At 41.7% G+C, this 71723-nt stretch overlaps 4 protein-coding genes across 4 annotated transcripts; 2 read left to right on the forward strand and 2 right to left on the reverse strand.

Moving 5' to 3' along the window:
* Positions 1-719: 719 nt before the first annotated feature.
* CFAP57 (cilia and flagella associated protein 57) lies at positions 720-21796 on the reverse strand (the record flags this gene model as incomplete). Its single annotated transcript, XM_079535488.1, has 22 exons — positions 720-931; positions 1192-1318; positions 4156-4299; positions 4383-4517; positions 4924-5040; positions 6146-6289; positions 6699-6857; positions 8214-8387; positions 9416-9606; positions 10510-10603; positions 12531-12686; positions 13141-13302; positions 14457-14630; positions 15250-15462; positions 15946-16059; positions 16433-16598; positions 16917-17056; positions 18157-18309; positions 19630-19813; positions 19974-20260; positions 21244-21560; positions 21640-21796. The coding sequence occupies 22 exons, from the start codon at positions 21794-21796 to the stop codon at positions 720-722; spliced, it is 3720 nt and encodes a 1239-aa protein (XP_079391614.1).
* Positions 21797-21898: 102 nt separating this feature from the next.
* Positions 21899-26422, forward strand: EBNA1BP2 (EBNA1 binding protein 2; the record flags this gene model as incomplete). The annotated part of the gene is made up of 9 exons (XM_079535555.1): positions 21899-21967; positions 22057-22140; positions 23316-23482; positions 24026-24149; positions 24751-24840; positions 25052-25127; positions 25383-25473; positions 25812-25974; positions 26258-26422. 9 exons carry the CDS (start codon positions 21899-21901, stop codon positions 26306-26308), a joined length of 915 nt encoding a protein of 304 aa, XP_079391681.1. The 3' UTR covers positions 26309-26422.
* Positions 26423-26925: 503 nt separating this feature from the next.
* CFAP144 (cilia and flagella associated protein 144) lies at positions 26926-28492 on the reverse strand (the record flags this gene model as incomplete). The annotated part of the gene is made up of 4 exons (XM_079535491.1): positions 26926-27021; positions 27927-28030; positions 28177-28236; positions 28360-28492. 4 exons carry the CDS (start codon positions 28490-28492, stop codon positions 26926-26928), a joined length of 393 nt encoding a protein of 130 aa, XP_079391617.1.
* A 209-nt stretch (positions 28493-28701) lies between these two features.
* PIF1 (PIF1 5'-to-3' DNA helicase) lies at positions 28702-36087 on the forward strand (the record flags this gene model as incomplete). The annotated part of the gene is made up of 12 exons (XM_079536374.1): positions 28702-29172; positions 29870-29975; positions 30090-30215; positions 30307-30460; positions 31088-31202; positions 31273-31379; positions 31764-31903; positions 32534-32640; positions 33429-33516; positions 34043-34188; positions 35511-35702; positions 36031-36087. The coding sequence occupies 12 exons, from the start codon at positions 28702-28704 to the stop codon at positions 36085-36087; spliced, it is 1809 nt and encodes a 602-aa protein (XP_079392500.1).
* Between the last annotated feature and the right edge of the window lie 35636 nt (positions 36088-71723).

Here is a 71723-nt window from a genome sequence, read left to right on the forward strand (position 1 = left end):
AGATGTTGGAAAAAAAGCAAAGATGAATTTATTTAATTAATATATGAATTATGACATAAGATTTGGACTTTATTGCACATTTTGGAGTCTTGCTGAAATGATTGTAATGGACCAACACATCTCTCAAAATGAGACAGGGGCTTGAGCATGGCTCCAGCTAGGAATGCTCGATCCCTAGCCAAAGACTGCTTTCACAAGGTAACTGATTTTCAGTCAGTGACTGGATACGTCCTTGGAATAGCAGTGACGTCTGTCTTAAGTACAGGCAGCCCTTTGTATGGATATAGGCAAGCCAGTTCTGGAAAAATGAAGGATGTCATTGTTTTTGCAGCACAATGACACCAAATTAGAATTCTAGCAGACAGAGCTTACAGAGTTGACTAGCAATTCTCAACTAGGACACATTATTTTTTAAAGAGAGGGGTGTGTAACTGCCCAAGCATGAAGGCACAAAGATCAGTCTTGCTCTAGCACAAATGTATTTATTTTTTTCACCTGGCTCCCTGGCAGCAGAAAGACTTCAGAACACGCATTCTTAAGTGAGAGGTAAGTACTCATGGAAAGGGCAGGAAAGAAGGAGGGAAGAAAGGTTGGTGTCTTGTGTCCTGAGCAGTGAGTGCTACAGGAATACTTCTAGCGATAATGCAAGTCTAATCTATGCTGTTGGATTTCTGAGCTTGCCAGGAGAATATAACAACATAAGGTGTCCTTGAACCAGGTCAGTATTGATGTGCCTTGTGGCTTCTTTCCAGACTCAGCTTAGGAAACATTCTATGTAACAGAGGCTGAGCTTCAAGGCCTTGCCCCTTTTCTTGAATTTGGTCTCGTAGATGCTGGATTTCAAGCAGCTGCATTTCTATGATTTTCTCATTTTCCTTCTGCGCATTCAACCTTAGTACAGCTGGGCTTGACAGCATTTCACTGGAGGGAGCTAGAAGATAAAACAGAGAGGACAGAGTAAAGGTCTAGCTCACAATTGTTGGCAATAAGCAAAGAAAGACACCTTTCAGGACTGAAGGAGTACAGCTAAACAGTAATATTTTGCAGTGTTCACCACAACAATGCTATAGGTACTGTCAGGCAGACAAACTGGAACAATACAGAGATAATAACAGAATTGTTCATTAAGGTCAAAGAGGGCTCGTGGAATAAGCTCTGACAGCATGCAGACACAAATGAAGCATTACTCACCCGTGTCTTGAATTGCTTGTTTCTTCTTAGTTAATCTTAGTGCTGACTGGAGGTCATGTACCTGAGTATGAGCCACTGTCAGTTCTTGTCTCAAGTCATTAATTTCCCTAATCAGACTCACATTTTCCTGCAAAAGCAATATACTCTATGAGGAAAAGGACAGGTACTGTCTGGTTCAGCAACACGTCCTTGGGAAGGAAACTGGACAGTGTAAAGCCAGTGTAACAAGCAGAAGATACTGTATGCTTGTGGAGCCAGAGCAATCAGTACTTCACACATACTCAGATAAGGCTATAGTAGATCTGAAATAAAATAAAAATGATACAATTTAATCACGTAAGCTCAAGAAGCTAATATTTGTTTTGCTTTTCTGACTACAGCTGCATTCTGAGACATCATCTTCATTGCAGTTCCACAGAGAAGCTTGAGAATGCTCTAGGATTAATCTAATTAATTCAGAATTAAGATGTACAATTCCCATTTCTCCCTTCAGTCTGCATTATTTTGCTTTTCACTTTTACACCAAGTATCTATTCACTTACATTATCATTATCTCCTTGCGGATCTTCAAAGACCTTTTCATTAGTTCTGACTGACATCATCTATATACTTAGCCCAGAATTTGATGCTGCTATCAGTTGTTACTGTTGACTTCTTAGCAAAATACACAGTATTCTGTGTGAGGTAATTCCAGCTACTTCGAAATGTCTTGTTTGGCTTGTTGGGTGCTAAAGAGTCTGTTGGTTAACACTGGTAATATCCTTCTGAAGAGGCAGGCTATCCAGACAGATTTAGCTTTTAATTCAATCTTTGCATTCTAACTGGAAGATTGCACTGCATCAAAACGATCAACGGTGGATTAAAATAAATGGTCATTGCAAAACTTTGTCATAGGATGTTGCAGCAAAGTAAAAATTGTTTCAGAAAAGGGACTGATCAAGTGCGTGGAGGATGAGACCAACAGAAACAACTGCATATGATATTTGGACACAACCTACAGCCTAGTGAGTCCCTGCAGTGCTGACTGTCAGAGACAGGGATGACACCATGATGATCCTACAAATACTTCAGTTCAAGCAGTGTTACTTCAAGATTTTCCAGTATGTCTGTTCTTGTGTATCCATGTGATCAAAGAAGTCATTACAAATACAGGAGGTTGGAGGGAAAACTAGCAGTGCAAGAACAGGCAACTGTCAATTGGTAAGAACAATTAAAATTATCTTGGCAGTTCTAATCATCTGTTGCAGCAGTTATGAATGGAATATGCCTATGAACAGTCACTCAAAGAGGAATGCACAGCTCTGAAAATGTAAGCACGACTGAGGAATACTAGAAATACAGAGCTAGAAGGCTATCAGGATGTCATTTACTTGTTCAAAGCAAGCTCTGACAAAAGTTTGTCTAAACTAGTTTTAAAAGTCTCCTGTGTGGACTGGAAGACCATGATAATTCCTCCTGGCTGTAAAGTCTCATTAATCTACTAAACTTCAGAGAACTGCTTTTTCTTTAAAGAAACCAAGCTGATTAGAACCTTTGATATCTTCATCTTCCAGATGTTTTATTAATTTAGTTTTAATCATCATTTCATGTTGGGCTTACTGGTCCAAAACATTGAGTATTATCATTATAAGCACCATCTGTCACCCTATTCCTGCAGGAAAATTCTTCAGGTTCTTTTCTGAAGCCACCCTGTTTTGTGCCAAAAGGAAACATCAAATTCACAGGAGTGAAAAAAAATATAATAATAAGGCCAATGAAGAAGACTGCTGCTGCACGGACCTGAAGAGGCACTATGGATAAATAACAATATGCAGATGACTTTGGTGAGGACTAAGGTCTAGCGATCCTGAGGAAGCGTAATAGAGTAACAATGAAGAAAAGTGCGGGGAAAAGGAAATGCTGACTGAGCAGAAGGAGATTATGGTAAGAAGAGACTGTGAAAGTGCTGTCCTCCCAGGACGTTCGTTGTGGGGCTCCATATCCTCCCATTTCCAGATGAAAACAAACTGGATCTTTGGCCTCAGCCCTCATAAGTTTATCTTGCTTCGTGAGGAACAAGGATTCTGAGCAAGAGATCCTGATATGAATCGGCATAATAACTGTGTGTTTCTGAGCTTCCTTGGAACATCTGGATGAGAACAGCTGAAAGCCCTTCTGAATTCAGACCAGTAGGAATGGACTTGTATGACAAAATAAAGTCAGTATTTTTTCTTTCTCCAAAATTACTTCCTAAACAGTGCCACATAGTAAGTGCAGCTTGGTTCTGAGGTGCAAATTGACAATAGCGGCAATTAAAAATACTGTTTGAAATAAAGTAAGTCCATTAATTACTTTTAAAAAAATCAGGTAGCAGAGATGCCCTATGCAGCAAAAATGCTAAGTCACAGCCTGAAACAGTGATTGAGCACCTGGTGGGAAGGCAGGGCCAACCCAGGGGAGCTCAGGTGCATGCAATTAACCAGAAGGGGTGAAGCCAGGATCCACTCCTTACCAGATCTCATTTAAGGGTGAAGGTACCTCTGTGGAGATCCCTGCCTACTGGAGGCATTTCAAAGGTAAGCAGTTTTTCTTCTTTTGTTTCTGTGCCCATGGCTGCATTTGGGCTTCTTCACGTTTGCTGCAGCCTAGGATTGTGCCACCCTGCTATTATCACTGTACTTTCTATAACATTACAGCATTATGGCCTATCTCCTTTAAAAGTGGGAAATGGCAGACAAACAAAAATATCTGCAAAACAGCAGCAATTTCTGGCACTGGAGATCTTGCTCTTTCTGTCCAGAAAATTGTAGGGCATTAGTAGCTCAGTGAAGATTGTCCTTGAATAGAAGCACTTGAAAGCCCTAGTAGCTCCTGGCGAGGAAGCAAACCAAAACTGTTTTAAAGTTCTAAGAATTAATGGCAGTATGGTGATTGAGGTCTCTTTTGTACAACTTCTTCCCTATAACAAAAGGAAAGGCTTGTTACCTGCATGATGTGCGTGTAAGCAGCTTGGTGGATTTTCTGATCCTTCACCACTCTCTTTTTTAGAGCTGCTAAATTCCTCTCAAGATATTCTCTTTGTCTCATGTACTCCTGCTGCAAATCTGTGTCTACCTCTTCCATCTCTACCTGAGAGAGCACAAAGTTTTGCCTCAGTAAATACACTATCATAGATACTCATCTGCAAAGAGAAGGCAAAGTCTCTAACTCACCATTTCCAATTGCTGCACATACTTGGTGTAGAGCTCACGGATCCCAACCTTCAGTTTTTTATAATCCTGAATGAAGCCCACACAGTTATGAAGATCCATTTTAAATCGTTTGATGAGAGCTTCCATATTTTGCTTCTGTAATAGTAATATAGATACATCACAGTAGGTTCTGACACGTTCAATCTTCTAGAAAATCTAGCAGAAAAGGTAAAAGCTAATATATACTTAACTTAGTTGTTTAAAAATACTTTATTAAAAACAGCTGCCTCACTGTGCTGTTAAATCTGGGAGAATGTGTTGATTGAACCTGGGTATAAATAACTGAATTTTTTTTTAATATCAGCTTGCTAGTTTGGTGCAGACTTAGAAGTTTTCTGCCTTGTCCCCCAGTTTATAGACTCTCCTGTTTCCTCGGCTTTGTACACAGCACCCACAGGACCTCTTTGGTCACATTAATGCTTCTGTAGTGTTACACCCCACAAACTTCATTATCCAGGACTGTGGATCACTGGGACCACTGGTCAGTGGCTGCACCCCATACCTTCTGCCTCTCTTTGTGCAACTCCTTATCGGTTGCTTTTAATTTTTGTTGCAATTGTGTGATATTTAGTTTCAACTGTGAGTTCTCCCTGTGGAGTTGTTCCAGTTCCCTCTCCATCTGAAAGGAAGCAGAGGGAGGACATCAAGATTAAGTGGAGACATTGTGGAGAAAAAAAAACAACACGTAATGGGAAAAATCAGGGGCTGGAAATACAGACTTGAGGGAGGAGATCCCCCTTCAGGCTGAATTGCGTACAACACAAAACAAATCAATTTTGGAACAACACTGCCCTCTGCCAGAATACAGAGAAAAGAGGAAAAAAATGGATATACAGCTCCCTGTCAAGTTACAGATTTAAGTGATGTGATGACTATTGATTTCCTTGAGTTGGGCTAAGGCTGTACTGTTCTATCTGAATAAAAACGAGTTAGGTGAAAATTATCAATACCGGAAACAGTAAGTGCAACAACAAGAACCATATGATACTGAAAAGAAACAAATGCATGAAAAACTGTAGAAAAATTGGCCAAAAAAAGCGCCTAAGGGTGCTACAGCACTTACTGATTTGAGAATATGACCAGAAGAGAGGATAGAGCTTTCCTCGTGCTAGTGTGACATGCACATAAGATATTCATTAGCTTACATTTATTTAAAAGGCTTTCATTCTGAATAAATAGGTGTATGAAACCAAACAGGTCAGTGATTAGCAGTGGATAAGTCACACTAAGGTTATATCATGAATAAGTTGCCTAAGTGAACTTGCTGCAAGCTAATTATGAACACATGGGAAGTTTCCATGGATTAGTTGATTGATCTAATTCCTGAATTTGGTTTTCTTTGCATAAGTCTGCAACTTTTTGAGAGGAATTCTCTCCCTCTTCCTCCAGATCAGCAAAGGCAGTGTCTTGCAAACGCTACAAGGTATGTGCAGGGCAACTATATAAAGATGACATTTATTTTTAAGCAAACATTATATTACTCAATTTTGAATAAAACACTGAAACAGGAACTTAACAGAATTGGTCACTGGCAGCACACGATGTAAAATTAAATACCTATTGTGTCAAAGTATTTTTATTAGCTGCAAAGCTACTGAATCAATGTTGTGTGTCTTAGAAAGAAGTCAGGGAACAAACAGAGGGACTTCCATGAGACTGGCCTGGTGATCCTCATATTCCGCTGAAGGGTTTAGTAGCAGAGGCCTAATTATGGTGTTACTCACCTCGTGGATCTGCTCCTTCATTATGTTGATATCGTTTTCACGTGATTCTATTTGCTTTCTAAACTGCTCTATTCTGTGATCCAGTACAAACTTGAACTTTTCCAATTCCTGGTTTTTCTTCTTTAGGTCATATATATGCTTCTCCTGGGAGAAATACATACAGGAACTTGAGTCAGACCCAGCGCTCTCAAAGATCCTTAAGGTGAGGTGTGAATACAGCATGGGCAAAAACAGCAGTCACATATCTAGAGGGAGTCTAGACTTTAGTCACAAATCTCACTCGTACTGGGTGGGAAGCAAGGGGGGAAATAATGCAGAGATTACGGATAATCCTACAATCTCAGGAATGGGGGATGAGAAATTCAACACCCTATATTGAGTTTCTGAAGGAAAGCTTAAAACATTAAGGTCCCAAACTAAAGACTTTGCAAGTTCTTGAAGTTAAAACTGAGTTTCCTGCACATTATGTTAACACAGCACCATACTACTAAAATAATTTGTATTAAATTAAGGGAGGGAGACAATGATCTCAGCCAATTGTCCAGTTTCTCACCTTTTCCTGAATAGTGTTAGTTCTCTTTTCGATATTTGTGTTCAGCATCGAGATGTCCTTCTCCAATGACTTAATTACACCTTCCAGATTCTGCTGTTCCAGTTTCATGTCCTCAATGTCACTGTTTCGTTCTTTGAGCTCCTTCTGTAGGCTGTTCAACTAGAGAGGCAAACAAGGAAAAACTTGCAAGTTGTTCATCTCTTAACCATCATACTCTGAAATACCTTGTAGACATTGCAGGATAAAGGGTATCAGATTAACAGATAAAAGGATTTTAATACCATTTTATGAAAGACATTTAATGTTCTGAACCATCTAGAAAAAGTAAACAACTGAAGGACAGATGGACATATTGTTGGGAAAACAGTGAGAATGAAGATGGGCTTTGAGAAATCATAGAGGCACATTTCACTAAGAGATGAAGAGTTACAAACCATGTGCAGAGAAATCAATCTTGGCAGATGTTCTTTGAAAGCAAGAAGGAGGTGAGAAGAGCAGATAAAGATTCACACATAAAAAAGAACAAAGCAGCTCCAATTTCATGTTGATTAGGAAAAAGTAGTTGCAAACTAATTAGCTTGATTGAAATTGATCTCTGAAATGGTTGAGAAATCTCTGTAATATTGACCCATAATAGTCTGAATCTTGAAAGCAATGATAAAATGAGTTGTCTGACAGTGAGGAACTGGCATTCAGAAGCAGAAAGTGTGAGGATATTATGCCTAAGTGTCAGCTTCAAATAACACTCAAGTCATGGAAAATTACTTTCAGCCTCCCTGATCATTGGTCATACATATCTAACGATGACAAAAGTAGGCTGATAGGTGCCTGATTCATGTTCTTGAAATCCCTGCAAAGCCAAGAGGTCAGAAGTGGGAAATGGTGCTGGAGAAATGTGAACACCCACAAAGGTATTCCCAGTGTCTAAAAGGCATAAGAACTGACTCGCAGTACCAAGATAAAAGATGTTATTTTATATTATTTTATAATTGCAGTCAGAGAACCTCTGTATCTTTAGGAAAATGTAATTTCCAGCTAGTCAAAGAGCTAAAGTTTCTATGCCTACTTCAAAACCCTAGAGTAAGAACAGTAAAAAAATGTTGATATGTACAAAACGTAACGTGTACAGCATTAGAAGAAGCAATACAAATGTTTTTCTAATATAGTAACATCAGATCTTGGAAAAATTTAAAAGTTCATTTGTTTCCCATCATAGGATGAACAATGTTATTGTTCATGATTTCAAACTACAGACAGTTGAAGGAAGTGTACTGATAACAGCACACCTGCTCTATCATCCATCTCTAAGGATATCAGCATTCAGTCAGCACACAGCTTCTTCTGATCAAATATTCTCAAATATTCAGACGGATATAAAAAGGAGCAACTGTTCTCATATGGAAATCTAAATATTTACAAAATATGTTAATTGGTCTTCACACATCATTAAACACATTCAGTCCCTGGCACCAGGTCTCCATGTGCAGACACGATCCTATCACAGATAAGAGATACCCTTTTATTCATGACTCCTATTTCTCCTTTCAGTTGCAGATTTGATTCCTTTTCTTCTACAAGCCGTCTCTCGTATTTAATTTTGATATCCTGGATTTCTCGGTCTTCATCTTCTTCAATCTGTTTCTTAATTTCTTCGTGTGCTTGAAGCTGCTGCCTCATATCCTCCTCTGCCTGCAGTTAGGAAAAGCAAACGTTAGAGAAGGCAACAATAGATGGCCAGTAAGGAAGAGGAGAATTCTTTATCTGTAATGTATTTCTCCTGGGAGGGCTTGTACTTAGTGGACTCTTCAGCGTCAATTGCAGCAATAGCATTTAAGCTAACAGGTTCTAAGGGGATTAAAGTCACTTTAAAAACTGTTAAGATAAACACCAAAAAATCTTCTTAAGGCTTAGATGCTTAACGTTGCCTACAAAATAAATCAAAAATATATATGTCTGAAAACCTAGCCAAACTTGCAAACTTGTTCTCACAACAGCAAATGCAAACCTAAGTAACTCTTGATAAGACCTTTCTAAATTGCTGTTTCTGCTGCATTAAGGACAATAAACACTCAGCTTTGCATCAGTCTCTGTATTACTTTCTTCTCACCTTCTTTCCAAGTTGGTATTGCAACACAGGGATGCAAGTAGTAACACTTAAGGGATTTATTGGCATTATTATATCAGCATCAGTCATCTGACTGCCCTAGTTGGCTGAATCTTTGACCTCCAGGTGCTGGAGTTTCACTTAAGTACTCAGGGCATTCCTTTTTTCCTGCTCAAACTATGAAAGCAGGAGCCTCGAGGACTTGGTGACATTGGTGATTTCAGTAAGCAGGAGCATTCACCAGTTTAGAAATGTTATCTCTTCACTAGAACAAGGTGATTTAATCTTTATCCAACAGCAGTAACTTCTAACCCACATTAATAAGAAGGAATTCCTGGATGTAGGAAACAGAGGCAAAGCTGAGAATATCCAAGGACATTCTTCTCAGCAGATTACTGAATGTATACTGAAAGTCCAAAAAAGCTGGTAATTCAGTTAGGGCTTTCCTCATTACTGTTCTGTTGATATCTACGTATCTACCTCCCCCCCCCAAAGGTTAAAGGCAGGTTAGGAATTGTGTGGAGAGTGCCAACTTTCCCTCCTCTGGGAAATATTTCGTCACAGCTGGAAAGAAAAATACTCAACAATTCAAACTGCCAATCAGGTTTCATACCTCCTCCAACAGAAGAGATTTCTCATTGAGTTTCTCCTCATAATAATCTGTTAGCTCTTCTAGAGCCCTGTTTTTGCTTTCCTGCAAATTATGCAGTTGTTTCTCATATTCCTCTTGCATCCTTTGGGAGTTTACTTGCAGCTCCTGGTATTTCTCATTTTCCATCAACAGTTTCTGGTTACTGTCAGATTCTGGAAACAGGAAACGTATGGAACTGATAAAACTCATAGAAAAGAGAGGCATATCCTATCCTTCTACTATTATCAATGCCTTATTTTCTACTGTCTTTTTGGCAGCTGGTTGCAATAAATTACACTATAAGCAACTCATTGCTTTCCTTGTCAGATATACAGGGGTTTTAGGCTCTATGGCCATACAAAATTCTACATCAGAAAATCATCCCTTGGGTTTCCTGCTCTTCCTTTTACTGTTTATCACTTCACTAATAAAGCCTGCTCTAACGTTGCCATTCCCCTCTCTCAGTTGGGCCTCTGAATATTCTGTTGTATCCCTGCAGAATGAAACAGAAAAAAATGTTTCAGCTTGAGTAAATCCAAGCCTGCACCAAAATCCCCTAGTCTACCATTACAAAAAATGAATAGCAGTCAATCTAGGCATTCCCTTGAGAATGCCAGCCATGACAGAAACATATAAGCACAACTGCTACAGAGTGGACTTGATATTTGGTATTGATGTGCTGTATTTCTGTTTTGGCTTGATTAAGAGTCTGGGATCCAGGTATTTCCATGTTGTACACACTGTACACTAATTAGCCTGGTTGTTGAGCAGTAAAGCAATCACAAGTCTTGTACAGTGAGGAAATTACTGATCTCAGAAACAGAACATCCAAGATAAAATGTCCACGTGCACATTCTTCTGGTCACGAGTGCAGTTTAGACAAACTTTTGTTCTACTCTGCCTATATGACACACGTGCCTTTTTTTCTTTTACCCTGCACTCTGATAATCCCTGCTCATCACGTTACTTGCAGGTCCAAATTCTTTGTGTTCTTGCACATGGTGATAAACGCATTCACAACATAATCTAATGCATTTCCTGAAGATTCTAGTTACAAACACTTGTTGCAGTCTAACCTAGGTCTCGCATCTCCTTGGCATGTTTATTCATCAGCTCAGATACTTGAAGCTGGTGTTGCATTTCCTGATCGTCTTTCTCTGCCTGTAAAATCTGGGAGAAAAAAAACCAAAACCAAAAACATAAACAAAAAAACCCTCAAAAGCTTAAAAATAAGCAAAGCAGTCTAAATCCTTTGTATTTTTGCCAAGGGTGGAGAACACACACACAACAGAATGATGTTTGAAATCTCTCACTAGAAAAGCATGCCATGTATTATTAAGCTGGGTTGTCCCAGAGATTCACCATGAAAAATTATAATACTAAGGAAAGGTGAAGAAAAGTTGCAATGGAGTTGATATAATACAGGGCATTCTGTAATCCTAAGCTAACAAGAAAAGTTTGTGAGTCACGAAAGCCTCCACTTTTCTGTGTGTGCCTGCTTGAGGAAAATACATAGTTCTGCAAATTGTTGTGCAGATACCAAAATCCAAGCTGCTCACTTGGAGCAACTTTGAAGCCCTAGAGCACTGATATTTGCATGGAATGACAAAACTAGGCAAAAGCAAGGTTTGAATGCCGTTTGCTTGCATGTTCTACTACCACTGCAAACTACTTCATCTTCTAAAAAGACACAACCGGAAAAAGATGAGTGAGAAAATTCCCAGAAAATTCGGAGGGAGCCACCACAGGTTAATACATACTGATCCTCACAGAGGAAGTACAACTTGCCTGAGTGGAACTTTTATTCACCTTCAAAAGCATTTGCTTGCAAGCCTATAATCAACCAGCCTAAAGAAGTTTCAGTGTAGCTAAGATAACAACAATTCTGAAAAGACCTAAAGAAATGCAGAAGAAAATTGGCACAGGTAAAATTCAGTTAAAGGAATGAATACATAAGATGTGAACAGGTGACCTTCTTAAAGGTTAGGCTATATAAAAATGAGGAAAAGTAGAGAAGTTTAAACTCTGGCTATTTAAATGCAAAAGAACAATGAGAAAAGCCTGAGAGCCTAAGGAACAACTCGAGGAAAACTTCAAAATCAGCAATTAAATTTCTCAAAAAAATCAAGATCAGAAACTCACCAGAACACTGGCAGAGCCAACAGACAAGAGAGTTATAAAAGGAACACTTTTATAACAAGGCCATAGAAAAACTAAAGTGATAAGTACCTCAGCAAGCTTTCTGTCTAGAATCTTACTTTATGTGGAGACAAACTGAAATACTTTCTGAAGGGACTATGTACAACTCAACAAAATAAATGCTATCAAATCACGAGGATTGGATAATATTTATTGTAAAATGTATTACTGAAAATAATAGAATTGAATCATGGCACATATGGTATGTGATCTCTCACCTCAAGCCATTTGACTGACAGTGAAATTGCTATTGCATCATCTCCATTCTAACTCTAAATAGGGTCCTGAAAATTACAGATCAACCATGTGGTGTATGCACTGGATAGACAGAACAGAATTAGCAGGCACATGTAAGAAAGACACTGGGAGAAATTATTGTGGCTTTTGTCTTTTAGTGAAGCTCTCCCTCGTGACCAAAGAGAAACCAATATATGAAGCAAACCAAGCATATGAACAGGAGAAATCCAGAGGATATAGTTTAATTCTGTTTTCAAAAAGCATACAAGACCGAGTGTTTTTGAAAGTGCTAGGCAGCCAAAGCATAAAGAATAAGGCAGTAAAATGAACAACCGTAGGAGGTGCAAATTGCATGCGATAGAGCTTTTAAGGCACAGTCCCACTTCTACCCACAGATGACAGATCTTACTGATCCTTGGATGCAGGCAAAAGTTATTGCTGAAACTGTTCTCTCCCAGGTAGCCTCTTGCTTCCCCTCAGTACTTACAAGATAGTTGACTCAAATAATAGGTTCATGCTTTACAAATATCAGGAACACCTTTGTTGGAACGGAATGTTGCATTCTTCAGATGCCTTGTGGCATTCATACATACATAATGCAAGCTTGAATTTAACTCAAAAGGGAAAGACTTAGTATTTGGAACTGCAGTATGAATCATACCTGGTGTTTGTTTTTAAGGGATTCTAGTTCCTGAGTGAAAGTCTCTTCTAATTCCTTTATTTTTTCACTACAACTCATGTCCTTGAGACGTAACTGGTAATCGTTTTCTGTCTGTAGCTCTGACACACGAATTTGCAGGTCTAGCATTGCCCGATTCTATTAGGACATGGATGAGAAGATACTTTTAACAGAGAGATTATTTGCCATTAGCAACAGTTTGTTAAGGATGCTTTAACTATTTCTGAAAGACAGCCTTAGAGAATTTTCACCAAGACAGGCTATTAAGTTTCAGAAGCAATTTCCTTTGTTATTTTACAAGACGGTATATAAAAATGCAGCTGATTCTCCACCACATTAAAACTGTCTACAAGTGACTGGAGAAGGTATTAGAGAAATGTCAAAACTCTTTTCTACATTTGCTGTTCATACAGTGCTGTTTGCATGTTAACGCTCAGCTACTTGCTGTAACCTCCTCTTGCAAAGAAAGCCATGCAAGTTCTCTTGACAAAGGGCCATACAGGCGCACTTAGTCACAAACATCTTGCAAATGTAATTCACAAACTGCAAACTAGGAATCTTATGGTTCATATGCATAGGTTGCTCCTCCTACCTTCTCCTCTATATCGGATTTCATGATCAACACCTCCTCAGCATATTCAAATTCCTTTTCCCTTTTCAGTGTCATTCCCTTCTTACTGTATACTTTCCAGAAGAATATAGAGCCATCCTCTGAGGCGGTCAGCAAAAAGAGGTCATCATTTGATACAGATATCTTAGAAAGAAGAGACAGTGGAATGATAATAGAGACAAGGAAGAACAGCGACATTGATCTTACATCACATTTTGCTTCCCACCCGCTTATTCCCTGTTGTTTCTACCACAGTCTGCAGTGGAAGTATTAACATAGCCCAACATCCTCTACTCCTGCTCCAGCCAGGTCCAGAAAACATTGGAAGGCAATGAAGATCCAGAGGAACTGGTGAAGACACTGGATCCACTTCTGTTCCCTAAGCTGTAGGAAGATTTAAAAAACCTGGAACAGACAAGACCTACTAGATAGTCATAGCACAGACAGGCAATTCATATCAAAATTCCAAAGGTCCTAAGCCTCTTTTCTCTGAGCAGTTGTTTGAGCAACAGATGGTTAAATCTTTCTCTTGAATTTGCATAAAAAACTCACTGAGAAATATCTACTAATAACTGCAGTCATCTATTCCAGACCTCTTCTGACTGCATAGCTTGGCATAGAATACCTGGGAGCTGACACAGCTTGTGAGTGAAGTGAAAGTATGGTTCTAGTAATTGCCTAGTATGTAGCCTACTGTTGGACTGTGCAGCTCCAAGTCAAGGTGCTGTGTTTGACAGTGATATTTAAAACACCATCAGCAGTTTTAAGAAAGCAGAACACACGGGTTCCCAAAAGTGTACTGAAATATTTCATGGTTGGAACTTCCACTCACCATGTCCCCATCTTTCATACGTTCTTCAATAGCCTTCTAGAAACACTACAGTTATCAGAGTGGGCATTGCAACCTCTTGTTTACCCTGGCAGCAAATCATTTAATGCATGTATCTCGTTCCTCCTTCCATTCTCACAACAGATTTCCAAGCCCGCATAGTTTTATCTTCCTCTTTCCAGAAAAAGATATAACAAAGTTCTCCATCAGGAATATGCCTCGTTACGTGTCCTGGTGCAAGGCACTGAGGATTACTTCATGACTAAATCCTTTTCTCTTTTTTTAACCAAAACTTGCTTGTCTAGTAACGCCTATTTCTTAAGACAAGACTTCTGTGAATTCTCTAATCTTCACTTTCCAGAAGCACGCTCAACCTTAGTTAGAACATATTATGCTATGAAAGGGGAAGGAGAATTGGTGCTAAATAAGATGAGTACAATTGGCATGGCAAAGAAGTATTCTGTGCTACCTTTGTAACAGCACCTGCGTGGGCTTGATACTCATTGAAATCCTGGCACAAAGGTAACGGGTACTTCATAGCTCGTACTGTCCCCAGAGATGTACCGACAAATACCATGTCACCAGAATGAGAAACAGCTACTGCAGTATAAACAACATCAACGGCAGGCACTTCATGCTGGACCTAAAAAAACCAAACCACAAAGAAATGTTACCACCACATTGCGTTAAGTTTCCCAAAGCTATTTAAGTACTTAGGGCATGAGCAGTTGTCGTATTGCTGCCTGCAGCAAAGAAAGCAGTTAGGAGAATCTACATGTATACAGGACAAAAAAATGTATAGTAATATAATGTAAAATCATTAATGATAGTACTGAACTTTATACGTGTGCAGTCTTAAAATTTAAAGCCAAGTTCCACAAGTCAATCTCTTCCGAATAATGAAATGCTTATTGCATTCAATTTAGCATTGTTCTTAACAGAAAAACAAACAACCAAAACAAAACAAAAACCCCTGTGGTCTACAGAGGTATAGCCAATACTGGAACTAATGTTTCAGCAAAAGATTTGATACAATATTGCAAAGTTAGTTTGCTGGACTAGAAGATTTTGAGGTAAATCAAGGTAAAATTAGAAAGATAAAAACTACAACAAAATCTCAAGCTTCATGGTGAAGGACATAACACTAGAAAACCACCAGCAAATACTGTAGCAATCAATAATGGGTTCTATGATTAGGAAACCAAAGCGTTAGCACCCTCCCTAAAGAACTTAGCAAAATCCCACAGCACAAGTTAGCTCACCGAAGACTCGGAAATTTCTTTGAGAGTTTGGTCTGATCCAACAGCAAAGATGACTTTGGAATCAGAATGCAGGGCAATGCTGCTGTAGATGCAGGATGTGAGCACGCACTCCATCTCCCTTTTACCTGTTGATAAGTTCCACTCATATACAGCACCGTGTGTGTCACAGGAGAAACATTTTGAATCATCTGCACTCCATTTAACTGCACATATCTGGCAAAAGCAAAACATGCGAGGGAGACAGCATGCAAGTTCCTTTAATGGTAAATCCACAACTGCTTTGGAATCATATTTCTAGGTTTTTCTTAAAATAACTTTGATGTTTTTCAGCTAATTCCATTTCAGCATTAAAAAAAACCACAACAACATTTCAAATTACCTTATGATCACACTGACAAAAAAGCTTATTTCTGTAATATTCAAAGCAGTTCATAACAAGCAGTTCATCTTATTTTTATACTTCATTATTGGGATATTTTTCCTAGTTCTGCTATGTGCAAATCATTCTTCAGTGTAAGGACAGACTCTTCAGATTTATGTGGTGCACACATATACTAAATAGGAAAGCTGACTTTTTGTATTTGTAGCACTAATTCTGGGGTCCATTCCTGATCAAAGATTGTACTTTACCTTTTCTAAATGCATCTCAAGAACTCATATTTAATGAGTTGTAGTGTTTAGGATTTGTTTACTAACCTTCCCGCTATGTCCTTTTAAATTATTAGTATTCTCAAAGGTGGTACAGGAATAAATTTGAATCACATTTCCATTAGCTGCAGCAAAAAGATGGCCTCCATTACTGAATGAGCACTACAAAGAGAAAATATCCACGCATTAGTGTAGATGCAGCGGATATAAAAAGTCATGCAATGAATTCCAATGACATTATCTGATATCTGAACACTGCATAAGAAGAAAGCTGCGTGACGTAATCAGCATATTAACACTCTCATAGTTGGTGCTTTCCCCTATAAAATTCAGTCCTCTGGTATTTCTGACCAAACCCCTTCAATGGTTCCCAGGCCCACAGTTACACATCAGTCCCGGCTCATTTTCCGATAGTTGGAAACGTTCTCTTTGCTTTTATATCCTAAATCCTATAGGATCTATCAGACAGGATGTTATCTTATGTCATGTTTTTCCCCACTCTGCTCCCCAGTCCCACACTTGAATCATTCCTTACCTCTCTACACTCTCTCACAGGAAAATCCTTGAAAACATGCATGTCCTCATATAGCACACTTATAAATCGTAGTTTGTCAGGAAACCCAACCAAACAGAAAAGGCCAGTGGGGTGAAGTGCTACTGTGTATGCCTCCTCCCAGAACTCCCTGTACAGCTCCAAAGTGCTGAAAGAGAAAACCATTGTGCAGAATGGAACGGTGCAAACTCCCTATGAATGTTCCTGGAGATTCTTTTTCCAAAACACATTACAGCTTTACCACAAACCTTGAATAATAGAAAACGTCTTGGACTACTGGCGTTACATTTCAAAGGCACCTCATATCCATAGTGCCCAAAGCATGTCAATAAGACCATTCCTATCCCACACCACATAAGACTTTTATCAAAACAACTCTGTTATTCACATGAAATTGATGCTGCTGACTGCTAAACACAATATATGAAAAAGCAGGAGGTAATAACAAACAAAAACAACTCTTTACTTTGTCTTGTAATTCCAGACACGAACAGATTTGTCCAGGGAACAAGTGGCAACAATGGGTCTTCGAATACAGACGTCCAGACCCGTGATTGAAGCAGAATGTAATGGGAAATGTAGATATTCAAAATGACTTGATTCTTCCTGAGAAAAATGATAACATTAAAAAAAAAACAACAAATGTTTCCCTGTGGGCAGTAAATCAGGTAAGAAATCTATCACAACTCTTTGTGTAAGTAATCTAATAGGTCTGAGGAAGCCACTTCCTCCTGTCACTGCTCCTGCCTGAACATCCTTAAACATAACAGCATTAGAATCATTTTAATATTATAATTAATTATCAGGAAAAGTGCTGCAGGGAATATGTAAGCACCACAGATCTCATACACCAGCGAGAGCAGATCATAATTGGAGGTGTCCGAATAAACACAAGTTAGATAAACAAATAAAACTGGACCTGAAAGGACTCAGTTAAGATCTTGTGGTCTGACAGGTATTTAAAAATAATTATGTGCTGAATAATAAGCAAATTAATCAGGATGTTAAACTATTTCATGCTGGATGTGAAGCACTGATGCAATTATAGAATGCATGCAGAAAGAGATTCCATAACTGCAAAACCCTTCCCTATAGAGATCTTCTTAATATTACTTTATGCAGGTTAGTATTTAACTTCATAAAGTCAATTTCATTACACGTTCAACTCCTGCCCTTGTATTATTTAATTCCATCAAAATAAGGAATGTTTTTTGTGATGTCTGTCCTTCACAAAAAGGTTTCACTTCTAACTAGAACTTCAGGAACTATTATTTTGGAGTCAGATTAGCTTCCCAAGGCTATTTCAGCTTTACTATGATGCTGAAGTTTCTGCATCTTACAGTATAGCATAAACTACTACAATTACACTAAAAATCCCTCAGTTAAAACCTTACTTACATGGTCTGATAGTGACATGCACCCCTAAATAGTCTTAGCAGTATCCTTTATCCCTCTACTGAATACCATCTAGTGCGCATATAGAGAGGGATATAGAGAGGTGTTTCCACAAGAGGCTACTAAAATACAGAAATACAGCACTCAGAGAAGCACACAGTGCACTTCAGAGATGTGTTTTAAGGGTTCAGAGCCTAGCTGATAGATTTCAGGAGAACACATCACAGAAGGTGACACTAAAGGGTCTGTGCCTCTACAATACATCCCCTACTGGATAAGTAGGTTGTGGAATGTGTAAAGATTGCACTCACCTTCAGATAATCTGTGGAGGGCATAGTAAACATGTAAAGCTGATTTTTAGTTGTGCTAACAACTATGGCTTCCTCAGAGGGGCTGAAGCATATGCATGTAATGTCCTGTCTGCCCAACAGCTTTGGCACAGTGGTGAACAGGTCCTGAGGAAGCTGCACAAGAAATGCATCCAATGGGGTATTTCAGGTCTCCATGTCCTAGCAGTAGGCATTCTTGCACTCACACACACACACACACTTTTGCTGAAATACCACCTTAATGAGTATATATGCAGTATCAATAAGAATACTTGGATAGCAAATAGCATAAAAGTACTGCCAGGCAGGAATAGCATTCAAGATAACCGAAATGTGCCTTTAACATCTGAGCATCAGAGGATATTTCAGCAGTAATCTTAAGCACTTGAGTTAAATACAAATCGGTATCAAAAAGACATTAAGCAAAAAAAGTAGAAAGTGATAGAATGAAAACTGCCTGGAAACTGTGATCTCAGAATAACCATTATTTGTACTGTATCATTCAGGCTGATAATACCTGAATTAGTGGCATCCTATTTGCAAAAGATTGATGGTCAACAGACCATGAGCTTCATCACTAAAGACTCATGAACTCCTCCTCCTGTAGACCTGAGCTCCTGTGTCCAGTCAGCCAGTGGATTCCAAGACCCACCTCTCAAATCCATGAGTTGGAGGCAGGCAGGTGCAAACCATACGTACGCCTGTACGTGCCTGGCAGAAAGTCTCTTATCTTGTAGACTTGAGGAATAATCGACTGTGGAAGCAATAAGCTGGCTGACAGTAGAACACCTTTAAAAGACCTTTCAATTTCTAGTGTAAAAGGTTTGGAAGTTGATGAAGATTTACTAAATATCCACAAACAAAAAGGATTTTTATTCCCTTTTCTAACTTCTAGGATCTGACACGTAAGGAAGATATGACCTTCCAGGCCCAGAATGTAAAGGCTTGACCAGATCAGAGTAAAATGCACTTATCCTGATACCACAGTAAGTCAGTACACACAGCTCCTATGGGACAATTAGAAATCTTACTAGATTACTTAAGAGTGCATATGTCTTGCTAAAGCCATAATAAATATTTGAAGGGAAAGATGCATTGCCTTGGAAAAAAGCAAACAATCAGTCTAGTTTTTCATAACTGATGCAGCCTACTTCTTAGCTCCAATGCCTCCATAAATACAGGTTTCTGAAAGGTTTCCCGAAGCTTAGCAACCTTAGCAACCATATTTCACATAAAGGTACATGGCGAGCTACCTTGCAAAAGTTCATCTGTCACTGAGTTTCAGTGTGAGCTCTGGCAAATCCCTTCCTTTTTACAACACTGAGTTTCATGCTTATAGTGGACTTTAATGTTGTGCTAAGAGTTATTATTAATAATTGAATCAGAAGCAGCCCTCCTGCCCACAAAAACAGGCCTCTGCTTTGCAATTGCTTGCAAAAGCTTTTTTCCCCCTACCCAGATTTCTTGACTCTCCTTGTAGACTTCCTTCTCGTAGGTCTTCTCAAACAGAAGAACCACTCCTGGGCTAGATGAACATGCAAAGCCTTTGGAATAAGCTACAACTGCAGATATTTGAGGCAGAGAATCCTGTAATGAACCACTGTCTTCAGAGGTTGGTTCACCAGAGACATCAGAACAACTGCAAGCAAGAAATGTATAAAGTCTTCAGAATAAAAGAGACAAAACAAAAATGTTTATTAGCAGCATCAAAAATGTTATAACCTATTCATGAACTGGACAAGAAAGAAGTGAATGGCCTGCAACACGTCTTCATGCACAAGTATTCTGCAAAGATTTACCTCTCATGATGTTTTGCTCGTGCACCTTCTTCCAGTTCCTTGGGTGGTTTTCTGTATTCTACATTTCTCTGCCAGAGCAGCTCTCCAGTTTCAAAGAGGAAAAGTTTGCCTGTGGCAGTGCCACATATAATTTCCTCCTCAGACAGCCAAGCATGGCACAGGTAGTTTTGTGGCTCTCCCTTTTGTAAATTTGTCTGCTTCAAAGTTCCTTCACTGTATTTAAAGAGTTTAAAAAAGCCATTTCCAGTAACACAAATCTGTGCATTGTCTTGAGGACTAAAGCTCACCTGTGGAACAAGAGAGAGAAATTATTTTACACAGCTATGTTTACTTTCAGGAATTATCATATGCAAGTATCATATTGTTCTAGAGAGGTACGAGATACAGGAAAACAAACAAGGAAAGAAGTTTCACAGAAACGTAGAAGAAACTAAGAAATACACTTTGCACTTCTCCCCCTTTTGGAACTGTGCATATCAATGTGAGACATGGTGTTATGGATACATTAATTCTATTAATCTAAGAAGCCACCTGAATTGCAGTATAATATGGGAGTTGTCTCTGCCCTTCAGGATCAAGCAAGGCAAAAACATGTCTTCACTGCTGATTACCAGGTTTTCCAGGTAGAAAGGCACCATCCATTCTTAGAAGTCAGGAAGAATTTCTGTATTTCGGGAAAGGCAAACCTTACCCATAACGCGTTTTAATTTGTGTAAATGGGTGTGTGCTGATGGATCCAGTGCACTAATCACCTTGATCCCCAATAGAAGGACAGCAGGAGTAGCTAGACATGATTTTCCATGCTTAATGGGACTATAGGCTGCACTTGTCTTCACGGTCACTCTCCTCTCGCCACAAACTGAGCTCACACACACAGCAGGCTGTCTGCTTGTAGATGTACCCCAGAAAAAAATGGCAGCTACCATCCAGCCTGTCCCCCTCGCGTTCACAAGCGCCCTTCAAAAATGGGAAAAGTTTTTAAGTTGAGGGAGGGGAGATTTAGGTTGGATGTCAGGGGGAAATTCTTTACAGAGAGAGTGGTGAGGTGCTGGAACAGCTGCCCAGAGAGGCTGTGGATGCCCCGTCCCTGGAGGCTCAAGGCCAGATTGGATGGGACCCTGGGCAGCCTGGTCTGGTATTAAATGGGGAGGTTGGTGGCCCTGTATGTAGTGGGGGGGTTGGAGATTCGTGATCATTGAGGTTCCTTCCAACCCTGGCCATTCTGTGATTTCTGTGATTCCCGCTGCCGGCGGCTGCCGGCGGCCGTTACCTGGCAGACACCGCCTCCGGCGGCCTCGAGGCGCACCGCGGCCAGCAGCCGCTGCTTCTCCCACAGCCACAGGACGAGGCGCGGCTCGGGAGGGCCGGTGGCCGCGGCCAGATGCCGGCCGTCGGGGGAGAAGGCCAAGGCCAGCGCCTCTCGCGCCGGCAGCTCGGCGGCGGTCAGCGTCCTCCGCAGCCGTGGCGGCCCCTCCGTCAGCTCGTACACCGTCAGGGCCGGCTCCTCCTCCGCCGTCTCGGAAACGGCCAGGTACCGCCGGCTGCGGCTGACGGCCAGCGCCCGCACGCCCCGGCTCTTCTCGCGGCCTGCGGGGAGGAGAAGGGATAGGGATCGGATCGGGTCGTGGGCGGGCGGCGGCGACGGGGCCGGGCGGGGTGCCGGCACCTGGGATGAACTTGTGCCATCTCTGCTCGGTGTGGAACTGCGCGAGGGCCGCCCCCGCCGCGTGCAGCACCAGCCGCTCCTGCAGGAAGCAGACGCCGCCGGACACGCCGGGTCGGCAGCCGAACACGGCCGCGGGCCGCGCCGCCACCGACGCCATGACGCGTCCGCCGTCGCCGTGGAAACCGCGGCTTCGCGGCCGCCGGAAGTGACGGCGGCGCGTGTGCGCGTGCCCGGAAGTGGCTGCGGCAGAAGCGACGGCATGGAGCGGCGCGGCTCCGAGTCCGACTCGTTCTCGGATTCCGAGGGCTCCTCGCTCTCCGACTCGGAGGTGAGCCCGTTGCTACGGCCGGCAGCGGGAGCGCGGCCCGAAGCCGCCTTGGGGCGCGGCGGCCCGATCTGAGCGCGTTCTCTCCGCAGCTCCAAGAGGCCTTCGCGAAGGGCGAGCTGAAGCCGGGGCTCAACGTGGTGCTGGAGGGGCGGCCGAAGCGGTCTAACGATGTGGTGAGGGGCTGGCGCCGGGCCGGGGGGGGGTGGGGGCAGAACCGCTGGGGTGTTCGGGGATGGAGGGGCGTTGCGGCCTAGAAGGTTGGGTCAGGCCGCGGGGGGAACTGCTGCGCGTGGAGGCGGGCGAGGAGCTGCGCGGAGATGTTCGGGCTTCTGTGCACGGGAGCTCAGGAAAGCCGAGGTTTGAACCTTGCGGGGAATAACCACGTGTATTGACGCAGGTTGGGGGCTGAGCTGCTGGAAGGGAGCTCTGCGGAGCGTCCTGGTGGATAACAGGTTAGCTGTGAGCCAGCGCTGTGCCCCATTGGCTCAGAAGGTCAGTGGTGTTCTGGAGTACGGTAAAAAGAGTCCACCTCTCTCCTCTGCCTCGGTGAGGCCGTAACTGCAATACTGTGTCCGGTTCTGGGCTCATCAGTTTGAGACAGAGAGGAAACCGCTGGAGAGAGCCCAGCAGAGGGTCACAGAGATGATGATGGGCCTGGAGCATCTTTTTTAGGAGGAAGGGCCTGGGACTGTTCAGTTTGGATAGACTGAGAGAAGATCTCATTAATGCTTATAAGTATCTAAAAGTGAATCAAGTAGATGAGACTGAAAGGTGAGAAGGGCCCCGTAAGTGACAGTAAAAAGGCAAAAAGGCTTCACAGTGATGGAGAATAAGGGGGGTAAGGGGGGATAGTTAGAGATAGTTTATAGAAATAAGAATGTAGAGCTTGTTAGAAAAATAAGAGATGGCAGACACGTCAAGGCCAGGCTCTTTTTAGTGATGCCTAATGACAGGGCAAGGCTTATTCTTTATGTTGTAGGTGCCAGAGCACTGTAACAGGCTGCCCATAGAAACTATGGAGTCTGCTTCTCTGGAGATATTCACAACCTGCCTGAACACTTTCCTGTGCAACCTGCTCTAGGGAGCCTGCTTTAGTGAGGAGTTGGACTGGATGATCTCCAGAGCTCCCTTCCAGCCTTCTGTGATTGACCCTGTGTACTGACCAGGGGCCTTCTTCAAGCAGAACATTGATGTTTATGCTTTCCAGCCTGAATTGCTGTAATAATTTCGGGAATAACCGAACAGCTTCAGAGGAATAGCCTATTTTGTGACCTGGATATTCACTTTTGCCAAACTTGAAGTGCTGTTTTTGTGTCTCATTTCTCAGAGCTGTGCTTCCCTTTCATAGGATGGTTTGAAGCAGTGCCTGTCCGATTTCAAGCAGCAACTAGCTTGGGTGGAAAGGCTGGATGTGACATTGGATCCGATTGCAAATACTGTGGAATCTGTCTCACACAGTGATTCTAACAAAGATGCTGTTGATCCTGAGAATGATTTCCAGAGAGAAATGAGTTTGTAAGTGTAAAAAGAGATTCTTCATAGGTTCTCTACATACTGCTGCATGCCTGGTGTCTGGTTTCACATGAGTGCTGTGATCTATCACTGGCATTGCTCTTGGCCCATCTTATATTACATTTGACGATTCCAAATGTTTTGCAAAATAGCTACAGATAAGTGCTAATATATTTAAGCTGTTTTGTGACAGGAAGTAATTTCTCCCCTTGCAGCAAACTTCCATCCATTGCTGAGAGGTGTCTTTAGGAAGTCTCTGAATTGCAACCTTATGACTCTGACAGCAGATGGCTTTTTGTGTGTGGACGCGTAGTTCTTGTTGCTGTGTGTTTTACATGATGTATAAAACCTTAGCAGAAGGATACCAGCATTAATACTGTGCTGGCACAAACTGCTTTAGGAATGTTCTAGAGTATGAATGATGATATAGTACTAGATTGCGTTTTGTTAGATCCTGGTATCTTCTGTCTTACGTGAAGAGCCTGTGTCAGTGCTGTGAGCTGCCTGGTGCCCTGTCACTGAGCTGCTCTTGTGCTGTGTCCCCAGTTACCGGCAGGCACAGGCAGCGGTGCTGGAGGCCCTACCGAGGCTGCGTAAGCTCCGTGTTCCTACTAGAAGGCCAGATGATTACTTTGCAGAGATGGCCAAGTCAGACCAGCAGATGCAGAAGGTATGTGCTGTGAGCAGTAGCTTTCATTCCTGTGCTGTGTGTTGGTTTTAGCCTGTGTTAGCTATGAACTGTGTGGTCCTTAATAGTTGCCATCATCTCTTTGACAAAGGCCTGCAACAACATTTGTGTTTGAATCCTTTGCAGTTGGGAATTTGTTCCTGTACAGGTATTTCTGTGCAGTGTGGAGACTTCTACAACAGGCTGGAAGTGTAAAGTAGAAGAGTGGTTTACATTGCATCCCACGTATAATTAATATTGAAAATTGAGATTTCTTCATATATGTAACGGTGGTTGGGAAGTTGGTGGTGTTTATTATTTGCCATAAAACTTGCAGTGAATGGAGGCACTTATGTGATCCTTTTTTTTTTTTTCCCTTAATTTATATTTGGTGTATTCTAGCTCTCAGTGGTTTTCAGTTGTGGGTGTTGAGTTAAACTGTAGCCATGGTGATAGAGAAATGATCTGATTGAGACAGATATTCTTTTTGCATTTGGTGATATTGTTTACATAATTACTGATTTCAGAGCTGCACAGACGTATAAAGTTCTCACACTTTCCTTTGCATTACTCATTAATTTTTTTTTTTTTTTCCCCTAAAAAGATTCGGCAGAAGCTTAAGAGCAAGCAGGAAGCAATGGAGAAGTCTGAGAAAGCGAAACAGCTCCGTGCCATGAGAAAATATGGCAAAAAGGTGAGGAGGAGCTACAAAAAGGGACCTGTCTGTGACAAGAATCTAGAGCCTAACTAAGCTTAGAAAATGGGGTTGCTGGAGGCAGGATAAAGTGGAATCTCTCTGGTCTTTTGTCTAGCTGCCTTAAAGAGACAGCGGTGGGATACCAGGGCCTAAAGAAGGTATGGAGCACCAGAAAAAAACAACGCTAACATTTTGCCTTTCTTCTCAGGTACAAACAGAGATTCTACAGAGAAGGCAAAAGGAGAAAAAAAAGATGTTAAATGCAGTCAAGAAGTATCAGAAAGGTAAAGTTAAATTGTCTAAGAGACCAAATGTACAATGGGAATAGTGATGTGTCAGGAGTGTGAGGCACTGTGATATGTGATGTCATCTCTACTGCTGAGCAATAAAGCTTGAAAGGCTGCTGCTACACAGAACCATACACTTGTGGCAGAGAAAATCCTTGGTCTTCCGTGAGGGTGATTTGTTGCTGTTATTTAGGCTGAATACTTGGTTTCTGTGGTGGTAACTGAGCAACAGTTTTGTCCTTGCTCTTGCAGGTCTCTCTGACAAGCTGGATTTTTTGGATGAAGAACAGACTTCGTCTCAGGGGAATAAAAAAGGCGGTGCAAATCAACAAATGAAGAAAGGGTGAGATTAGAAAAGAAAGATATTTAAAGGCAGAATCTCTGATTTTTTTTTTTTTTTTTTTTTTTTTTTTTTCTTTCAAGTTTTGTAGGAGTTTTGTATGACAAGGAAGCTGTGTAAATTACTATTTGTGGAAAAATAAGTCCTGAGCGACTTTGTATCCCTAAAGAGGAGAACTGTGGCCTATTGTAGTACAGCCTGGAATGTGCTAATTTCTTCTTTGATCAGAGGGGAAACTTTTATGAGAATTGATGGGAGTCTGTCTGCAGATATTTGTTTCCTTCTTGAGGGCTTCCTGAGGAAAGGTGTGTAAGTGGTGATGCAGCAGAGTTGTTTTTCAGACCAAATGCCAAAAGACGATACAAGAATCAGAAGTTTGGTTTTGGCGGAAAGAAAAAGGGTTCGAAGTGGAACACAAAGGACAGTTTTAATGATGTATCCAGCTTCAGGACAAAAGTGGCTCACAACAAAGGCCCGGGAAAAGGAGGAAAGAAAGCTCTCAATGTAAGTAAAATGTTGAGTGCGAGTGATTGCCGTTGGTTGGAAAGCCCTCCCTGGGCTGGGAGGGACACCTGAGTATGTGATGAGTGCCTCCAGCATCTGGAAGTAATTTCATGCTGGGGGCAGTGGTTTGGGGTTTGAAAAGGGAAATAACTGGGGGACTTAGCAAGTACTGTATGTTGCCACATTTCCCAAAAACTCCTTCTCCAGAGGTACTGATGCTACCGAGCTATACTAAATTCTGAGGACATGAAATTAAAGACTAGAGTTTATTCTCTCTTTGCAGAAGAGACCTGGGAAGAGAGCACGGCAGAAAATGAAGAGCCGAGCAGGCTAGAGAACTGTGCTCTGCAGGGGGGCTCTCTGTGTCTTTGCACGTTGGAAGGTGTTTCTGCTGTCTTCAAGCAGCTAACTGTGGAGCAGCCTGAATGCTTCCACGTGGCAAGAAGCAAATCAGTGGAAATTAGTGCCTTATCACTAATTTGTTCCTGTTGTCCGTTTTGTTGAAGAGTTGTTTGCTACTTAAATGTTCGGTGTGTGAACTTATTAAATAATTTACACAGAGCTCCTGTGTCTGTTTTGAATTTAGTTGTGTTATGAACAGTGGCTGAGATGTGCCCCGTTTCCCTTTGCTGTGACAGCTTTTTCCACAGCTGCTGTTGATACGTATTTGAGGACACAGAATTCTGAGTCATGTTGCTGATATCACAATAAGAAGACAAATGCAGCAGTCTTACAAACAGTTTTATTTCTGTAAGGCTGCAAATCGGGACAGACAAGGATTCTATCCTTACTTTTTTTTTTTTTTTTTTTTTTTTTTTTTTTTTTTTTTTTTTTTGCAATCTTCTCTTGCCAAAAATCCATACTCACCTACTAACAGCCCTGTCTAACGCATTAGATGGCACTAGCTACTTCATTCTATGTTGTGTGGCTCTGCTGCTGCAGCTTCTCCTACTACTTCTTCAGGTGCCCCGTGGCAGCCATTTGTTCAGTGATCTCAGTTCTCCGGCGTGGGAAGAAGAGTCTGCGATCAGTGCGGTCTGTGTCGATCTGGAAAGCAATTACCATAAACTGGAGAAGCACGTGCTTTTCCTAGAATTGGTTGTAGTCCCTTTTGAAAAGAGGGATGTGCTATACTGTCCACAGTTACATTGCACGAGAACCTGGTGAAAAGGGAGAAAATTTTGGAAGCAGCTTTAGGAGTCTTGGCTGTAAACTCACTTCCCTTCACTTGTATTGTATCTTTCCTGCCAGGCTAATCCTACTGACATTATCTAAGCCCTCCTGGGCTATCTGTCATGAGTAACTACTTTACTCGGAGTAATATGAGAATCTGCAGAAGATTCTTACTTATTTTAGTTCTTTGTGACTGGCCAAAATTAATGAAGCCCTCATTTGCCTTTCTGGAAATGCTAATCTACAAACTCAGTTACTGTCACAGCTCTTTGTGTCACAGATATGAATGGTGTCACCTTGTTAGTAAGATTATCCATCCTGCTTATTCACATTTCTCCAAATGAACCTTCAGTTGGTATATTCTGTCTCAGATGTGTTGAACTGATTATCAACTTTGTTAGTTCTGCTTTCAATTTGTTTGAAAGATGTAGCAGACTTTTTTTGCAGTGCTTGTCTGTGTCACTTGGCATTGTTCACTGTAGCTCAATGCTGAATGCTTAATGAGCAGCCCTGACCCCCAGCTTGGCATTTAGCTGATCAAACCGTCCTTGTTGCCGTCCTTGCAGATATTTTGTATGCAAGTGCTGCAGAGCAAGACTATTGCTTCTACGTGGACAAGGCTTCATCAGGAGGAAGAGTCCTCTTAGATCTTAACTTGATAAGCTTGCTGCCTGTGAACATTGGAGCCATTCCTGTTTTTTGTATTTGCCACAGATTATTTTCTTGCACCAATACCTTTCTGGGCGCTGGGCTCAGCCTGAGTCGCACACCCTACTCACCAGAGGCGTTGTGTTCCAGCCTATTTCCTGGCTCTCTGTTTGTGGCTCTGAATATTTCTTCGTTGGCTCCAGCGCTGCTTGATGAATAATATTCAGAAACTTGGCTGTGGGTTAAGAGACACGAATATAAATGAAGCATGACAAAGCTCGACGGACCTGGGGCCACGCGTCAGGATGGGACAACACCATCCATCCCCAACGCTGGCAGTCGGAGGGCGAGGGTCATTTTCTCGTGCTTATCACCACTCACCATCCGCAGGCTCCTCGATGTTGTCGTGCCAAGACATGGGCTTCTGAGTGACCGTGTGAACTGGAAGAGAAGCGATGCGGGCGAAGGGCTTCAGCGTGCGTTTACATCAACCCGGCTACCGGTTCTTGATTAGCGCCCGCCCCAGCCTCGTTCTTCCCCCTTCCCCAGGAGGCGGCCGCTCACCGCGCCTCAGCGGGTTGATGCTGTGCTCGGTGTGCAGCCGCTGGCAGCGCAGCTCCTTGCGCACGCGCTCGCACAGCAGCCGGTTCAGGTGCACGGCGTCCGGCGGCTCCTTTTCCCCGCCGCGAGCGGCCATGGCGCCGCGCCGCGTCCCGCTGCCCGGCAACGCGTCACGTGGCGCCGCGCGGCGCTCCTGATTGAGCGGGCTAGCCGCACGCCCGCTTCCTTCGCCGGTTTCCTCTCTCGTCTCCTATTGGCTGTCGAATTAAAGCTCCCGGCGCTGATTGGACGGCGGCTCCACGCGGCGAGTTTGAACGGGCGGCGGAGCAACCCGGCAGAGCCGCGATGGGGGACGCGGAGCTGCGCTGCACCGCCGTCGTGGAGCGGCCGCTGCCGGGGGGCGCGGGCCCTCTGCGCCGCGTGCTGCGGGGCGCGCTGGTGCTGCTGGGCCGCGACGAGCTGCGGCAGCCGGTGCTGCGCGTGGCCGGCGGCGGGGGAGAGGCGGCGGCTTTCAGCTTCGCGCTGGGAGGCGACGCCGTGCGGCTTTTCACGCGTTTCGTGGGGGAGGGCCGCGCGGCGGTGCGGGTGGGCCCGGGCGGCGCCCAGGTGCTGCTCTCCGACTGCCCACCCGACGCCCTGCGCCGCTTCTTCCGCCTCCTGAAGCTCAAGTTGGCCGCCGGGCCGCGGGGTGCGCCGCGTCAGCCCCGGCTGCTGGGCCGCCCGCCGCCCGCCTTCTCCGTTATCAGCCCGCTGCAGGAGCGCGACCTGCGGCGTGACCCTGAGCGGGACCGGAGCGGCGGGGAGCGGCCGGCGGAGGTGAGGCTCCTGGAGGGGAGGGCGGCGGGGAAAGGACCCACGGGTGTGAGCTGACGGCGGCTGAACGTGAATCAGTACCGCGCCCAGATGGTCGTTATGGGCAACGGCATCCCGGCTTGTGTCGACGATTGTGCAGTCAGAAGGGACGGGAGGCGGTCGACATCCTGTGCTCGGCTGCACCTTGAGTGCTGTTTTCTGGGCCCCTCGATACGAGAAACGCCTCGAGGCCCTAGAGTGTGCCCAGCGAAGGGCAAAGGAGCTGTGAAGGGATTGGAGCACAAGTGTTACTGGGAGCGGCTGAGGGAACTGGAGTTACGGTTTCCTCCGAGCCTCCTCATTACTCTACAATGCCCTGAGAGGAGCTTGCGGTGAGGTGGGAGTCAGCCTCTTCTCTCGGGTAACAGTGATAGGATGGAGGGTGATGGTCTTAAGTCGTGCCAGGGGAGGCTCAGGTTGGATATTAGGAAAAACTACTTCTCCAAAAGAGCAGCGATGTGCTGGCACGGTTGCCCAGGCAGGTGGTGGGATCACACTGTCCCTGGATTTGTTGCAGAACTGTGGAGATGTGGCACTGAGGGCTGTGGTCAGTTGGCATAGTGGGTGGGGTTGGACCGGGTGCTATCAGAAGTCTTTTCCCACCTGTATGATTCCATGATTCAGTTCTTCCCAAAGGGCCTGTCATGCTTCTATCCCACAGGTGCTCCGTGCAGAGAGGCGGCCTCCTGCCCAGCTGTCAGTGGAGCAGGAGGCGGTGCTGGGTGCTGTGCGCAGCGGGAAGAGTGTCTTCTTCACTGGCTGTGCAGGTGGGTTTGGTTCAAGACCTCAGTGCCAAGCTGCTACTCTCTGCATCCCTGAGGTGATGGTCCCCTGCAGCCCTGCGACACCTTGCTAAAAGCAGTGCTCTCTATCTCTCCCAGGGACTGGGAAGTCATTCCTGCTGAAGAAGATCGTGGGCTCCCTCCCTCCAAACAGCACCTATGCTACAGCCAGCACTGGAGTGGCAGCTTGCCACATCGGTGGCACCACACTCCATGCCTTCGCAGGTAATGTTTGGCCAGGCAGCAAGGAGCTGGGGGCTTCTGTTCTCATCCCAAACAGTTTGGAACTTCTCAGAGTTTGCTTCTCCCTTGGCAGGTATAGGCTCTGGGAAGGCTCCGCTAGAACAGTGCATCCAGCTGGCAGAGAGACCTGGGGTGCGGCAGCACTGGCTGGCCTGCCAGCGCTTAATCATCGATGAGATCTCCATGGTGGATGGCAAGTTCTTTGACAAGCTGGAGGCAGTGGCAAGGTGAGTGGTTGTCAGTTCAAACAACAGAAATGAATTTCCCTGCGCTTTCAGGTTGCTTCTTTCCTATGGTTTTGTTGCTGGATACAAGGCAGCCATTGGCATAAGTCTGGAGAGAAGTCTGAAACCACAGCCAGCATTAGGACAGAGCTTTTCTTATGAGATAGGTTTTGACTGCGTTTCCATCCTCCCAGCTGTGTCTGTTCTGGTTGTAGTTTCCATCCATAGAGCTGAGTCCAGGACACAGTTGTCTATTTATGCTGTTCTTATCAGTTCTCTGTTGCTACCTCAATTAAGCTTGCTGTGTTTACTGTAACTCCAAGATGCATTTCAAATCCCTGTGCTTTCTGACTCCATGTGAACACTGAACAGCAAGGAGCAAGAGGCAGCTGTATTATAACAGCCACTGAATCACAAAGACTGGCAGTGGTGCTTTGATTGGATAGACAAAGACAAATGAATGTCTTGTAATAATATTGATTAATTACTTTAACTCTTCTGACACAGCTAAGAATAACAGTCTTTTAATGAGGGTGATAGAACCTGCTGGCAGACTGAGAAATAACTTCTGAGACTTGAATTTATTCAGGCCCTGGAGGACATTCAGAAGGTCTCTTCCTTTCCTTTCAGAGCAGTAAGAAAACGAGATGAGCCTTTTGGAGGAATTCAGCTCATCATCTGTGGGGACTTCTTGCAGCTGCCCCCAGTTTGCAAGGCTAATGAAGAAACCACATTCTGCTTCCAGGTACAAAGCTGTCCCTAAGCTTACCCTCAAAATTTGCATTTTCTTACTTAACAAGAGAATGATTTACCAGGCAAAAAGCTGGAGGAAATGCATCCACATAAACATGGAGCTGACGGAAGTGCGAAGACAGACCGATAAGACCTTCATTTCGCTGCTGAGTGCAGTCCGTTTAGGCAGGTGAGCAGGAGCTCAGCTCTGTTTCAAAGCCCTGCTCCCTGCTGATGGAGTCATTGCTCACCTCTCCCTCATGTTCTGTGAGGGATTTGTGGCTGGGGGGAGTAGCTATGAATGCTTTAGGCAGTGTAAGGAGGTCTGATATGGTGCTAGGTAAGGAAGAAACCCTTTCTAGAGTGTCCCTTTGCAACTTCTGATAGAGAGTGCAAGGGATGTTGGGCCTGGGATGGGCTGGCACACACTCTTGCACTTTCTGTAGTTACTTTTGTCCACCGTTCTCTCTAGAGACCAGAGCTTTAAAACCTGACGTGGCTCTGTGGAAGTCACTGCTGCTCAAGACCCAGCCCTGATCACTTCAAATAACAATGCCTTCTTCCTGGTCACCAGGTGCACAGAGGAGGTTATCAGTCTGCTGACACAGACAGCTACTAACAGATCTGAGCGTGATGGGATCCTGGCTACACGGCTCTGCACCCACAACGATGATGTAGAACTGACTAATGAAAGACGCTTGCGACAGCTTTCAGGTGAATTCTGTGCAGAAAGCTGCTGGCTTCAGGGCTGAGCTGTGAGTGGGAGCACCGTGGTGACAGGAGGAGGTGATGTTTTGTCACAGCATGAGCTGTACGTGTTGGACTTGAGCTGCCCGGGGAAATTTTTTCCCCTTTTAAATATACCTTACTGTTTCTCGGTGGGCTGATTGCTTTCTGTGAGGTGTGGTGGATACTGCATCCATACCCCTGCTTCTTCCTTCCATAGAATCTCAGAAAGTCCATGCACTAAACCAGACACTGTTTGAGTTAAGGGCTATTTCATTCCTGGCCCATTTGGCCCAAAGATTCCTCCTTAGTCCTCTTTGGAGATCTGGTGTAAAACTGGTCATATGCTTGAAATGGTAGTTGGTCAGATACTGCTTACTGCTGGTCCTCAATTTCCAAGCCTCCTAATGCTCTGGCAGTTATGTTGGGAAAGGAGGTAGCAGTGAGCTTTCTGCTGCTAGGTGTGCCAAGCTTGCACCTAAGACTCTCAATATCCATTCTCCTCGGTCACTATAAGAGAAATTGCTGCAAAAAATAAACGCTGAGTCTCCTGCAAATATCGTGTAGCTTATGTCTTGTAGTTGTAATTGGTCACTGCTTTTTTTTTTCCCTTCATAGGAGATTTGCACGCTTTTGAGGCTTTGGACAGTGACCCGATGCTAGTGAAGTTAATTGATACTCAGTGTCCTGTGGGTGGTAGAGTTGAGCTAAAGGTTGGAGCTCAGGTGAGTGTATGTACAAGTTTGTTTGGGAAAGAACAGCAGATCAAATGGCATAAGAAAAATGAAGGTATAATAGCTATATATATAATAGATCAATTTGTAAAATACAGATTCTGCATGGAGCAACCACGCCAAGCCAACATGAGACTGGCCAGATCAGTCTGATCTCAGTATCCTCCTTGCTCGCAACCCAGGCAGAGGATCGACTTGGTTTGAGCACAAGTGTGTGTCCTGTGGACCACAGTGACCACAGTGACTTAGACATATACTTCTTACCAGGCCCAGAAGCAGAACACAGACTTCTTGCTTGTCTCAGCCTTGAGTACAGCAGTCTTCCTGACCTGTAAGAGTAAGGCATAAGATTGCCAAATGTGCTCTACTGGTTATCTTGCTGTGATCTGAGGCTGTCAGCGTGGAAAGGATGCAGGATTGTGTCAAAGAAGCGCCACTGGGTGATGCTTTGCCTTGGGAAGGTTTTCCTCTGCTTCTTACACAATCATCTAGGCTTGCTGGCATTTGGGAGGGCAAAATCACTTCCTGGATCTGAGGTTGTAGCTGTGGACAGAAAATCAGGTGCAAAGCATTCAGTCCTGAGAATTTTGTAGTTGGGAATCCTAGGAAGGGAAGGCTGTGAAGGAGCTTCAGTTAAATTAGAGATTGTGCTTCAGTCTGCAATAGAATGATATGTCTATGCTTATGCATTCTGGCTAGACGCTTAGCTGAAAGAGGCTGAACATACTCAAAAGCCAGCACACTGAGAGATTTGCTTTCTCTCTCCTTTTACTCTGTAGGTGATGCTAGCTAAGAATCTGGATGTGTCTCAAGGGCTGGTGAATGGAGCACGAGGAGTTGTTGTAGGATTTGAAACTGAACAGAAGGGTAAAGTAAACTTTATTTTAAAAATATTACTGCTGTGCTGATGACATGTTAATTTTCTTTACTAAAGGAAAGCAGAGAACAGATCTTCTCTGTAACAAAATGTTAGTGGTTCTCCTGGGCTGTCATGTGATGTGGTGCATGTAAGGCATCCTGTGTTTGTTTTCTTTGTTGATCAGATATGTATACTCATCTGCATTTATTTCTGTGTTGCTGAATCAAGTTGTGGTGTGTTGTTGTTTTATTTTCCTCAGAGAACACTGTTCTGTTACAGAGAAGGTATCTCAACTGATAAATTAGCTGAATGTAATTCTCCTTTGTGTCCCAAATGTCATTTCAGAACATCCTACTTAGTGAGTGGGGTGGGTTGTTCTGTTTTGATATAGGATTTTTTTTTTTTTTTAACACAGTCCTAAAATTCATGAAATACTAGTGTAAGGAAGAGGAAAACCTGTTCTTAAATCTTCTGGCTTCCTGCTGATGAATGCCAGGAACGTGCTCTTATTGTCCTCTATTCCCATTTTCACAGGGCTGCCCAAGGTGAGGTTTCTCTGTGGAGTCACTCGAGTTATCAAATTGGAGAGGTGGCTCTTCAAAGGGCCATCAGGAATTCATCTGAGTCGCCAACAGTTGCCCCTAAAATTGGCATGGGCCATTTCCATTCACAAGAGCCAGGTGAGTGCATTTCCACAACTGTCTATAGTCTTTTATAGTATCATAAGCCTTATCTTCTGGGGATGCTTAGATTGCTGGTAAAACTGGAGGAAAAAGTTGTAGAAAAGCTCTAGGTTGTATATCTGTTGTTGAAAGGAAGACTGCGTCTCTTCTGTTCATGATAATTGTCTGTAACTGTAGTCTGGCAGACAGTAGTGTTGCCATCACTTTGTGGAGTTTCCATAATGGTGCTGCCATCTACACAGCTGGTGTTGGACTGGAAAGCAGCAGTAGTTACTGCTGTGGGCTTGTCAGGACTGTTTCCCTATTAGTCATCAGCACTAATGATCCTGCAGCTTGTTTTGTGTACCTGAGGAAGCTGGATTTTCAGCTGTTCTGTTTGAGCTGGACTTCACTTTCAAAGGTGTGCTGGCTTTTTTTCCCCAATGTACATAGCACATTTCCCATTTTTCCAGAATAATTCATACACTTGGATAAACACTCCTCTATAGAAGATCTATAAGCTTGTTCCCAAGCTGTGTTGTAAATTCTGCTGCCTCTTGGGATAGTTTGCTGTTTCTAACCCAAAGTCTCTCTCAGGTGGTCTGTCTGAGGACTCCTTGAAACTGACTTCTCCTCCACTTAATTACTATGCATGGAAACAGTGGGATTTCTTTCCCTGCTGTGTTGAGTGCATGGAGTTTGTGCAGTTTCACACAATAGCAGGCTCTTAAAATCATCATATCATTTGAGTTGGAAGGGACTCTTAGAGACCATCTAGTCCAAATCCTCTGTAATGGGCAGGGATAGCTGCAGCCTCATCAGGTGCTCAGAGCCCTGTCCAGCCTGCTCATGAATGTTTCCAGGGATGAGGTGTTCACCATCTCTCTGGACAACATGTTCCACTGCCTCATCACCCTTTTTGTGGACACCCTCATCACGTGTTCCAAAAATGAGAAATGCACAACTTTTTTTTCTTATCTGATTTATGTTTCTCTTCTATTAGTTTTGAAATAGTTTCCCCTTGTCCTATTAAAACAGACCCTGCAAGAATCTGTCCCCATCTTTCTTACAGTCTCTTTTTAGATACTGAAAGTATCTCCCTTGTCTGATAGCAGCTTAATCATCAGGAAGCTGTTCTTTTTTGTTTTACTGGTTCCCATCTTTTACTTAAATAAACAAGAGGCCACCTTTCTTATCAAGCTTGTACACTGTGGATGGTAACTTCTGACAAATTCACAGGGTATGTTAGTATTGCTATGACATGGTGTTCTGTGCTTTGGGCTTTTTTGTGTGTGTGTTTTTCTTTTTCTGTGCAACTGATTTCTCCCTCTCTTTGATAGGGCATGTCTTTAGATTCTGTGGAAATTTCCCTGTCTCGTGTCTTTGAAAGTGGGCAGGCCTATGTAGCCCTTTCCCGAGCCCGCAGCCTTGCAGGTCTCCGTGTTCTGGATTTTGACCCAAAAGTAGTGAGAGCTGATCCTACAGTGCTGCAGTTCTATAGACAGCTGAAACGTCACCAACTTCAAACCCAGGTAAAGAAAATTCCTGTACCAGTAGAATGCCTTGTGCAACCAGGATGATAGATGCCTGGGCTGAGGTGCTCCTTTTTGTTCCTAAGTAAGGTCATTGAAGTTAAATCTTGTAGGGGCAAGAGAGATGGAACTATGGGGCAGGAATACGTTGGGGCATCTCTCAGTGACAAAATACCTTCTGTGGTTTTGGGATCGTATAGCACTCCTGGCCATGTGGGTGAAGGGGACAGCTGGCATTCTTTGATCCTCCTCTCACAGTAAGGACTAAAGTGGAAGAAAGAGAAGCTGCAAATCAGAAATCTTCTGTATTTTGTTTTCCCTGCATTAGGATTCACTGCGCACCCACCCAGACGCTGATGAGAAAGAGAACTGGAAGTGCAGCTGAGAGTGTTCTTCTGGCCTCCGTGAGGCACCAGCACAGACTGCTGAGTTGCAGCAACCTTGCTGTGAAGTATATTTGATACCATAAATGAAGTTGAAGGTTTTTTTTTTTTCTCCTTAATTCAACTGACTCTGGATATGTAGAAATCTCCCAGTCCCATCCCTCTGAACTTGAGAAGTATTCTGTAGTCTCTTCCTGTGCCCACAGTCTTGAGTACTTCTGTGCCACAGATGTGACTAACAAACGAAATACTGAACAAGGATGTGTCAGGGAGACCTTCTTTTGATTTTTATCCTCTCTGCCTGGCCACATTTCATCCTTCAATTTGACTGTGAAACTTGGGTATTTTTCTTCAAGGATACTGCAGTTGAGAGAGGGAAGGTGTGTGTCTCCTTTACCTGGCTGGACTGGACCTGTTCTCTAGAGCTGCTGACATGAGGGAAAGCAGTACTAAGTATCTAAAATATGTATGTGATTTTCCTGCAAGGGAGGATCTGCCAGGAGCCAGGCTTTCACTGTATATTGCACGCCTGGTTGTTCTTACCTTTTGGATGTTTAACACCAGCAGGCTTTGTGCAACTTCTTCCACAAACAAAAATGTACAGAGATGCACATTGCCTACTGTGCTGATGCATGTACTTCTTGTTAGTCTGCTGCATGCAATAGCATGATTTTTTTTTTTTTTTTAACCTTCCAAGATGAGATGATCTGAGCAGATATGAGCAAATTATACTTTTTATATTCATAATTATGGAACTACAAGAACTGGAAAGATCTGTTACCCTTACAGCAAGAAGGGAGTGAGCAGAAATGAGTGCTGATGGGACCTTCACTCCTTTAAACATGTGAGGCTTTCAAATAGGAAGGATTTTCTGCTAGAAACGCATCCAAGTAGCGAGGTGGAATCTGAACATGCAATAGGGAAATGGCCAAGGACTTGAGAAGTGATCTGTAACTGCCTATTTCAGCAAATGCAGGGATGAACAGAACAAGTATACTGTCCTTTTCTAAAAACCTTAATAAAACATAAACTTTGGCTTTTTTATTTTGATGCACTGTTTAAAGGTTAAGTAATAGGTATATTTTTTTTAATGGTTAATATGCAGGATTAAAGTAAAGTAACTTCCAACTGAAATTTGCATCTTTCAGAGGAGTCTCCTTAACAAAAATTCTGCAGCTTGAGCAGGCTAGAGAACAAGTCTTAGCAGTTGCTGTCTTTAAAGCCAGGCAAGGAGACTGGATAGCTGTTGGTTAACCTAAGAACAAACAGGTCTGTGGTAAGGCTTCAAAATGCTGAAGCATTGCTGCAGGGGCATGGGACTCCCAGAGCCTCCTTCAGGTTTGGGACAGGAGCCTGAACTCTCCTATGGCTCTGTACCACAGGGCATCTGGGATGGATGATCTCTCCTGGCCTGAAGGTTGTGCCCTTCAGCTGGCTTGGCAGTGATGTCCAGTTGGGATGAGTGGATACGGGGGGGTTCTCAGGTTCAGTCCTTTCCATCTCTAGTGGCACATGTGGAGCACAGGCATGGCATGCTGGCCTCAGCCTTTCCTGGCCACCTCTTACTCCCCTGGCAGCATACCTGCCCTCCTTTGCTGCATGTCTTCCTCTTACAGCACTTTTGGTCCATTCTTTCTGCTGCTGTTTTGTGCTGTACACCCTGGCCACAAGCCTCTGTGCTGCCCACTTGCACTTTGTGTGTTATTTTAGCCAGGTCTCAGTCTCCATCCTCCATCTTTGTGGGCTGAGTTCTTGCTTTCATTCCTCTTGTTGCGTGGATAACCAGCTGACTTTATGTCCATCTTCCCTTCATGTCCTTTGCAGACGTGTCAGAGGCTGTGGAAACCCCAGTCATCTGGGACAGGGAAGTTGGATGAGTATCTAAAGGCCTGTGGGATTGGGCTTTTTTGCTGTCTTGTGAGTTCTGGAGACAAGATGTTGCGTTATGAGGGGTTTGGACATAAAGATGTGAGATCTTGGTGTTCACAGGGCTGTTTACTGCACTTACTTTCCCCACCTCTCACTGCCATGTTACATTTTGCCCTTTCTTCAGTAACATTTTGGCCCCCCCCCCCCCCCTTTTTTTTTTTCCCCCCCTAATAAACGATCACAATGGCACAGCTGATGCTCTGTGATGGGAGCATGGTGGAGATGTCTGGACCAGCAGCCTTGGCCAACGTCTGGGTGCAGACATGCCATTCACCACACAAGTGTATCAGTTTTGTTTGAAATTTCATCTCTGTCCTCTCCTTTAACTTCTTGTACCATCTGCACCATTGAGTATGCTGGGGTGCAGAAGTGTGGCTGCAGGTGCTATGGTGTGTCATAAGGGAAACGGTCTGTGATGAAACAGCTGTTTCTGTGGCAGGAGAGAGGTAGGTATATGCCTGCAGCATGGCTGGAACAGTGTTGAAATGAGAGGCAAGTCAAGAGGGTTCATGGCCCTACAAAGAAGAGCTGGGGTTTAATTATTATGCTCCCATAAATTTGAGGAAATGAATATTGCCTCTCCACTTTCACAAGCTGATGGGAAAGTATTTAAGCGTGGCTTTTGCCTTAACTTAATAACTGCAGCTATAATAAAGTGAATTAAACTATGTGTTTGATTCATAATTGGTATTTCTGTTACCACGAATACAGTCATTCTCTTCTCAAATACATTAAGCTGTAGGAAACTGCTTTTTATTGGCTGAAGTTTCATAATACATTTATGTGTTATTGGAAACATAATTCACATGTAGAGCGTTATTAAAACCTCAGTGGCTTCCAGTTTATATCTCTGTACAGTGATTTAACTCCTTTCTCATTTTTACGTGACATTTTCATAATAATTAAACATGAATATGTCCTTGCAGTCTGTACCCAGACGTTCTGTGGTGAGCAGCAAAGGGAGCGATATTCTTCTTGGTCTCAGATGCTGTAATATTATTGAGTCCATGAATTACTTCCCCCTATCCAGAATTGCTCTGAATAGATCAAACAAATGCTACTCTTAAGTAATGGAAACATGGTACATTATAGGCTATGCTATGAATGCTAATAATGTCATTTTTCTCAGATATTAAAAGTTTCTCATTCTGTATTATACTGCTTGATGACATGCAATTGTCTTCTGCTGCTAAATCTAAGCAATTGTATTATTAGCATGAGAAAAAACCCATATTACTAAAGATTGCATTTAGATGTGTAAAGTCTGTCTTGCTATTCCTGTATGATTATTTAATACTTGTTTTCATTGCAAACTATAAGGATACTTGGTGGAATTTTTTTAGCTAAGCTACTAATTCATGAAATCTAGTTTTGCTTGCAAAACAAGTGGATAACAAATGTAATAGAATCATGGAATGGCTTAAGTTGGAAGGGGCATTAAAGTCTACTCAGTTCCAACCCCCTGCTGTGCGCTGACTGTCCCCACTAGCTCAGGCTGCCTAGAGCCCTGTGCAGCCCAGCCTTGGGCACCTCCAGGGATGGGACACCCACAGCTTGCTGGGCAGCTGTGTCAGTAAATAGTTTCTTTCTAACATCTAACCTAAGTCTTCCTTTTTTTTGTTTAGTACCATTTCCTTCTTGTCCTATCAGTAGGCATCGTTGAACTTCATGAGGTTTTCATGGACCCAGTTTCTGAGCTGGTTCAGGTTTCAGAGTGGTATCCCTTTCTTCTGCTGTATCAACTACACCATTCAGCTTGGTGTCATCAACAAACTTCTGAGGGTGCACTCAGTACCCTTGACTCTGATAAAGGCTCATTGATGAAGATGTTGGAGAGCACTGGTCTCAAGATCGAGGCTCCAGGGGACACCACTCAGCCTCCACCTGGGTGTAGAGCTGTTGATCACAACCCTCTGACTATGATTATCCAATCAACTCCTAATCTACTGAATAGTTCAGCCTCCAAATCCGTACATCTCCGATTTAGTGATGAGGTTGTGGTGTGGGACCATGCCAAAGGTCTTGTATGAGTTCAGGTGGGTGACATCAGTTGCCCACTGATGACATCACTTCATTGCAGAGAGTCACCAGATTAGTCAGGCGTTATTCACCTCTAGTGAAGCCATGCTGGATGTCTCAGATCACAAGTTATAATTATTAAATACTGTTCTATCTGAATTCTTACAAGGTCTGTCATGGTGTTGATACAGGAGGCTATCAGATGTGACAAACAACTTAAGAGAGGTCTTCTGGAATGGCAACTGGAGGCCAAGTAGGAACCCAGTGCATCTAAAAAGGTACCAACAAAACTTTTGGCTACTGAATTAAGCCTACTGTGTTCCGAATAAAAACTTAACGTGTGTTTTTACTGAATTGTTCATGATAATCTCTTTGCAAGAATGTAGAACCACAGTATCAATGTTTTTGACAGAAAATAGTGTTTTTTGTTTTTTCCATGTAGTAACATGAAGGCTGGAATTTTAGGGGATTCTCTCTTATTTAAAAAAAAGTTTTTTGGTCAGCTGCTAGGTGGATATGGACATGAACTGCATCTTTGTGTATTTTTTATAAACTACTGGGATACCTTTATTTTCTGTAGTTGTACGGTATCTTTTTTTTTTAATTACTATTAACAGTCTGACTTGTTTATTGAAAGATCAGTGATTCTAAGCCATCAAATACCACCTTAAAAAGAATATACTGTGTTTTGCAGATGAAACTACCTTCAGGTAAAACAGTTATTTTTTTTTAAATAACTGTTTTAAAACAGTTATTTATTATTATTTAATAGATAATTGATCACCAAGAAGAGGCAGCACACATCTTTTAATGTCTCCAGGTGAAGGCTAGACAGATTTATATTTGGCTTACTGTTATTCAGTGAAAAAAACATTTATCTGGATTAATGTAAGAGTCACTTGGTTTGAAAATAGCTTTTAAGATTTGTAACATTTTGAAAGTCATACACTGTAATCATCTTCATCCTAAACTCATTCTGTAAAAGCATTCTTGGTAAGTTTCCTTCACGTTTGTGTTGAATTATTAGGGTACATTGTAAAAACAAAACAAAACAAAAACGTAATAACACTAAATGCTTTCAATAGAGACTTCACAATATAAAGTAAATTTAAAAATACATATCTAGATTGAGTTAATATTTAATTGTGAGAGTTTCAGTGGGTACTGCAAGGGGATGTTAACAGAACGGATTCAAATACAAAGAAAGATGTTTTGAAGCACTATCTTTTTTACACATTTTCTCTCCAGATGAAAGTGATCTTAAAATAATTTTTTTTTGTGACAGTAACAAGCTATGACAGTTTTAATAGAAAGTTCACAATGAAAATAAAACACAACAGATGATCCAGTCAGGTCAAAATGACAAATTTCCACAAGAGGGTGCATCCTTTTTTGTCTTCATTAGCTGTAACTATTGCTGTCAGCTAAACTTTTGGGAAAATATTATGCATGTCTTCTTTTAAACACGGCAACAATACACAAAGGATAAAAATTGCTTTGTGTACAAGCAATTTTGATTTCATGTTATGGACAGAATATTATTTTGACAGATTGCTGTGTAGTATTGTGCATTCAGATCTCAAAAAAACACAAGGTCAAAGACGTTGTCTCTAATGACCTATAAACTATTTTAATAAAAAGATTGTCAAAAGAAATGATCATCATATTTTGACATTTGTCCTGGGAGTGTCATCAAGGGCTTCATAAAAATATAACACATCAAAAACATCAGGCAAAAAAATGCTGAGTGTAATGCTTATTCAGTATTTCTAGAAGGTGTAGATCATACTTCCGTTGGTGAGTTTACAGATCGAGAAACTAAAATGGTAAAGAAGCATCATCTGCCTGACAAGCTTTGCTAGAGGTTTTTGGAAGCACTCCTAAAGAAAACCAATTCTGGGTAGCAGTCTGATTCAAAAGGGGTTTTACTGCAAATTGAAGCTGGGGCTGGAGGGAACATCAAGAACAAAGACTACATTTGATGCTACTTTTTTTTCCAGCAAAAGGATTCCTCAAAGCTGAGGAAATTAACGTGGTGTTAGGCTGTAACAACAATTATCAGGAATTACAGCTGACTTATGCAGAGGAAGTAAGGTGGTTTAGAACTGTTACTGAGTGTGTTTCCAGATGTGATGCACTTGCAGGTTTGTGTGACAGCTAAGAGACTTAGCATGGTTAAAAAACTATCTGAAAGAGCAGGGAAAGTTGTAAGGCCATCCTGCAGCTTCAGTCCTATTGTGGATTGGCTTTAAGTACAGTAATAAAAGTAATGATGTCTATAGCAAAGTTGTGCTGAGGCAAAGCCAGCTTGGTAGAGGTTGCAATGCTTTGATGGGCAAAGAAAGAAGATGAGCTCAAATTAAAAAGGAGCTGCTGGCCGTGTTCTCTGCTGCAGAATGAGTTTGTCAGTTCACCTCAGGGCACCAGATGGACTTGCAGTCTGTTCAGAAGCCATTAGGGAGCATTGTGATGAAGCTGGTGATGAATGCTGCCAAATGACTATAACCCTTGTTAGATACATAACAGACCAATGAAGTGATGATAAGGTACTCCCCAGCAGAGCCATGGCTAGTGACAGATACATCATGCAAGGGATGCTGGCCAGACTATGGTGTAGACAACTTTCTGGAACAGTAGAAGCCTAACAACGTGCTACAAGTATATCTCTTTTGGCACTCAAGAACTAGGCTGTGGTGTACCTATTATGGACTGTATGAAGGGGAAGAACAGTAATTCTCAGCCATTTAAGAGGTTACATGAGATAGTTGCTTCATGTAGGTATACAGAATACATGATATGATTAGCCTCAGTGTGATTGTGTGTTAATAGATTTCAGCACCGACAAGTAGAAAATTATTTACACAGTGACTTGATAAAACTTACTTCTTCCCTTTCAGTAACAGCCAGCATGAAGCCTAAATGGAGACAATATCACAAAGGAAATGACATTAGATTCAGTACTGCTGCTGCATAGAGATCTTTCCTTTTATTTCTAGAGCACGGCACATGGAGCATGTTTCTTCTTTACCTCCCAGTTCATAAGATCCTCATCTTTCTTTCACAGAAATACTTGCTGGAGAGCAGCTGGCCATGCTAAAGTATAGGATAGCTGCTTCGTTTCTGCTTTCCTTCCTTTCAATAGGGTTTTGCTGAGGTTTATTTGTTTATTTATTTTGGAATTCCAATTAGAGACTATTCAATATTTCATAAAGAATGTTGCACTTAAAACCAAAACATACAACAAAAAGAAGTCAGAGAAAAGGAAATCATGCTTCTTTCTCCCCAGTATTTGTTTTGCACACTTTCCAACAATTGAGGAAATAATGCAACCTAACAAGTATTCTGACAGAAATGCTGCTCGGAGTGCTCTTGAAGTCCCAGCTCCTTTTTTTGGAGGGGAGCAGAAGCTGATTTGATGCAACTGAACTCTCTAAACAGCTGCTGTTCTGTTCACCTTTTGTAAAAAGCGTAGGATTGTTTTCTTTCTAAAAGCTGAAGTTTCATTGAAGGGAAGATAATTGATGATAAAAGCATGTGGAGAGAGCGCATTTTGGTTATAAATGCTATGTCAGTGACAAATGCTGTCAGAACAAAACTGCATTGCCTACTTGGTTTAGCATAAGGTTTGGCAGGCTGGAAGCTCCCTTCATTTTCTGTCAAATAAGATATGACAGATTTTCAAAAATTAACTCTACAGCTTATAAGCAGTATGGAGGCTTAATTGCTTCCTTATGCTCCCTTTTACAAATATACTAAACATTAAGAATCAATTACCTACCCGTGTGCCAGACTGTTCCTTAATGCAGTATGTCTACTGTGTCTTAATTTTTGCCTTGAAAAGGTATTTTCACACAGCTAATGCTGTCTTACAATCTCCATGCAACCCCAACCAACCATGTTGATGCTTAGGCCCTTGGCTGCCTCTTAGAGCTCCTTTGTTAAGGGATTCCTTCAGAGCTTCTCAGAATACAGCGTGCACCTGGGCTTGTACAGATGCCAATGCGAGACAAATCATGTGGAATGCCTGAAGGATGTAATAAATGTTGCATGTGATGCAAATTTTTTTGACAGAGTTATCCGAGGGAGTCTGGAATTCTTGTGTAGCTATCTGAAGGATTTTGTATGGAAATGAGCTACTAGTAGTGATGTAAGGAATTGCCATATTGCATCAGGCCATCCAGCTTGATTTCTTGCCCGTGGCAATGCTGACTGTTTTATAATCCTGTTATTCAGAGAGTGAAAGACTGCCCATCTAAGTCACTGAGAGGAGGGACGCTTGCTTAGGAAGGAGGAGTAGATTCCCTGTTAATTTTTACAATAGCAGTATCATTCTTCCCTGAAAGATGAGATTACAACGTCCTTGGAATACATGCAACAAAGCTACTAGCAGGTATCAACTAACTAAGTGTAGTGTCAATGCAGTACTGAGTAGTTCATCTGTGTAAGTTGTGACTAAATGACACATGAGCATTCTGTGTAGATATCAGTGCGAGTTTTGCACAAGAGTTTGCATGCAGTTCTATGAATATTAGTAACATGCAAATCTTAGTGTTTCCAGTATTAAGTTCTCTTTTATTGTAGAAAGCTGTTCATTCCATGTAGTTATTCAGGACACATCAGATCTATACTCTACTTCTTCCTGGTTTATATCAAAGCATATGTGGAGCTACATGTATGAGTTATCAAAATATAGTTTTCACTTGGAATTTTCACTGAGTTGTTTTAAATCAGTAGCAACCAGTGAGAACGTGCAATCATAACGTGCAACTTAGGGCTCACTGATAATGCTGATTAAATTCATAACATGATTGCTTTTTCATTAGGAAAGTTGCAGAGGGAAAGAGGATGAGACCAGGAAATCCACCCTGCCTTTAATTTTGGAATTCACATCTTGTGCATTTCACCCTCAAGGCCCAACAGTGTCTTTACTCCAAAATTTTATTGGGATCTATCTTACTGAAAGACTTTTCTGGAAAGAAGCTCCTAACATATTGCCACAGAAACCACCCCTGGCAGTGGAAACTTAATGTGGATTAATTACAAAAATATATGCAGAACTCGAAGCATCTAAATGCTGGCAACAAGGTAGCTTAAAAATAACACATCCAAAAACTATTCAGTTCTGGTAACAACTGATAATCACTACTGCACAATACAATAAAGCAATTAAATACACTTATATCCTCTCTTCTTCATGAGCAACTAAAAGCATTATTTTTTCAATATATTCTACTGCAGTATATGAGACTTAACTAGATGTTGGAGTGGTGTGATAAGCTATTTAATTGAGGATGTAGTATGCTAACAATTTAGTTATCACAGCACCTGGGATTCAGTGATCTGGGAACCATTAAAGGTGATCTTTTCTGAAGAACTCCTTGAAAATGACATGTCCTTTCCACTCATTTTCCTCTAAGCTGCCTCTTATGAATACCATATTTACCTTCTGGAATCTCCTTGTTTGTCTCTGTGTCTGTCTCCAAGGGGATGCTTATATTCTCCTGGGTTAAATACATTGCTTTCATCTATTTCTCTAGCTAGATGAAAGCCCCTGCTTACATAAAGAGGTCTGAGGCTGCATTCAGTTGTGCTCTTTCTCTCTCTGCACTATACTTCCTGCATTCAGAAGGCAGCTACCGACAGGGAAGTGTTGGGAGTTCACTGCTTGGAGGGTCTGCAGTGTGGGTCGTGGCAAAAAGTTTTCTGTAGTGCTCCTTACAGGTGCTAGGTGCATTCCACTTTCCAGATGCCTGTTCCCACTTTTCTTATTAAGTGATAAGAGTTATTATCTTTCTTATTCAGAGAGACACTCTTATCTTAAATGAAAAAATGTACAAACTTGTTCTCACTCCCAGGGTTGTGTTCTGCGTCTGACAGAATGGGGCACTTTATTACTGCTGCTCACTGGTTCACTCAGACTACCTCTGTGTTTCCAGAAGAAGAGAAAAATGATCACAGTAGAGAAACCGCAGCAGGATACAGCTGAGAGAAATGCCTGCTGCTAAATGGCCTTGAAGATGAAGAAGGGTAAAGGAAAGGCTGAAAAAAAGGCTAAGCATTCACTCTCTCCTGTCTGACAACCTAGCCTGAAATATATACCTTCATTTTCACATTTGTATGAGGAAGAAGCATGTGTGACATGTTTTTAGTGTTTAGCATGTATTTAGGGTTTTCATACTGTATACCTTGCATAGAGATATCACTGGGATCCTCTTCATAGAGCTGTTGCGATCAGCAGGAGAGGCAATTACTAAGTGAGGGCAGAGACATTCGCTTGAATCGAGGCTTTGTGGCAAGATCACATATGGGTACTAGACAGCATATGCTTCATAGTAAAATATAATTCATAATATTTATGTAGATTTGAAAGTGGCTGAACAGCTGGGCAGGCGAGCTGCAGGGTGTTTCTGTGGGTACCTCTTGTGCTTTATTTCCTGCAGTAGCAGAAGAATCTCTAAGCCATCCATTGCAGAGATGGGTTCTATCGGTGGGAAGACATAATAGCGTTCCCTTAGGTGCTCCCATCAACTATCTGTTCAGCAGTCACCCTGAAAACAGCTCTGAAACATTACTGCACCACTTTTATCTCTTTTTTTCTTCTCCATAGATATGGAGAAGATATCATTTTTTGGCTAGCGTTCCCTTAGGTGCTCCCATCAACTATCTGTTCAGCAGTCACCCTGAAAACAGCTCTGAAACATTACTGCACCACTTTTATCTCTTTTTTTCTTCTCCATAGATATGGAGAAGATATCATTTTTTGGCTAGCTTTCCCTTGTTTTCCCAGAGCACTTGACTCTTACTGACAGTCATTGTCTTCATTCTTTTATCCCACTAATAGGCTTTCTATGCCTCAGGATAGCCTTTAAATCAGCAGGCCCGATCTTCTGATGAGCTGATCGCCTGCCATTCTACCTGGCTTCAGCTGGCATTGGGAGCACTCTGAACTACTGAGAACGAGCCTTCAAATGAGCAGCTGGTAGCATGTGCTCTTTGTTAGCTCTGGCTCTGACCCACTTGTGCTGATCTGCTGTTTTAATAGCTTCCAACTTTCTTAGGTCACAATTCATTTTCTACTGGAGTTGATGATGGGAAAATCTACAACTGGTGAGAGATAAAGGGAAAGAATCTGAGTTGCAATTTGATTTACCCTTTCCTTCCCATCACTCTCTAAGTTAGTAACCTGAGTGAAAAAGTTGAACTACCATACAGAAGAAAAGAAAGATTTAATTTTAAACTCATTTTCCACACCTGGTGAGATGATCGCTGCAAATATTTGTATAGGCTTGTTGCAATTGAATTCAGAGCATTAATTTGGGATTGAAATTCTAATCTAGTGCTATTGTTCCTGCAGGAGCACTAATTCCATGTTTTAGCATGCTGCATAGCTGCAATATTTCAATCACATAGCATGGGAGGCATAGATACTCTTTCTGTGGGGTGTTGATGAAACTGGAAGAGTGCAGGAAAATGGCAGTGGGGTAACTGTTGGTAGCAATATAAAAGAGAGGATTGAATTAAAGTACAATAGCTGCAATTACTGCCTATTTGGAGAACCCACATATAATTTACCCTCACAACAACTTTGCCCTGTGATGGAGGGAGGTTAAATGATGCAAACATTGCTCAGAGAGATGGCACTGCAGTCCTCTAGCTGGGAGTAGTGCTTGTAAGGACAAGCTGTGTCAAAACTGGGAAAAAGCAACCTTTAATTACTGTCTTATCCTTTGTATTTATCTATTTCATCTGAGAACAGTGCCTTTTAGCTGAACCAATATAATTCCAGGAAGGAACAAAATCAGCATGGACTCGAGTGAATACATAAAATATGGGTTGGGGTTCCTAACACCTCCAGAAAACAAACAAACAAACAAAAAACACTATCCTCTTTTGATCCCACCCAAAACTTCCTTTATCTGCATCAGAAGGGCTTTCTGTTGCAGTATTGTGTGGTCTATGATTATCTACTGAAAAAAACATTTACAGAATACTCAAGTTACAATAAAAAATCAATGCATAAATTGTAGAGGTCTCCACTTGTGGTGTTAAAGATAAAAAACAACTGGGCTTTTCCAAAGCGATTAATGACATCAATATCCTGTAAAAACAATTAATATTTTCCTGGGGAAAAAAAAAAACACATCTGTGTCCTCTGCTTCCCAAATCTTTCCCTTTTGCATTTGAGTTTTCAGTCCTGCAGATCTGCAAGATAGTTTGTATGACAGGTGTTGGCAGAAATTCTCCTGTACAGAAAGTACAGCTGGCAGGGAGGGTAAAAAAGCCTGTTGATTTCTCACTTATAATTTCACTACTGAATGGACCAAAGGAAGGTAAGTTAGGGGCTAGTTTGGTGTCTTATTTAGGACATATTCCTCCTGTGTGGTTGAAGTTCCTCAAACATCCTTTCCAGAGCGCTATGTAAGAGAGCAAGTTGGCCTTGCTGTGCACAACAAAATTGTCTTTGCTGACCCTGGGAAGTTTTTGGGCTTAGATTTGAAATAAGAGTGCCTCACAGTATCCACAGGATACTGTGTTTGGAAGGACACAGGAAGATGACAAACTAATGGCACTGTCAGCCAAGTTTGATTCCTAAATTGGATTCCAGTTGTTCTAACATCAACTTTAAAATGAAATTAAAGGCGAAATGAGATACTGAATGGAGTCCCAGCAATCACTGCAGCAAATGGGGACATACCTGTGTTGTGCAAGTGTGATATAATGAAGAGAAGAAGCCAACACACAGAGCAAGAGCCAGGGAAGGAAAAGAGATTGTTTGAGGAAATGATAGACATGAATTCTTTTTTGCCAAATCCACAGAATAACTGGAACTGGGAGATCATAGAACTATAGAATAGATGATTAATTCCTAGAGCTGCACAGGTGGTAGATGTCTGACTCTGGTTGTAGTAACTGTAATACAGAATCATAGAACTGTTTGAATTGGAAGAGACCTTTGAAGGTCATCTAGTCCAATTCCCCTGCAATGAGTATTTGTGGATTGTTTTGAAGATGTAGAACAATCTGTAAGTGTTGAGGTTCAAACACAGATTGGGAAGAAGCTGTTGCTGGGTGAATTTTCAGTGATGCTGTGTTAAATCAAGCTATGTATTTTGTTTAAAGATAAGCTGAAAGCCATTGGATGAGTTTGTCAAAGTATGAATAGCAGAAAAATCTTATTTATGACTCTATAGACAATAACATGGTTCTGTTTGATTTATGAGTACTTAAAACCTGTTAGACTTTGATGTAGACTTAGGATATTTAAGAGGGTATTTAAGAGGTCTGTGATGGGAACAGCATTTAAAGTGTGTCACTGAGCCTGGGAATATTTCTTGTATCATTGCTGATGTCTGGAGTATTTCATCTTTATTATTGCTTTTAATTTTGAACGATGTATGCAAAACAATAGGAGAAAAGAAGCCAAAACCTTTATTGTGTTCACTGCAGACCAACATATGAGGAACCAGAAAGAGATATTTCTTAGATGGAAATACAGTCAGTTTCTACTTAATTTTATATTGTTTTATAGAACTGCATCCCAGAGATAAGAATGGGTTAAGGCTCCAGAAAAACTTGACATTATCAATGACATGATATCGAATACATGTATATAGATGTTTGTATTGGGTCTATGCAGCAGTCATGAACCATCCTGCAAATTTCCTTTCACTAATGAGCAATTATAATGGAAACTTAATAGCATATGCGCATAAAGCTTGATGTGTTTCTAATTTTTTTCACTTTAAACAGTGACTAATCCAAATTCTGAAAAACAGCATTAGTGACTCTTTTTGCAAAACACACAGTGAACATTTCACTTTTAATCTGCGTGCTTCATATACAGATTCAATACATTTCTTAAGCTTCTGAATTGTAATCACTTATTCTAGCTTGAGTCTATGTATGGGTGTCATGACTGTTAGGTCATGACCTGAACCAGTGATTGAGCACCTGGTGAAGAGGTTTGGCCAGCCCTGGGAGCACAGGTGCAAGAAATTCTCTTGTGTGACCGGAGGGGCGGACCCAAGGTCCACCTCTCCCCAGCCTCAGTAAGGGCTGGCAGCCTGGAGGGAAGCCTCTTTACTTGGAGGTTGTTTCTTTCTGGGAGTTTTCCAGTCAGCCTGTATCTTCAGTCTGTATGGGTAAGCCGTTTCTTTCCTATTTACTGGGGTGTGACTAATGCCTTTCTTGAGTTACTCTGAAACTGGTCAGAGGCAACTGCATAGCCTCTCTTCTTCCTATGCAGTGTAATTTTCAATGATATATATTCTCTTAATCCCCAACTCTTAAGAGTTCTTCAGACTAATTTGAAATGAGGTTATTTGTGTTCATTAAGCAAACTGCAAAACGAGTTCTTTGAGAGGCTCTGGTCTTAATTTATATCATCTGCTCCTTTGCCCTCAGGAAGACAGAACTTGCTCTCTGGGTGCCAGCAAGCTTTCAAATAGCCAGTGACAGCTTATATCAATTTGATTCTGTGATTTACTATTCCAATATAACGATTGAAGAAAATCTTGCTTTTGTCTATTACAGCAAATGCTTTGCTTCATATAGCAGCATTTTGCCACGCTTCATTTGATTCAGAATAATCCCTGTAACTTGTTCTGAGGAGGAAGCTGAAAAGATCTTTTAGAGGAAGGGAACAATGTGTTCTCAAAGGGACCATTACTTCTGAAGGGAATGAAAAGCCAATGAGTAGTTGGTCAAGATTTGTCTCCTTTCTGCTCTGCCATTCCTGAGAGATTTTACAAATATGTGTTGATATTGGCACTGTAAAAGAGAATCCCAGTACCTTGATGTTATAGTGGGGAAGCTACCAGTTATGTGACTTATTTTCTGTTCTGGAGGACTTGAATTGTAAAGTGGAGTGAAAATTTTAATTTCTTAATGAACCCATGCCTGGGCCTGCATTGAGACCCTGCTCTTGCTGATTAGCCAGAGAAACAGATGTCCAGTGCAAGAGACATTTATAACTAGGAGCACTGCTGCAAGAGAACATCTAGAAGTAGCCAATGCTACTGAAAGCAACATATTTGCCAGCAAAGGTAGATATCAAAATGAGAAATATAAAATGCTTGTATATGTTTTGTAGGCTGATCTCTTGTGATTTGGTGGTTATTTTGCCCTCCAACTCAGAGGCTCTCACTCTCTCTCAGTTTCACTGTAAGGTTTCAGTTTGAAGTCACAGTTGAACTAAATCACTGAGCCTGCTGTGCTCTGAATCTGGCAGGAAGGCACACCCTTTATGAGGCTTTGGCAAGGGGCATCTGGGAAAGATGGTCAATGTCGGTCAATTTTGTGTGCTGCCAAGAAACTCTTTCAGGAACTGGCTGAAACAAGCCGCTTCTGGGCCTGGAGCAATAGTGGGAGTGCACCATTGTAGGGAAACAGTGCCATTGTTTTTTCCAGTGTCTTGCCTGGCACTGATGTCATTAGGCTTTGAGTGTTTCCCAGACATTAAGTAATTTGTATGTAGTATGCCTTGCTCTGCCAGCTGGAGCCAACAATAAAAGTTCCTATTGTGAGTACCTGGAGGAAGAGAATGCTGTCTAAACTTTGCTGATGTGTATGGGTGATGTTTACATATGTGAAATGAGGATGTAAGCAGAAGGGCAGTGCTGATCTCTGCTCTCTGGGGGCACAACAGGGCCCAAAGGAGTGGCATGGAGCTGGGACAGAGGAGGGTCAGAGAAAAGCTCTGCCCCAGAGTGTGATGGGCATGGCTCTGAGCTGCTGAGGTTCAGGGAGCACTGGAACACTGCTCTCATCCATAGGGTTTGGGTGGTGTAGCCTGGATCCAGGAGTTAGGATCGGTGATTCTTGTAGGTCCTTTCTAATGTGGAGTACTGCATGATTCTGTTATCTTAGCTTTTTGGTGTAAAGCATGGAAACTTCAAACTCGCTTGATAATTCATAAGTCTGTGGAAATACCTGACCACCTTAATATGGTACAAAAGCCCTATAGGATACACAAAGAGGGCCTGAATTTTGATTTATTTTCACGTGTGTGGGGGAGGAGATTGTTCCTGATCTGAAACAGGAAAGTTTTGTTTATCTGTACTCTGCAAACAAGGCCAGGATTAGGACAATACATCAGAGTGAATTCAGATAATTCTGTTCTCCTCAGCCCTGTTGAAAGTGAGGAAGAAAATGCCAATAGACATTCCAGTTGCCAGTGAGGTTGTGTGATCAGACGATCACCCATATTGATGTGCTGAAGAGTGTTTGAAATGTTTTTTTTCTCAAGTTTATTTACTCCCCTGGATTTACTGTGCTATGTATTTAAGAGTAACTTCTTGGCAGTTCAGACCAGCTGCTTGTTTCATAAAGAATGCAGACTTGAGTCAGTTTCTCCCAAAGCATTAGCCTATGTAGTCTATGAATCATGTTTTCTTTAACTGGAGTAATCCAAAATCACTCCCTTGCACTTGTCAAGAATCTGACCTTGGCCTTGGTTCCTGTCATATATGCGTAATTTCTGTTTTGATATGGTTTAATTTTTAGGTAGTCTTGTGTGAAGCCAGGAGCTGGACTTGGTGATTCTTATGGGTCCCTTCCAACTCAGATATTCTATCATTTGCTTATTCAGTGCAACTAATTGCTCTTTACTTTCCAGCACTGCTTTGTGTTAATAACACTGCCACTAAATCATGACATGGATTCTAGATTTGTTTTCCTGTTCATACGTTCAGGTGATGTTGAAATAGCCCAGTATTTAGTCAAATCAGTTTGCAGGCTCAACTGAGCAATTATTTATGTTCTGGTACATGTCAGAAGAGTAATGCATCAAGGCTTGCATAGTACAGACCCTGGGGATTTAAATGTTTGTGACAGAAGAGGTGTTATTTAATGGCAAGGCTGAGAAAGGATTTCACAATAAATCATCCCAGCTCTTAAGCTGTCCAGGGAAAAGGGAACTGAAGGATAGTGGCAACACGAAACCAGCCTTGCTTTTACTTCAGTGAGCCTTCAGTGAAAAGAGAATGCTGCTAAGCTATAGGTGTATGCTCTTGTGGAGTTCAGTGCATTTGTTCACAGTCCTGAAGTACTGTATAAAATGCTTTAGTGATGGGCAGCTTTAAGTTGAAATAAATAATGAGTAGTCTATATGTAATAGTAGATGCTACTGTGATGCTCAGTCTTCAACTACAGATGTTTACCTGGAAATGCTGGCTCTTGGCAGAAAGATACTGAAGAGACATTCTGTGACTACAGAAGGTGTTTGCCTGATGAGATATAACTGCTCATATAATTCTGTAGCAAGCTAAATGTACTCTTAGCTAGGAGGAGGGGAGTCACAGAGGAAGTATAATGTTAGAATTTGTTAAAGGAAGGAGTGATTGGGCATTGGATTGGGCTGCCCACGGAGGTGGTAGAATCACCATCCCTGGAGATATTTAGGAGATGTGTGGATGTGGTGCTTAGGGACATGGTTTAGGAGAGGATTTGTTAGTTTTATGTAATTACTGGACTTCATGATCTTATGGATCATTTCCAGCCTAAGTTATCCTAGAAGTCTGTGTGCAGCAAGTCACAAGCAATGATATTTTCATGTTATCTATATGATCCATCAGTGCTGAAGGAAAATAATTAAAAAAAAAAAAAAAAAAAGTAGACATCTCTTAGAAACTGAAATATCCAGCCAGAAGTATGATTTCTTGCTGCTGAAGGTTTATTGAAGTACATTCTTTTTTTCTTTCCTACTGGTTCATCTCCATCTGCTTTAGTAGACAAAATCAGACCTTTCCAATGACTGGACCAGAAGTGGTGTGTTTGGCTAGACAGGTCAGTTCCATTATTTTTGTCCAAGAGGGCTTAATAGAGTGGCTCTTGGTCTATGCTTAGTATAATACTTACTCTGTTACATCTGATATGTCTTTGCTCTATTTCATCTCCTCTTGAGATATATTTCAAAGTAAGACAGGACAGACCTAGGTGATCCTACTCCAGTGTTGCTCAGTTTTTCCTTTTTTATTTAACTATGTAACATAACTAGGTTCATACTGTTAAACTACTGTAATTACTTTTTTTTTTTTAAAAAAAAAAAAAAAAAACAACAGTTGGGGTACAAATTATAGGAATACAGACAATGTCTGATTTAATTATCATTGTCTAGATTTGCATTTCTTCTAAGTATGCCAAAAATGTTTGGATGAATCAGTCTGAGTTGACAGCTATGCTAGCAGAATGCTACCCTTGACACTAGAGAGGAGAGTAGCAAGGTTATAAGGGGCAAGTTAGAAAGCTCTAACTTGGAAAAGTAATTCAATCTTCTCACTTGGAGAGCCTCTGTTAAGTACAAGCTATGAATTGCACTGATGTCGTTCTGAATGGTATTTAAGAACTGCAGTGAGATGCTGTACCCAACCAAAGACCATGAAGGGGAAGGGAGGGCAGTGTATTTGCTTGGGTGCCTCTTAAATTTGTAACTTTAGAAGTGTAGATTCTCTGAGTACTGATGCATGTGTGCATCTTAGAAAGTCTTTGGTGTGAATTGAAGCATTTGATGCTAACAAGCTTATTCTCCAGTGTTATTTTATGTTTCACTGTTCTTTGTTGAAATTTTGACTAAAATGTATTACTTCTTTCATAACAATGATTTACCTTTGAATTCAAAAGAAGGCTGTCTACAGGAATTTGGGTTAGAGCAGTTCCAAAAGCAGAGCACAAGCTAATCTGTAATTGTTGTCCTTGGAAGTAACTGATGCCAGACTTGAATACTGTTCTGATGCTTTGTTAGTAGAGTGCTGACAGACTACAAATTCTGTCTGCTATAATTATAATTATTAGCAAGGTTTCTTTTCTCAGACCTCCCAGCAAAAATCCAGGTAGTCAGCTCTACTCTTCTGGAACTTGCTCTGGTTCTTGGTTTCAGTGTCCACGTAGGAATATTTATGTGGATTTTACTAATTGTGGAAGATATGAACCATTCTGGCTCACCATTATGTGTGGTGTGGAGTCTTGTGAAGCAGATAACATCTTCTGTTGTGTTGCTGTGGTCCCACTGTAAGCTTAATAGTAAGGTGTATTCTACTTATTTTCAAAATGCACAAGGCGATACAACAGTTCTCCAGCAGTGCTGGCTGATAAGACTACTAGAACTGAGAATAACTGACAGCTAGGCCAGCGGAAGCCTTTTTAAAATAGTTTATGCTGTCCAAGTTTGACTATCATGCCAACCTCTACCTTGGATGGGTAGCTTCCTTTTTTGTGTGATGATGATGAAAATCTCTGTAGCTAATTAGATCGTGTTCCCTGATGTTTTCATGCCTATTTCACATTCAGTTTTCTGTGTTCAAAGATCATGACTCAGCCCTAATCTGTGCATTAAATGTGTTTTGCTTGCTAGAGCTGCGTGTGCTCCTGAACCTGTTCCTAAACTCTCTGTGAGCAGATACTGACTTCCATGAGAGATCATACCACTTCATAGCACATGCTGAGTAACTTCTTCTCCTGAGCAGTCCTTGGTGTTCGCTCTCTTGATGGAATTCATCAGGCAGCGTGTGCTTGCTTTTCAGTCATGGTTATTAAACTTTTTGATTAATCTTAAAATGGCTGAATTTAGACTCTTCTTAAACAGTTTCATATTCTGTATGAGAATATTTTCTAGAGATTCTCACACGTTAAAATTATTATATGATTTTTAGAGTAAAGCTGCAAATGTGAACAAATCACTTGAACAAACACCTTATGGAAACAGAAAATAAATGCTGAGAAGCTTTAAATCTCCATCTGTGTCATGATGAGATCTGGGCATTAACAGCCTTCTCTCTAGTTCTACCCTCTCGGGTTCTTTCTCTCAGATTTGTAAGTTCCTGAGCTAGTTCCTTTTTGCTTCTTGAAAGATTCTTTGCATTTTTTTTTTTTTATGTGCACTGTAGCATGTGAACAGTGAAGGGTAAGTGTTGGTTTTGGTAGGCTGCTTGCTTTTTGGCTGAAATGTTTCCCTTTGAGAAGCCATCTCCCTTTTGTTTTATCAAAATTGCTATTTTTCCTCACTGATTTATTTACCTGAGTACAAAAATACAATAGGACCTGGAGCACAAGTCTTATGCAGAGTGTGCAGAATGACCGAGGGAACTGGGATTGTTCAGTCTGCAGAAGAGGAAGTTCTTATACATAAATATATATATATCAATCATGATGAAATTCCAAAACTTCGTTCTGAACAAAGCAGGGAGAGCATCTGAAACGTATTCAAAGCTGAATTCTCCTGCCCTTGTAGTAAACTTATTTTGTCTAAACGCATTTGTGTTGACTGCGTGAGAACAGCTTCAACAAATGTAAATAATGGCCACCTTCTGAAACCCAAGTAGGAATAAACTAGCACAATGCAGAGATGTAAATGTCACTGAAATATCAAATGGGTTTAAGATACTACACAGAAAATACTTGGATTTACTCTTGAGTACCTTGGACTTATTCTCAGGAGGCTATGCTGAAGAAAAGGGGATCTTACTGGAAAACAGCATTGCTGCTTCTGTTTTCAGAAATTTAATTAGATAGAAATCTCTCAGCCCTTCGCTTACATAGTCAAACACTGCAGTGTCACTCAGTGGCTTGGAGCTTTTTTTTCCCCCCAAGTTTGGCATAATAGTGACATATGTTTGTTCTTTGAGAGAGAAGATGTTGAGAGATGGCTGAAGTTGCATCCTAGTTAATGGCAGTGTTGATTGACCTAGCAATTGGTATTAATTGGGTTAGGGTTTGTCACAGGACAGCATCTTGCTTTTTGCTGCTGTTATCACCTATCAGATAAAGATTGTGCCTTGTGTTCTAGGTCTAGAAAAGAGTACTTTTGTATGAGCTCCTCACCTGAGATATGGTGTTACATGTTTCTGTAAGACAGAAAACTTTACTGTCCCCATTGAATGTCACTGTAACAGGAGGAAGTGGATTCTGTCTGATTTATGAGATATTAAAGTGAAAATAGTATTCAATGACAAACATAGGCATTCAAAAATTTAAATTACCAAGCTGATCACCTCTGTAGTCTTGACTTGTTCAAATTATGTCCTTTTAGCATAATTAAGCATAATATATAGTCTATAATCAAAATCTGATTTTGATTGTAGTGCTCCCAAGAGGCTCATGGCAAGTTTAGCATGTGGAGAGCAGCTATTTAATATCTGTTCCTCCATCCCTGAAAGTAGCCCTCTGCCACGTATTACTTCATGATGGTAAAAGCATTTCGTGAAGGCAGGATGCCTAATTTCCTAACAGACACTAATGCCATTCAGTGCCACATGACATGCACATGAAAATTATAGCTGTCTTGTGGGAAAGAAATTGAGTCACAGGAAAAAATGTGTCCATTTAAGTTGGTGTGCTCATTACAGGGTTCTGAGACCTTTTTCAGAGTGTCAGCATTATGTAGCAACTAATATACTCAAAATAGAACTCCTAATACCTTCAATTGCAGTTGCAAGTACCCCGTGCTTTTGTGAATAAGATTCGTAACTTCAAATGAGGAACCCAGAGGGAGGAGTGGGAAGAATACTAGTGCCTAGATATTACTTTAGATAGTGTTGCAGAGGATTTCTGCTAGGGACAAGTACAGAACTCATCTCTTCACAGCTGCTTTCTGTGGTTTAGGTCATTGCAGAACTGATGTAATTTTTCCTTAATGACCTCCAGCCCATCCCCTGCCTAACTTTTTATTTTTCCAAAGGGCAAAGCAGTTATCCTGTAGGAAATGGCATACTCAAGTAATGCTCGTTCACTCTTGCCTTTTCTAGATCAAGAGATGGACTCAAAAAAGAAAAGTGAGGGGGGGCAACACAACCTTCAGAAGCAAGCTTTTATAAACTTACAACATTTTTTCTGTTAATTAACCAGATTGTGTTAAGTATCTTTTATTAGAAGTCTGGTATGAGAGGTATCAGATATTACAAAGCATGTAACAACCTTTCCCATGAGAATGTGTGTTTGTGGCTTGAGATGGACTCTGCAAGGAACAGCAGGATTTTGCCACTGGTAGTTTTCATGGTTGGCAACACTTAATAACAAGGCAGTCATTGTTCTGCTGGGCCTAAAGAGAAGAGGAACTCTGACCTCAGGACACAGCATGACATCAGGTCAGCGTTTCTAAGGACTGCAAGAGGAGTGTGAATTTAATAGGGGGTATTGAGTGCCAGTCTTCTGGATTCAGAGCAGTGAAGCTCCTAATTCAAGATCCGTAAGCAGCTTTCACTGCTCATGTTCCTTGAGCTGTGGATAGGGAAGTTTTTAAATCACAGGATGTGAACTTCATTGAGATAATTTTAATGTAAGGAATTAGATTTCAGTATGCTGGTCTGGTTGGTTTTGTTACTTGATAATCAAATGCAGAATGAGATGTAGCAATGGAAGTATGTAGGTTCCTAGTGAGTTTGTTATCTTCTCTGTATATCTTTCCAAATAATACCACTGTTAAGCAAGAAAATGTTGCTTATTTTTCTTTTATATGATCATATTTTTGATTTATGGCTCAACATTGGAGCCATAACTTACTGAAATACATCTAAACCAGACACCATGTAAAAAACTTCTTTAGTTCCTAAAATGACTGTCATCATATTGCAGATCTGTTTTTAGCATGCTGAAATAATGCAAATGTGTAATTCTCAATGCACGAAGACCAGGAGTTAAACCCAGTGCTATAAGAAGAGTGTGAATTTAACAGGGGGGTATACTTTCAGTTTATGTGGATTCAGAGTGGTCAAAATAGAGCTTTTTTTTTTTTTTTTTTTTTTTTTTTTTTTTTTTTTTTTCCCAGAGAGAAATTAACTCCTGCATCAAATAGATCTGTCTTTACTGCTGTGCTTTCAACTGCAATGAAACATGAGATAAAGCATCAGGAATGCATAGGGATGAAGTATGGGTATTTTTTCTTCTTCTTCTTTTTTTTTTTTTTTCGGTTTGTTTGATCTTTCTTCTCCCACCAGTCCCTGAAAAAGGGGCAGCTTGGATAATGTCAGTAGCTCAGCAGATAAAACCAGCAGCTGAATGGGTCTCTGGGAGGAGCACAGCGTGGAACAGTCTCTGTTTTTTGCAGTTCAGGAGGAGGCATTCTCCTAAATTGCAATGCTGGATTTAAATTTTCTATTCCAATTTGGGGTCTTCACTACTGTGATTAAAGCAGCCTCTGGTTCCCTTTTTCAAAGCTTTTATGTGAACAGCTGTATTCTCAGATAAGATCTTGTTAGAGGGCAAATTGACATGGGCGTATCGAAGTGTGAAATAACTTCAATGTTTTTGTGATGTCAGAATTATAAAAATAGTGGGAGTGTAAAGTTTTGATAGTAGGAGCAGAGAATGTAAAACATTAATGGTGGAAAAAGGAAATGTGTCCTTGGCTGCAGAACTTGTAAGATATGCCTATTAACCAACAGCATTTGGTAGTCAGCAACATTGCTTTTAAATGACAGTGCATTTTCAAACAGGTGATTTTACTTTGGGATGCCCTTCAGAATACTTTTGATGTACTTTCTTCTTCTGGATATCATGGGAGGTTTTATATTTGTTTGTCCTCACTGTTCTTACGCAGTCAAAATATCTGGTGGCATAGGTGGGCGCAGTGCTCCTCTGCTTTAGTTAGATGAAATAAATAGGAGGCATTACTTTCAGAGCAAGCTATATCTATACATATTCTTTCTTAATAGTGGTTATTTCTTGATGTTATGCTTTCTATGAAACCCCTGTACTACACAAGATTTTATATCTACAGAATATAGTCTAATGTAACCTTTGCCTTATTCATGATCTGCCTTATCTTGGAAGGGAAAAGACATTTCTAAAAGTGTGAGGTCTGGCCAAAGCTCAATTTTTTTTTGTTGTCATATATTAAGATAATTTTACATGTCTAAGTTTTTTTGCAAAATTTTCACTTGAAAATTGGGAGTCGTGGATCTGAGTGTATGTATGTGTGCATTAGAAAGAGACAGGGAGGAACTGGAGGAACTTTAAGAACGTGTAAGGTCTGGAAGTGCTGTGTGCCCATGCTAAACTTACTATGACACTGAGCCATAGCAAGGTGCTGAGCTGAATTTGTAATGGTGCCAAGCAAACACTGAGGGATTGTGTCTTACCAGTCTTCTGCCTGGTAAAATGTGCAGAAATAATTCTTTTTTTTCTTTTTTTTTTTTTTTTTCTTTAATTCTCTTTTTTTGCAGTAAGGTTGGTCTGTGCCTGAGTGAGGTTTAGATAAATTGCACTGAGATGCAATCTAGGTGTGGGGCAATATCTACTTCCCAGTGGGTTCTTTCCCTGAGCCACCTCTGGTGTGTTTGTTGTAAGCTGTAAGGACTTTCAGAAAAGCAGAAGCAGAATTTGAGATATACTAAGCCTTGTGTTCTCTTCAGCTTCCAGCCCTACTGGGCAACAGCTGTATTCATTCAGAAGGGAAGATGTAGGCACAACTGAAATTCAAGTGTGCCATGTTTGACCTAAAGCTGATTTCAAGAGTATATCAAGCTTGATTAAAGTGTTTCATGATGCTTATGGGAAAAGATATGCTTGCAGTGTTTGGTTGTTTTATCGCTTGGTTGGTGCACTTCTTCCTGTTTCTTGGAGGTGAAATTAGCTCAGCCTAAAGATGCACTTCCTACTGCAGCTTTCTGTTGTCTCAGCTGGAGTCGCATCTTCAGTTCTTGTCCCCAGGAACAAACTAAGTGGAATCTCGTATCCCTTCTTAAAGGAGAGAACATCTTGTCTGAAAGGCATAATTTTCAGTATTCTCCTCCCCACATTTAAGTTCTGGGAGAATATAGGCAAAGAGAAACCACGGAAATGTTCATGAGATGGCTTTTCTTCAAGATAAATGTCTTAGGCTCTGTTTACACGAATTCTGAAAGTTAAAGGTCACCACATTTTGTCTGCTATGGTATTTTTGGATCAAAGCATGTCAGAGAAATGCTTAAAACAGACACCTAATGCATCTGTCTTTCCTTAAGGAATATAATTCATTGGAAATCCCCAAATGCTTTGGCTGTATCTGAAATTGTTGACCTTTTCAAGACAGTTTCTCTCCAAGTCTCATTCCTCTCATGTTTATGGTATTGGTAAAGAAGGGGAGGAGGGAATATTTTTCGTTTGTCTTGGATAGAAACTTTTCCCTTAATCACCACATAGATAGAAAGAATAGTTTCAATCCAGGAAAAAGACTTTTGACTGCTGGAGAGATAGGCAATTATTTAAAGTAATAATTTGTGTGTCTTTTTAGTTAACAGAGCTCTTTCTTGTGAGAAGTTATTCATAAGGAGTTCTAAGAGAAGCAATCCGTAAGGACCATAGGTTCCTTCCTCACGGGTTTCCTCCCCTGGTTTGTTGCGTAGGTATTTGGTTATATTAGATAACATGGTTACAAACATCAGTAAGGCTTTTCTACCAGTCTCTATAAGAACACAGATTTAATCCCAGGAGCCTTGGCTGCTGGTTGGAGCTCAGCAGAGGTGAATTCCACTGATGAGAGGGGCTGAGGAATTTGCAGCACCTGCAAAACAAAAACCTCAACAAAAAAACTGTACCAAACCTATGGCAGTCTGAAGGGACAGTACAAAGACCAAACACAAAGTGGCATTTTCTTTTAGAAGTACACAGGAAGGCAGCCAATGAGTGTGAAATGGAGAAAGCCACCCTGCCCCTTTCTGTTCTGCTTTTGGGGATGATTAACTTTGCATGGAAATGAGGAGGGCTAACTCCTTTAGTTTCAACCTATCTATTATCTCAAGGGATTGTGCCCAGATAGGGAGAGGCTCCTCAGGCAGGGAGCAGCAAGAAAAGCTTCAAAATGTTAGCTGGAGTGTATTAGCTGTGTGGAATCAAGTACCCTGAGTCATTGCAGAGAGAATGGAGGCATCGATTGCAATTTACGGAAGAGTGTGTATTAAAATAGCAGGAGTGAAGCAATGTGGCACACAAGGAACACAGAAGGTGTCAAGTACAGGAAAAAGAGAGTTCTAACATAGTATGGAGAAGTGCTGGGAATCTAAAAGGGAGAGAAGGAGGCTGCAGGAAAGGCAATAAACACGAAGGGAGACCTTTATAACATAAAGGCCAGTATGAAAAAGAAAAGTTTGGATTTAATAAGATCAGAGAATCAACAAGTGGCTGGGTTTTATGGTTGGAAGGGACCACACAAGCCACGGACAGGGCCACCTCCCCCTGGAACACGTTGCCCAAAGCTCCTTCCAGCCTAGCCTTGAGCTCCTCTGGGTATGGGGCATCCACAGCTTTTCTTGATAGCCGTGCCAGTGGCGAAGTCCAACTGAAATAAAATTCTTCAACAGCTCAATTAACTGCAGCTAATCCCACTTCACTGAGGGGAAAAACAGAAAGTTCCAAGAGCTTCAAAGGGCTTTTGGGGTACAAAACCAAACAGCACAACACTTTTCATTCCCTGCAGTGTACGCCTGTCCTTTGTAGTAAAAGGCACACGCAGCACAACGCAGGCACCTGTGGTGGGATATTTGTGTCGCGTGCCGATTAGCTCACAAAAGGAGGTCTGCACAGGAAAAAGGGCTGCGTGTAAAACAATGGCTCATTGTAACAAGCAGCATAAGGGGTTTTTAGAGCCCGAACAGCGCGCGGAGTTCGGACTCTGCTGATCAGCCACCGCCTCCTGAGAACGCTCAGAGCTGCACAGGGGTTGATTACAAACACGCAGCTTGGTTCTGTGCGTTACAACGCATCCGCAGGCTGCGGGTTGCCGTTCGCGCGCGCTCTTTGCTGCGCGAGCATCCCAGGGCTGGCGGCAATCCAGCGGGGCTGTGAATCGAGCGGGGTCACGTGAGGGAGGGAGGAACCGTGCTGGCCCCCAGCCAGTGGAAGGCCGATGGGTGGAACAAACCGGGCACGAAGAGATAGATATGAGTAACGGATCCTGCGTGCGTGGTACCCGCGTCTGCATCTACAAGAATGTGGGCTCTGGCGGCGGTGCGGCTCCGCCAGCCTTTTGCATGACACTGGAACTGCTGCTCACAAAGTAGAATCCCGCTGCTCTGTGGTAGGAAGGATAGAGAAAGAACATGGCCTGCATTTTGAAGGTAAATCTCTATCTGTTGCTTGAATGCATTGTTAGAGAGCCCCTTGCTGCTCAGAGGCATGGATTCCGTCTGCTCCTATTGCATTCTCGTTGTCTTTTTTTCTGAATACCAGTTGTGCTCGGCGGACCGATACAGAGAGACTCCGCACCACACAGCTGTGCTCTGCTTCCCTCTGCCATTCTTCTCCTCTCCCCGCATTGTCAGCGCGCTGCCGGCCGGCAGGAAGGAGCTGTGCGCCAAGCGTAGGGGGTGAGGGGCTCTGGTTTGTCTCAGCTGACTTTGTGGGGCTGAATTCCTTCAGGAGCTGTAGCATTTGGCAGCAGACTCCCACTACAAAGGACAGAACGGGGGAAGTGGTTTTCTGACTTTCTGACTGCAGCGTTTACTGCTTTTAAAGCTAAGGTTGCAGACGTACACAGCTGCTCCGGTTGCTCCGTAAGCACGCACTCCTCTGCTGAATTCACCCGAGGTCCACATGCTCCACACAACTACATTTAGTATTTAATTGCGTTTGCTGTTGATACTATTCAAGGTCTTTCCCCCTCGCACCAACTTACCTTGTGGTCACATGCCTTCCCCAGCTGCTTTCCTCAGATAAGTGTTCAGAGCAGTGTGCCATGGGGCAGGGGGTGCAGTGCCAGCGCCAGGCGTTGAATGAATGGAGAGGAGGTGGAAGTGTGGCCAGCAAGAAACAAACATGTCTGTTCTTTATGGCACCACTGTCACTTGCAGGCTGTCCCTGGGCTGGGGATGATTTCTTTCCCATTCATTTGCTGTCTGCCTTGCTCCTTTCTGTGTGTTTTGAATACAATCATGCTCTGTTCCTTCTGGTAAATAAAACCTTTCTGAGAGTGCTTTGTTATTTTTCAGTCTGATCTTCTAACAGAGGATTGATTACCTCAGACTTTGGGATGGCTGCATAGCAATTATCTTCAGTGTACCAGCAGGACATGTAATTCCAAACAGTCCCCAAGTAATAAATATTCCTCTGTCTCACCAAACTCAGCTCTGTCTCACTTTCCTCAGCATTTTTCCATAGCATTCAACTTTAAAAGCAGCTGCTTAATTTCACTGCACTGTTTTCCCCCCCATCCCGTTCCTTCCCTAGTAGTGAATTTGTGGTACATGGATGTTCTTACCTTATATATTTTTTTTCCATTCATGTGCATGGAGCTTGTGGCAGCTTTTATTAATAACTATGACAAAGTGCAGAAACTTCCCTGAACCCACAGGTTCTGCTGGGGATGGGTGGTAACCAACTCCAGCAGGCAGCACTGATGCAACTGAGAGTTCAGTCATGGTAGGGGCTGAACTCTGTGAGCAGGGCTGGGCTTCACAAAGACAAGCATATACTTTTTTTCTTTCTTTCTTTTTTTAAACACTCTGAATCTGCAAGTGTTCTAAAAGACAAAATTTCTTTCCTGTTCTTAACCCAATTAAAAGATCACATCCCAAATCCCCCCTCTGGCCTCAGTAGTCGATAAGGATCTCCTGCTACAGGAAAGCTACAGTGTCACCCAGCCCTTTCTGGGCAGCCTGGTGACACAATGTCTCTCAGCTTTCCACAGATGTGACTTCTGCAAGGCCTCTCTTAGAAGGAAGCTATTTAAGTTATAATGCAATAAGTGCTTTCTCTCTGCTCAGCCCTGGAATCCTGTTTGGTTGCAGTTCCAGTGGTGCTCCTTGACAGGCAGCCCTCTGTCAGCTTCAATCTTAATCTTGTTAATACAGGAAGGTGCACGGAGAGAAAGTGAAGCCGATAGATCAGCTTTGCCGTAAGGCAAACTGGACTTTCCTAGGTGGACATCTTGTAGGAGAAATCTAAATTTCTAGATCAAGAATACTTATCAGTATGAGGTTTTTAATGTAATGCCTATACTTTAAGTACATAGGCAGTATAGAGAACTCCTGTCTAGATCTTACAGAAGTGAAAGCAGCAGTTGTCCTGAAGGGACTATGCCGTTTTTCTGACTACAAGGGAATTTGGAATAACACATCTTTCAATGTGATAGGGAGCTAATTTCTTTCTGAAACTACAAACCTGTTGGCTGCGTCTACCTTCTTTCTCTTAGGTTTGCCAGATATTCTGGTTTATTTGGTCAGTAACTGGTACGGAAATATAGGTATAGCACAGGCTTTTAAAAACATGTATAGAGTTTATGATGGGTGGTGGTGGAGCATAGGAAGGCAGGACAGCTGCTCCCTGCCACCTGTGCTCCAAATACTTCTGTAGTGTTGCCTGGGGCTCTACTTGCTGCAGTTCCCAGATTTCTTTTGCTTTATTTTTTTCCCTTTTGCTCTTATCCTGCTTGTGAAGATATTGACACTCATTAAGCACTGGAGTTCTGTATGTGGGAAAGCTTAATATAAATGATGGTTGATGGAGATGCATGTGAAGTACGAAGAAAAGAAGTGGCTATTAACTGGTGTTTACTTACAGTGGTTAAAAACATTTGGAAAAGCATATAGGCTTTAGATATCAGAGCTCCCCTTTTAATGAGACTAATGCAGGAAATGATCACTGTGCATAGCTCTTGGGAAGGCAATTTTCCTACAGTGTGCACTGCTTCTTTCACTGATCGTTGCTCCAGAGACTGTACCCCAGTCACTGGTGGGACATCCTCATTGTAAACAGTGAAACTCTTCTGAGGAATTCTCTTTTCTGTTGAGGAAATGCAGAGAAAGAGACAGGTTTTAACACACTGGATTGTATTCTTTCCATGCACGCAGACCTCACCCCAGCAGGTATTTAAGAAGAATAGCAGAATCACTGAGTGAAGTGTAGAGATTTCCTGGAAGAAAATGCCTTATCTTGTTTGTTACTATGGCAGCTCTATGCCACATTGCTGATTGCTAGATTAACTGAGTGGTTAGTACCATTATCACCATTATCACTGCAGGTGTTGAGTTCCACAACTTCTACTGTATCAGACACTACTATTCAAAACAATATTTCATAACTATCAACATCAAAACTATTCATATGTGCTGGCCTTGAATATCTCCAGATGATGACGCTGTATAATGTTAATATCCTCTGCTGAGAATTGAGCTGTGATATTTTAAGACACACGGGTTATCTTAGTTTACAAATGCCACGCTTTGCAGTGGATTATGCCTTCTTATATTCACAAACTTTTGCCTCTTTAAGTGGAGGTTTTGAAGGGAATGGTAGTGATGAATGATGTTGTCACGGTACAACTTAAGCTGCATAGGTTTAACATGGTAGAATTCAACAAGAATGTATGTGTGATGAGCCAGTACTGTGAAAGCTAGGTGTGAAATCCAAAAATAAGTTTATTTCTGTTGTGTGCTGTTTATTTACCATGCAATGAATGAAAAATAATTTAATCTGTGTGCAGACTGGACTTGACCCTCTACCAGCAGAGATAACAAGTGAGCTGAAATCTTCACTGAAAATGTACACTGTGAATAGTATTATGTCCCTTCCTCAGAAGTGTTCAAGACCAAGCTGGATGTGGGCCATGGGCTTTGTCCTAGTGAAAGGTGCCTCTATTTGTGGTGGGAGGGAAGTGTTTAATATTTATCTAATTATAAGATTAAAAGAACATTTGCAAAATACAACATATGAGTTTTAACCAAATCCTTCATGTATGCTTATAGCATGTTTGACAGAATGCTGTCATGCATCATGCAAGTCCCTAGCAGTAATTAGACTTACAGTGAGATACAAGGTCTTCCATGGAGGTGATGTACATATCCTACTTCAGTTAGGTCCAAGATAATTCCCATATCCCTTGATTATTAAACTTCCTACAGCAATGTTTGTTCATGAACCTGTCCATTTTCCCACACTGGAAGTTGTGCTTTGCTTCTATTTGATGCTTACACTGTCCTCTTTAACTTGTCGAGAGAGAGGTAGGCCCCAGGAAAAGAAAAAGGGTGACCTTCTCTGCTTGTGACAGGATGCCTATCTGATGGGTCAATTCCCAGCATCTTCTACATTTTCTGCAGGTTAACTGTAATGTGAGCTCTCTACGCAGCCTGTTGTATCCTGATGATCAACCGTTCTGTGAGCTATTCCTATTGTGACTGGAATCATTCCTGTGAATGTATCATCTTCAGAGATGGAAAGTGTTATGTGATGCACAAGATCATTTATTCTGTGCTACCGGTTTCTGCCATCTTTATTCTTTGCGGCTTCCGCAAGATTTTTGTTTCTATTTTCGGTTATAAAATGCTTGAGGGAGGAACAATGTGATGTGAGGAAGATGCAAGAAGAGTTGTACCCACTTCAAGCGTCCAGAAAATGTTCAATTCCAAATGTAATTAATGGCAAAACACACACAATTTGCTGTGGGACAGTTGTTTTGAAAAAAACCTCTTCTAAGAGGAGCAATCAATGCAGTATTAGTGCTCTGTTTTTGTGTGATACATGATTGCTGTGTTTTGGCAATTTTTGCGCTGTTGCAATATGGGTTGTGTGCTGTAATGGGTTTTTGCCTTGCTGTGGCTGTTTGTTAGCTTTCAGAGGTCCTGCTCAGATGGTGTCATCACTGAGAAACAGAGCCAGGAGAAAGAGTGACCTCAGCTAGACTAAGCTGTCTGTCCAGGGCTACCCTGGTGGGCATATATTTGGTACGCAGAACTACTATGGATGGCCAGATGAAGTCAAGTGATGGTGCATGTTCTCCAGTGCATATGTTGCAGGAAGTATTCAACCTGTGCCTCCACCAATCTGATAGTCACTGCTGAGTGAACTGAGATCCCTAAGTCTGTAGCAGCTCAGGAGGATGCAGTCAACAGGCATTTGGCATCTTCAGTAGCAGGGAAATTTGGTGCAGTTTCCAAGAACAAGTCTGCAAGCAGCCAGCACCAATGCACAGACTTTGGAAGGGCTGCTAGAGAGTCACTGGTGGATTGTGTTTGAAATGAAGCAAGATGTTACTGGAACTATGATAACTTGTGTTTTATTTTTTTAAAACATGTAATGTGTTGTCAGACTGCATCCCAGAAATCATGATATATTTCTCTCTGGACACTGAATTCCTTAATTTGCACTTTCTTCCGGAACATGCATTGTAATAGCAAGGAACCTTGAAAATCACTATTATGATCAAAATATGTAATGGTGCTTCAGTTGATTTGAAACTGGGCTTCCTCTGTCTTTAATTCAGAAGAGATATAAAAACTCAAACTGCAAAACTGGCACAAAATTAAGACCTGCCTCAGTTTTGCATTTGAGTAGTTATGAGATAAACCAATAACGGGGCAGAAGTTGTTGTTCTGTGGTTCCTCTTTGAGCAACAAAGCATGTGTCATCCAGATAATCCGGTTGCTCCAATATTTGAAATGGAATGAAATGTGATATGAGGGATCCTTTTTCATCCTTATTGGTGAGAAGAACAAAGATGAGGTAGGAAATGGGATGGAATAGCTTAAGAGATGAAATCTTGCAAGCAGTGCTGTAGTGGAATAATGGATTATGTTGTGTAAAGACAATCCTGTTGAGTAGTTCCTGTATACCTGTGTAGCATGTATAATGCTTTAAAATTGATGAGGGAGCACCACACTTGCTAGTAATTAAACAAAGTATAGCTGCTTATGAAAGATGAATTTTGGAGCCATCTGCATTGCCAATAGGCAGTGGAATGCTAGCATAGGCAGGTAAAATCTAGGTGTGGAGCAGTTGGAAGTTGGCAGAGAAGCATGTTTATTTCATGGGAATAGCAATTTGTGCAGTGGAAATGTGGAATGAATTATTTATAGATCTTATTTGCTCTAATGAGGCATTGCTTGCATATTGGTTTGGTGTTGGATTAGGCATCCATGTCTTTAACATTTTTTTCCCTCAAAATATGTATAACCTCAGTAATGAAAATTTGCTAGGCTTTTGGAAAAAGGAATGTTATCTGGAGCATGTAACAAAGAGACATCTTCTCATGATGTGTTTCAATTCTGGAAAGGCCAGAAATGAAATACCACAGATGTCCCAATCTTTCACTCATCATGAATTTTATTTACTTCTAAATCTATTGTTTACTTTGGTTTAGACATAATTTCCTTTTGAGAATGATGGGATGATACTATATTTAACAAGTAAAAATGTTATCTATTAGCTCTTTAATATCACATTAGTATTATTCTAAACCCATTGAGGCCAGTAGAACACCACCTGCAGTATTTTGAATAATCATTCTATTCTTCTACATCAAACAGTGAATTGAAATATACAGTCTATGGTTTCTCGACTCTGAATTCCTAAGATTTGTCCCCTCTTCATAAGTGGAGCTGGCTCTACTGTTTTGATTTTTGTCTCTGCTACAAGGTTTTGATGTTTTGCTGTGGGATGCAGTTATGCTAGAACAAAATGCTTCTACCATTGTGTGTTCTGACTTGGCAGATGAATTGAGGCTTTGAATCTCAGTTGAAATGTCTACACTGGGACTTATGTGACAATTGAAATTCATAATATTTTTACTAAGCATTTCTACCTTTAGCCCTGGCAGCTGCGTGTAGATTATTTACAAGTTACTGTGTCAGCTGACCTATGATAATGGTCCTGTATTTGCATTTGTTGTGACAATCTAATCAGATAATAATAATTAACAGAAAAGAGCATTCTATTAGTGTTTCTCATGCAGAGATAGGGACTTTTTTATATTATAAAAAACAGAATAGATTCTACTCTTGTGGGATTGATTCAAGGAGCTCTGGAATGTGTAACATGGGGAAAAAACACAGAATAGCAAAGAGCTGTTGAACGTTCTCAAAGATACGAGAAATGGTATTTTTAGGAACAATCTGAGCCATCCTTGTGCTGCAGTGTCCTTGCTCTCAGCATCGATTGCTCTGTTCCTTAATCTCAAGGCCTGGCTCTCTGTCTCTCTTTTTGTGTGAGTTGCAGTACATATTCTTGCATTCACTGCCACTTGAGTGCTTGTATAGTGTGTGTATGTATATGTGTATAATATATTTTTTACACAAAGTATCTTAGTGGTTTTTCCAGGACCCTACTGATAAAACTGGATAACTGAAGGAATTAAATCTAATGGAACTTCTTCCAGCTAACCACCCTTCCTGTTAACAACACTAACTTTGGAGACTTAACCTCCTTGTTTCTAACTGCTGGCTTTACTATGGGAATGGACCATATCCAAAAGCCAAATGCATGATACATGGGACCAGCTGGGGGTCACTGTCATGACAGTGATCACTTTTTCCTGTGCTTGTTGATATCTCTGTGACCTCTTCCAGCTCTGCTTATCTGCATTTGCTGTTCAGCTGCATGCTATCTAGCATTGCTACCCTTGAACAATACATATAGGTCATGTGCCTTGTTGGTTATATATGCCTCCACTCCTAGCCTGTAATCCTGCCCAAACTCTAGGTAAAGCAAAATATCTGCCTTGCTTAACTTCTACATTTCATGGTGGATAAAAAGGATAGTCAAATTACTTAGGAAGTAGAACTGTATTCCATTAGTACTAATGATATTTTTTCTAATAGTAATTATAAACAGTTTAATAAACAGGGTTAAAGATGGTGTATGTTGAGGTTTTTTTTTGCTCTTAGGGAGCTATTGGTTTAGATATGTTCTCTTATTCAGCAAATAAGTGTATACATATGCACGTGTCAAGAGGATGGTGTGTTAATTCAACTCCTGCCCTTCTGGAGTACTTGTACCTGGGGTGCATTGGGTGAAGCTCAGCTGGCATTTTGTTAAAGCTTTGCTTGTGTAGTTCTTCTTGTTCCTTGGTGTGTCTGGTATTTCAGTTAATGGTTAGAAAATGAATGTTTCTTAAAACTCAGCTTCAAATATTTGCTGAAACTAATGCTGAAGTCTGACTATGCTTTTTTATTTTTTCCCCACTGAAATCTTGCATGAGACTTTATTACAACCGCCAGTCATTTACTCCAGTGGGAAAGACTGACATTGGTGTGCTTGTTCTGAATGCTAATTGTAAAAGCTGTCATAGCTATGGGCTCCTATTCTACCTTTTACTTCTGATCATCAGTTTCAAGTTTGCCTAAGGCCACTGAGATGAAGAACAATCATACAGTGAGCAGTGCATCCCCCAAAAGGCAGATATAATGCGGATCATAGGCATGTGGAAATGTGTTGTAGCTACTTCATAGCTTCAAACTCTGCAGCAAAACGTTTAGTGAGAGTAGAAAGAAAATTGAATTTGACAGATTTGCTGCTTTCTAGTTTTTCTGTCTGTTTGCCAAATCTTGCTCTTGAAGGGAAATCCTCAGCACCTTGTGAATAAAGCCCAAAGAAGTGAATTTCCTTCTGGGCCTCAAAGCAAAGCACCATGGCTAGTCATGATTTGCTAATGGCACTGTTAAAGTACTGTTGCTTTATTTGTAAAGTGTCTTCTGTAGCATTGCATGAAAGTGCTCTAAAGCAATTTGTGGGAAAGTGTAATCCATTTATGGAAATAAACATCCTTGTAGGAAGAAAAATGGGAAACTCATCACTAGTTCAGAGAGAATGGTGGGAGGTCTGCTTGGGGAAAACATTCAAGTAAAAACATCAACATCCAATTGATAGAAAAATTATTTAGTAGGAGAAAACATTTATTTTCTTGTACCAAATGAAAATGGGTTTGGAAATTGCTGTTGAGACCTTAAAAGGTCTGGGGCTCTAGCAGACTTGGATATGTGACAACTAGTTGGTGTGGGATGGCTCTGTTTTTTTT

This window comes from Tetrao urogallus (assembly GCF_951394365.1).
Source record: "Tetrao urogallus genome assembly, chromosome: 5".
In the NCBI taxonomy this organism is placed as follows: Eukaryota; Metazoa; Chordata; class Aves; order Galliformes; family Phasianidae; genus Tetrao; species Tetrao urogallus.